Raw genomic sequence first — 72,089 nt, 5'->3', positions numbered from 1 at the left:
GGCAGTGAAAATACCAAACAATAGAGAGAGAGAGAGAGAGAGAGAGAGAGAGAGAGAGAGAGAGAGAGAATGAGGACCTCCGTCGGCCCTACTCCAGTCTATAGCACACAACAACGGGCAATGACGAAGCATGTAGATTTTCAATAGTATTAGTTGGGCATTAGAGAAGGATGGATACAACTTTTTGAGATTGAGAGAGAGAGAGAGAGAAAGAGAGAGGACACTTTATAGAGGAAAAAAAAGCTAAAGGAGAAGAGAAACACAAATATAAAATGTGAAGTTGACTACCTCTTTATATGGACACAAAAGGTGTTTTGACTTTACACCTTCATAAACCTTTTTACTTTTCACCTTCATTTGTCTTTTCATTTCCTAAACTCACCCTTCTTTCATGCACCTAAACTCACCCTTTACTTATGCAATTAATATGTTTTGAAATACTTTTTTTTTTCTTGAGATTGGGGAGACCTAATCCAGTGACAAAACTCCCTCCACATCCCTAGTAGGTGATTCCATTGATGCCTTCCATAGTTTTTTCTGTGTAGATAAAAAATATGCCCCTCCTCTCAGGGGAACTTTCCCACACAAACCAAGCTCGGCCGCTCTTCGTAAGGGCGATTGCTTGTGGCTATTTCCTCAACTGTTTCCTTGGTATACTTGCATCACTAGCTTCCCTCCTATCTCGTGCAAGGTCATTCTTACTTTCTCTATCTCCATAGAGAGAGAGAGAGAGAGAGAGAGAGAGAGAGAGAGAGAGAGAGAGAGACCATGGAAGGGATAAGAAAAGAGAGAAAGCATCCTTTGCCTTGGAGATCCTCCTTGCTCCTTGCCTCTCCTCCCTCCTTGATCTAATACCATTATGAGAGACTAGGGACTAGCACACGTACATCTCCACCCAACCATTCCATATATAGGCCCTTATCCTATTAAATATAGGCCCCCTGTATTACATGTCTGTCTTGGACCTTGACCTAGACTGTCTTACTCTAGGAAATATTGTGAGTGCATCATGTGCATCGTACAATATGGATTTCCTAAGATAAGGTAGCACACAAAGGTGTCCATGACAGAAATCCAAGAGACCCTCACGAATGAGATCGTTTCTAGGCACAACCATTGCTTACCAAACTTGGAATTTGGATAATGATTTTTCATGATGTTAAAAGATACACCCTGAATGAAGATTGTGGAACTTGATTCAAGAGGCGAAGATCTGTCCTTTGTGACTTAACGCATTTGCAATGCGGTTAGCTTTTCCAAGAACATATTCAGTCAAACCACCAAATTGCTCAAAAAATTGAGACCACCTTGCCTGGCGATCACGATATGTGCAGTAGGCATATAAACGAGCCACTTGAGGGCTTGATGATTAGTACAAACAATAAAACCTCTACCAAAAAAAAATGCTTCCAATGACTTATAGAATGAATGACAGAGGAAAGCTCCTTATTGTACATGGAGTAGTTCTTTTTTGCATTGTTTGACTTTCTATTGAGAAATGCAAGTGGATGACCATATTGTTGTAGCACAGCTTCTATGGTGATGTTTCTTGTATCCATCCATACCTCCAAGGGTTCATCCCAAGAGGCAAGGATGAGATGTGGAGCATCAATCACCGCAACCTTGAGAGTTTCAAAAGCCTCAATGTTTGCTTTGGGTAGGACAATGCATTGATGGAGTCTTAACCCATTTCTAAACATCAATTATTGTTGCATCAAAGTGTGCAAATGTTTTTGTGCGAACAGCATACCTGACACATACCTAAAAATGAATGCACATCATATGTTGTTGTGGATAAATTCCAATTATGAGCCTATTCAACCTTTGTGAGCTCTTTCTTGATTCCATTTACAGAGATGATATGGCCTAGATAAGTAACCTAGGTCAAAAAACGTTTTGACTACTTAGCTGCAATATATAGTTGGCACTCATCTAAGCAAGCTAAAGCCTTATCTACATCCCGTTCTTGTTTCCCATGATGCAAAAAAATTGAGAATGTCATGAAGGAAAATCAACACACACATACCAAACATGTAACCAAAATGATCTACCACAAGATTATTTAAAGTACCCATGGCACCTATCAATCCAAAAGGCATAACAACATACTCCCACTACCTTCGCTCAAGCCTGAAGGCACTATGTAGATGTGAGGGGGGGTCCACATAAAACTGTAAGTTTTTTTTAGTTTTCCATTTTTAAACTCCTCTTGTACATGTAATTATCTAATCTACTAATGTGTTTAGAAATCATGACGAAGCATGTAGATTATTAATAGTGCCCTCTCTCTCTCTCTCTCTCTCAAAAATTTGTATCCATCCTTCTCCATGCCCAACTAATACTATTGAAAATCTACATGCTTCGTCATTTTTAAACTCCTCTTGTACATGCAATTATCTAACTTACTAATGTGTCACTTATTAATGTGTTTCAAAATCATCAATAAGAGGTCCTTTGTATGTAGATAATTCCCACTTGGTCGATAGCCACTGGTCATGACCCGACTTATCTGAGATGTACTTTAGATCTTGAGTATTTGTGGCATTGTTTCTAGGTTTGTCCTTTTCACATCCAGTGTGGATGGCAGTTTGTTGTTTGTTAATTAGAGTGGGCATCCTCAATGGGTTCATGACATTGGGGGCAGTTGCATGGCTTTTGCAATTATAGGGGTCACACACCTTTTCTCAGGGCTTGCTGACAGATTTAGTCTTCTTGGTTACTCTCTTGGGTTATAAACTGAGAACTCTACAAATGGTCTCATAAGCAAGTCACTCGTTGGATTGGTGCGAGTGACGCACAGTATTAAACACGATATGAAGCATCACGCCTTGGACCATGTGGAAGGTTCGATGACCTCACATTCTTGGCTCACAGTCCTCTCCTATGTCCACCATTTTGGTATCCATCTGGATAGAGCTACTGCATACTCTTTGTAGTCAGTGGGATTCTTCAGCCGGCTCCTCCAGGGCAACAAAGTAGCATCGATGTGGCTTTCTTCACACATGGGCACATTTTGTGTTCTTTTTTGTCAGGTTAAGGGTCACATCACATGGCATTATGCATCTCCACATTGGTTCATTCCGCATTTATCGTACATACCACCTTGATATTTACATAGCCTACATGTTGTCACTCCTCTTTTGTACTTCCCCTAGATGATAGGCCATTGAGAATCTCTCGAGGTCTCTTATGTACACATAATAAAGCCCCTTTTCGAGAGAGAGAGAGAGAAGAGAGAGAAGAGGAAACTAGAATAATCTTTCTATCACCCAAGTGTGGTAGATTGGTTATTCCAATTCCCTTGGGAGTATCAGGTTTTGAGTTCAGAGGTTTCTTGAGATTGTTCCTATGATGTTAAAGTTTCTCATCTCTTCTTCTCTTTGTTGCATGTAAATAGGCATCAAACCTCATTGTGATAGACAGCATCATGCACCCCCCCCCCCCCCCCCCCCCCCCCCCCCCCCCCCCCACCCACCCAAAGAAAGAAAACATTCATAATGTCAAAAGGACATAGACACTTTTAAATGAATTTATCCTATAGGCTAGTTATTTATGGCCTTTAGTAAGGATTGATATATACTTTCTCCCACAGGGGGCCAACCACCCCACCACCAAACACAAAACAGAAAAAAACATAAAATGATAATGAATCAAGTAGACTTTAAAGGCACATGACTAGATCATCATGTTCATTACTTGCTTGCATGAAATTTTTGATGTTATGATTACCTCTTTAAGCATAATAAATGGTTTGGGTAAGCAGTGTCAGGATTTGAAGGCCTCCCTATTCTTTCACAAGATAGACATTCGGAAATAGTACCCTTCCCTATGGAAGGGCACAATTTCATTTTGCTTTTCTGATGCTTAAATATCACAAAAATAATAAGTCAGTTTTTGTAATGAAACAACATGTTTGGTGAAGTGGATAAGAAGGCCGTGCATGTAGTAAGCAGTATTAGTAGAGTTTCTATTTGCAAGCTTTTGTGCAAGTCAAAACATTCTTTACTACAGAGATACATGAAGACTAGGTGACACTTCTATTTTAGATACTACTTTCCCATTTTGAATTATATAGTTTGTGTGTGTACTCTAACTTAGATGGGCAACCTAATGTACTCCCATTCTATTGGCAAGTACCCTATTTTACTTCCCTTTCCTTTCTTAAAATTTTAGCCAAGCCCTTCTTATGACAGATTCATGAAATTGGTGCTAATATTGTGATGATAAGCTTAGAGTTTTTATGGGTGTCAGTGCTCACATACATTAAAACCGGACTCATCATAACGCAATGGGACACTCTCAATAGCCTAGTAAGAGTTTGGTTTTATTATCAAGTGTCGAGCAATGGTGAGCATGTTCAAATTGATGGGATACATGGGTAAGTTGTAATAGCTCCTCTCAAAGCCACTTGTAAACCAAATAATATTAAAGAAAAAATCTTTGAGCTTTACAAGAATACTGCAATATCCACAAGAAGATTTATAATTTTTCTCATGTAGGAAAACGGAGTCTTTTCCAATGTTTATCTTACAATGAATATCATCATGAGCTTCTGCTCGAGTAAGAGGCCCAAGGAACTGCCATGCCTTGGATTCATCGTCCAACCTCCCATATATAGCCCCTTAGCCTCTGAATCACCGGTCCACACTGGCAGCCAGCCTCTTGGCCCGGGTCCGTGACCCCCCTGGGTATGCCCTTGGCCTGAAATTACTCCCCCCTTGGAGAAGTGTTTTTGTCCTCGAAAACAAAAGTGAGAAACTTCTTCTTAAGAGCACTAATGTTTTCCCAAGTGGCGCCTTCTTCACATCGACCTTTCCACTTGATTAAAGCTTGTCGACGTACATGATGACGCATACGTAAATCATGATAGTCAAGAGTCCGCTCAGGTTCATGCAATGGGGTAGGAGGTTCAACAAAATCCACCATAATCTATTGGTCAATGACATTGTCTCCATGTAATCGTTTATGTAAACGGTTACATATTGAAATACCGGATGGACACGAGAGTGTGTCGATAATGAGAGTTTGTAGGCACGATCACCAACTCGCTTGAGTATCTTAAAAGGCCCATAATATCTTGGAGATAATTTAGGTGTTGTCCCAGTCTTCAGATTTTCCGAATGCTCTGGCACACGCAAAAACACTTCGTCCTCTTTCTCAAAGGTAACTTGCCGATGTTTCTCAGTAGCGTACCTCTTATACCGATCCTACACTTTCTGAACATTCTGACGAGCGAGTTTCAGCATATCTATATGGTCTTGGAGAAAATCCTTAACTTGCTGGAGTTTTTCGGTTGCCAACCCCACCGTAACGGGTGACCTAAGTTGAAAACCATACATGAGCATGAAAGGACTAAATAAAATCGTGACATGCTTAGCACTATTGTAAGCAAACTCAAGAAGAGGTAGATACTCTTCCCAGTCTGTTTGTTTCTTGCTAACGTATGCGCGTAGCATATTCTCCAGCACTTGGTTAACTCGTTCAGTTTGACCATGTGTTTCTGGATGATCTGCTGTACTGAGGTTGAGTTGTGTACCCAATCGTTTAAACACAGCCCACCAAAAATGGCTGTTAAACTCGGGATCACGATCACTCACAATGTTACTGGGCAAGCCATACAACTTGTACATATTGTCCACAAATAACTTAGCTAATTTTAAAGTCTCCTTGGTTGGAATAAACTTGCATAGTTTAGTCAACCGGTCTACGACCACCATACTGAGTCATGACCTTGTACAGTGGTTGGTAAACCCACAATAAAATCCATAGAGATACTTTCCCATCTCCCGTTGGGAATCTCCAAAGGATGTAAGAGTCCTCTTGCCTTCAGGTGCTTTTCTTTGTTAACTTGACATTTTTGGCAATGCAAGATATAGTCTTGAACAAAACCATGTAAACCTTCCAGTAAAACTGTCATCGTATAAGAGAATAAGTTTTTTTTCTACTTGGGTGCCCTGCACTTGGACTGTCATGACATTCATAAAGAATTTGGCGCCGAATGTCCATGTCCGTTGGTACACAAACTCTTCTCTTGTGGAATAGGTACACATTATCAATGGAAAAATTCTTTCATCGTTGCAGTTCATCACTCGACGGAGGAGAACTGTGTGTGGATGTTAATGACACACTACCAGCATGGGAGTGAGAAGGATCCCTCATTTGCACATGGCTTCACACTTTGGAGTATGCATCATCATGCTCATATTTTCTTTTTAGAGAATCCAAAAATTCACTGCAAAGTTCCGTGAACAAAAGGGAATTGATCTCAGGCATATGATTAAGAGCATCAGCCACCACATTGTATCGCCCTTTACGATACCCGAGCTTTGCGTCATACTCCTGAAGGATCTCAGCCCACCTGACCTTTTTACCCTTCTAGTTTGTTTGTTGTGTAAACCATTTTATAATTTCATGGTCAAACACAATCTCAAATTGAGCTCCATACAAATAATGACGCCATGTCTTTAAGGCAGACACTATTGTGTAGAGTTCGCGTTCATAAACAGAATAATTCTGATGTGCTGAATCAAGCTTTTTGCTTTCAAATGCAATTGGCCTCCCCTCTTGTAGAAGGAATCCAATAGCACGATTATTGGCATCCGTTTCCAAAACGAATGGCTTCAAAGGATCTACAATAGCTAAAATAGGAGCTGTAGCTAATGCATCCTTAAGTGTATCAAAACTATGGTACTGAGCGGCCCCTCACTAGAAGATCTTTCCTTTGCCTTTAAGTTGGTACGTCATGGGAACAACAATATTAGCATAGTTTTTAACAAACCTTCGATAAAAACCTGCAAATCCCAAGAAAATCTATAACTCTTCCAGATTTTTAGGAGAAGGCCACCTCTGAATGGCATCCACTTTGGGTTGATCCATGTGCAGCCCAGTAGCTGAGATAACATGCCCAAGATAGTGAATTTCCTCCTTGAGAAAATCACACTTGGATTCTTTGGCATATAACTTATTTGTTCATAACAATTCAAACACTTGCCTCAAATGTTGCAAGTGTTCTTCCTCAGAAACACTATATACGAGAATATCATCGAGAAAAATGATAACAAATTTGCCCAAGTACGGTCTCAAGACACTATCCATGAGTTTCATGAATGTTGCGGGTGCATTGGTTAACCCAAAAGGCATAACCAAAAACTCGTAATATCCAAACTTTGTTCCGAAGGCTGTTTTGGGTATATCAGCAAGTCCAATACGACTTGGATATATGAGCAAGTCCAATACGAACTTATTGATAGCCCGACCGCAAGCCTATCTTTGTAAAAGTATGAGCATGAGTGAGCTTTTCAAACAACTCATCCACGCGGTGATAATGGGTACTTGTTCTTAATAGTGACCGCATTTAATTCACAATAGTCTATACACATGCACATACTACCATCCTTTTTCTTCACTAATACGATAGGAGAAGCCCATGGTGAAGAACTCGGTTGGATAAACCCTCTACTAAGATAGTCAGCAAGCTGACGTTCCACCTCAGCAGCTTCAAAATGACTCATCTGTAGGGTGGTTTATTGACCGATTTACTGCCTGCAACCACGTCGATGCCATGTTACACAGATCATGTCGACCGTGATACCTGATAACAAATCATTAGGAAAAACATCGTGAAATTCCATTAAGAAATTTTTTAACTCACTAGCAACCTTTTCTTGTTGAGAAGTAGCCATTGTTGGAAGAGATGGGAGAGAAGCATGCAGCATTAAGGAATGTTCAATAGATTCAACGTTGGAAAGAAAATGACACAATGAGTAACACAAGAAAAAGTCTTCTATTTCATTATCCGAAACAAGCTTCATAAGCTCTGTTGTACATATCAGTGGTGAGGAAGGCACATCCTTCTCTCCTAACAACAACACATTTGCGCCATGGGATTCAAACATCACGTTGTTGTGCTTGTAGCTACGCTTCAATGATGGTCCTAGGCTATGCAACCATACTCTACCAAGTACCAAAATTTTCCGCTTCATATTCATAACCTGGAAATCCAAGGATGTGGAATAGCCTTGTATTTCCAACGGTACAACTCTGACTTGAGTATCCCATACTTCGGCACCATAACCATTAATCATTGCTACCTTGTAGCGGTGGGAAATCAAAGTTTGGGGCAATTTGAGTTTTTTCACTAATCCTTAATTTATCTACCAAGATACGCACCTTGTGCCCTTCAAGAGATCCGTGCATACGCACTAACTCATGTGGACCGAAGGTCTGTTGCAGTTTTTCTGCAAAGTTTAACCAAGGGGTTTAACAATGTTGATTTTAACCAAGGGGTCTGGATTGCAAAGGCAACACCCACGGTTACATGTGAAATACTACTTGTATTTCACTAATTTTCAATTAGTGTTCCTAGGCCTTTGCAGGTGGGAAATTTAGGCAGGTGCCTTTCTCTCCGGATAAGTGAACACTATGTTTAATCTACGGGTACGCATCTGCTTTGGTTTTTGTTTCTTTCGGTTCGTAGGATGCATAAACTATGTTGTTATCCATTTTTGCTCTTTGGAGAAATGACCAAGTCATGTAAGAGCCAAGCAACTTGGGCTGTGGTGTCCAAAATAAATTTTTGCATTATGTAGTTATAGACTCACTTGTAGGGTTTATTTGGCACATGTTGTCACATGGGATACAACATGGTCTCAGAACTCAAGGAGTTTGGTTTACCCAATGTGAAGCATGGATAATGAGGGTCTCCCTCATGCACGTTGCATGCGTGTTTACAATTACCTCCTCACCCAAGTATATCTCATACTTGAAGGACGTTTTTCAGACATCCTTACCTGAGATATATTTCACATGTGGAGAAATGAGTCCCTAGGATAGACACTGATGCCGCTCCTTCAATTATGTGACGCGACAATGTCCGTAGGTTCTGGTCATATCTATTTTCTAGAACATTTTTAGCATGATCTATCAGGAGCAATTTCAGTGTCCAGAAATTGTTGGATACTTAGAATGACTTGTTAAGGCACAAGTGCTACTAAACAACATTACAGATGGTTGTTTACACATATAGCAAGGCTATGAATTGTTAATGCAAAAGTTTCATTGTTTGTACCTAGGAGACTTCTGTTTCACCTTCTATTATGGTTCAAATGTTTCCTCAAGGCTTGCAAATGATTGTCATAGAAAGTATTTAGTTTCTTTTTGCACCTATTTACACTCCTCTTCAATGTGTGCTAGGAGCATCACATTCACCATAATTATTGGCAAGGACGATTATGGATATACAGGTTCGGATCTGTTTTTTGCTAAATGTATGCACACTAGGTGTTATGGCCCTAGTGTTTAGCAAAAACTGATTTGGAACGGCATGCGTATTCATCACGCTGTTGCTTATGAAGCATTTTGCACTCTATGTGCAGTCTCTCTGTGAGACTTTTGGGTCTACCAATCACCAATAGAGGTCATGGTTCGGTTTGGGTGCTTGTGGATATATCACGTTAACCATGATGGTTAATCAGGACATTGTTGATTCCTCACAAATGTTGTACGATATTGTGATCCTCGTTTACCAGTCATCTGGGAAGACTGTCTGTCAACCATGGGAGAAACACACCTCAGTTTTGTCAGTTATTCAAGGGGATAGGTAGATTACAAAATGTAATCTTGTGCCAAAGGATATGCAAAGTGCGTACGTTAACACCAAGCAATTCAATTAGTAAGCATTTATTACTCTACTTGGAGTTTGCTTACCATAAATTAAAGCATGTTTGCGACTAGGTTTAGTCTCTTCATGTATAAGTCAGATTCTCAACCTTGAACACTAGTTACAGTGGGGTTGTTTACTGATGAGATCAAGGACTTAAACTTGGCTAATGAGTAAGGTCAGCAAGTTACTTTCATGGAAAGTAAAAAGTGGTACTCTTTCGGGTACATCTTTGTTGTGATAGCTCGTTTAGCATGCTCAAGTGCGTTCTATATGAAGTCTACACACCATTATTGGATAGGAATCGGTAACACAAGATGTTTGCAAATGGACAACAATGTGGAAAATCAAGATTTTACTCTTGGTTTCATTGAACCTCCTGCTAAATCGTTCCGGTCAAACAAACAGCTGGATCCATGAAGGATGCCACTATGGAAAACATTAGTGCACCATCACTCTTGTTTTTGAGCACCAAAACGCTTCTTCAAGGGGGGAGTAATGTCATGCCAAGGGTAGGACCAGGCAGGGCCAAGGGTCAGGATGGACATGCATTCAAGGGGGTCTCTATGTTTAGCAAGCCAAGGGCCTATATAGAGCATGGTTGGGTGGAGATTAGCATGTTCTAGTTCCCTTTGCTGCTCATGGCAAGGAGAAAGCAATGCACATGGTGCAATTGCTGCCTCTTGAGTCTTCCTCACGTTTCTCCACGGTGGAGGTAACACAGACCGAAGGTCTATTTACACATGGAAGTTGTGATACAACATTCATGCACCACCTCGGTTTGTGTTACCTCCACCGTGGAGAAACATGAGGAAGACTCAAGAGGCAGCAACTGCATCGTGTGCAATGCTTTCTCCTTGTCGTTGAGCAGCAGACTTCCCCTTGGGACAATCCTTTTTGCCGTGGCTGCTTTCCAAGCATTGAAAGCAAAACTTCTCTTTTTTAGCCTTCTCAAATTCCTCAGGAGAGAGAGGCTCACGAGACCCCTTGGGGTTTTTAACTGCTTCAAAATTGGCTACTAGAAATTTTCTTTTATTGTGCCCAGGTTGTGTGCATGTATTACCATGTGGATTAGCAGGCACGTGATTATTATGTGATTTATTTTCATCTGGATCATCATGAATGTGTGCTTTCACTATGGTCTCCTCAAGTGTTTTATGGTCTTTAGTCTTGATGTGCTTCTTAAGCTCTAGCGTCAGACCACAAATAAACCCACGTACTTGTTGAAAGGTGTCTAACCCTTCCAACTTGAGGATAACATCCCGATAGTGAGATATATATTCAAGAAATGATGGGTGTCATGGAACACGTGTCCCGAGCCGTCCAGTTTCTACCTGCCTCATTTGTGGGCAGAAAGTCCTTTCGAAACATAGCCTCAAAGGCTGTCCAACTCTGTGGTATGATATTCTTCTCCTTGAGAGACATCCACCATTTTTAGGCCTTGCCTTCTAGAGTCAGACTTGTCTACAGTTCTCTGATTGCATCCGGAGTACGCTGTAAGGCGTGAATTCCATCCCACTTGCTGAGGAAGATATTCGTTGCATCCTTATTGTGGTCTCGGTCCTCTCCCTTAAAAGTTGGTGGCTTTGTGTTTTTCAACAACTCGTCCACCTCATTCGCGGTGAGAGAGTGCAGAGAATCCGGAGATGGACCTTGTACATGACCAGAAGGGCCTTGCCCCTGATCGGCCATGTGCTCATGCATATATGTGTCAACAGGACCCTTGGCTTGCTGTTACATAAACCGTATCACTAAAGTGGATAATTTATTGACATTTTCATTTAAGGATGCAAAATTCGTTTCCATCACTGATATGCGTGCTTGAAGTGCTTGAAATTCTTGGATATCGAGTAGTTCATAAGCGTCATCTCCTCCCGTAGCTTCGCAGGTACCGTCCGTGAGAGTATCCGGCCGCGAGCCATCATGGGGAGGATCAGGCGTATTGTTCTCGAAATCAAAGGGCATGTTGATATCTGAATCCATAGCAACACCGTGCAGTGTGTGAGAGAGAAAGAAGAATACCTTGATTCCAAAAACAATCTTGTAGTTGTAGTTGTTGAAGAATTTCCCAGCCCCTTGTCGACGAGGTTATGTTGCACCTTGGCCGACAACCAAGTGAAAAATTGTGTACATTGTGTACATGGTGTGTGCCGGGGTGGGCATGCACCTTTGTCCAAGTTATTGAAGTAAATTGTCCAAGGCCCAAAGCCTTAGGACGTTTACAGATGGGAAAGAAAACAAAGGCACTATCGGCTATGGCAACCAACAACGCGGCAAGAGGCTCGGGAGGAGATAACGGCCCGTGTGTTGCTCGCCGGGGTTGGTTGCAATGATGTAAAATGCCCATCGGCGCAATGCGAATCCTTCAAAAGCCCTTTCACACAACCTATGGCGGAGGTCGATATCCGGCCGGCTCCCTTCGCCTCAAGAGGCTCTGCGCACGAGTTCGTCCTCCTCGGCTTCTTCCCCGCTTGGCAAGAGGTTGAACTCCATGGTCCTTGCATGCACATGCAAAAAGACCACGCCCCCTCTTGGCTAAGTTTAGCTCTGTTACCAATAAGAGGCCCAGGGAACTGCCATGCCTTGGATTCCCCGCCCAACCTCCCATATATAACCCCTTAGCCTCTGAATTCCAAGTCCACACTCACAACCGGCCTCTTCATCCGGGTCCGTGAGTCCTCTGGGTATGCCCTTGGCCTAACATCAAGAGGCACCGCATACCTAACTAGGTACGATTGGGGGTAGGGGACCACCGGTCCCACCACCAAGTGGACGGTTCCCTGCCCCCAATTGTACCTAGCTAGGTATGCAATGCCTCCCTCACACGAGCTCATGATGTTGAGGTAAGTCACAATGTGGGAATTATTGTGAGAATTTGTCTAAAACTTATTTTGATCTATGAATGGGGGCAACTTGCAAATGCTAAGGAGGTGAGGGAGTCTTTGCTTATTTTTGTCATATAAGGTGTATATAGTGTACATAGCGGTGGTTTTCTTGTTTTACGTTCAGGTGAAAATCAACATTGGAACTGGAGAGGTCACTCTTTTTATGCCTTCAGAAGATCATTCAACTAGAGTGCATCGTTAGCTACATTGACATAATTTGACGACCATTTGATTTAAGAACATGAAAGAAGAACACAAGTGAATTGAGAATGGAAGTATATATATTAATGAAACTGTTTGATGTTTATAATATAGATACTGATGTAGAATGAGTCAAAGAATTAGTAAAATTTAAAAGCGAAGGACAAAATTAAACATGTTGCAGACAGATTATATCGGATAGATGGTTAGTAGTTTTGCTTTCTCAAGAGAGAGAGAGAGAGAGAGAGAGAGAGAGAGAGAGAGAGAGAGAGAGAAGAAGAAGAAGAAGAAGAAGAAGAGAATTTTTATGTCGTATGAAAGTATCCCAAGAGACCTTAAGATCTATCCGATGAGGAGAGTTGAGCAAGATTTTAGAAATTGTTTATACACACACACACACACACACACACACACACACACACACACACACATATATATATATATATATATATATATATATATATATATATATATATATATATACACACACACACACACACACACACACACACACACAGAGTAGGAAAGAGAAAGAGAGAGTTTTGTTACCTCTCATTAAAGCATGTTTCCATGGTTTTTAATTGGTATCCCCTCCAGTACGCTATGATCGTGACGCCCATTTTTTATCCACATACCTCGAAAAAGAACCATAAGAAGAGTTAGAATTTATAAAAATTGATGGTACGGATCATTTGAAATATATTTACTTTAAGATGTTGTTTCCTTTTACTGTTTGGAAAAAAAAGAAAACGTGCAAGTCTCCTTGCATGGGGGAGTTTGCACAGTCCTTCCCAATTCTTATAATACGAGGGAGCATGCCACATGCATTCAAGACGAAATCATAGGTGATTGCATCTGGAGAGATGCCTTGGCTTTGCATTAGTTGAAAACAGAACAAGGCTTTTGCCCATCTCAGCATCTTCCAAATTTCTAGATACCTTCAAGATGCAAGCATAGGTGACTGTATCTAGAGAGATGCACCGGATCTTCCAGACCATGTCCCTGTCTCTCATATCCCGCAATCAAAGCCTTCCAAGAGGTGACATTACGTACAAGAAGCTCTTCAAGCAACTTTTGTTCTTTTTAAAGAACACCATATTTTGCATACATGTCGTCCCAGGCAATGCCAAGCACAACTTGTTAGGTGCAGCGGAATGAATGTTAAACTTTGCTCAACATGAGTGCTCCGGACTGTGCTCAAGGGTTCCTTTTACTTATGGAAGGGAGAGTCTTCCGTTCTTTGATGAGAGAGTGCAATGGACACAAACAAAGTGAATGGACACTGTGCGTGAAGATGCATGAGATTGAGAGATAGAGAAGAGAATACGACACCAGAGACGTTGTAAAAACCTCCACCAAGGGTCCCATTCTCTATGGTGAGAGCGGTCTACTTATGATTGCACAAATCTCAACAATGCTTAGACTTGCCGACGATGTTGACGGCGATGAGGACAACAACGAGACGGGCTGAAATCTGAGAATGCTAAGGGCTGAAATCTGCAAAGCTTTATCTGCTGAATTCTGACTCTATGTCGGTGACGATGTCGATGATGACAATGCGTAAAAAATGCAGATACTGAAATCTGCATTTTCCAGGCTGAAATTGCAAACTTCGATGGATCTGACCGTGTGGCGAGTATTTGCAGCAGAAAAGTGAGATCTGTGAGGTTCGTGACATGTTCTGCTGTGTTTAAGGGCTGAAGAATGAAAACGTTGATGCTTCTGCTGATTCCGTCATGGAGGAACTGCAAAACGTTAGGTGCTCTGCTGTCCCAAAATTGCTAGGGATGAAATTGGTCCTGTTGTTGTCGATTGTTCTGCAAATGAAAAACGCTAGGTTGATCTGTTGTGTCGTGATGACGCCGGGCTGATTTGCTACACAAAACCGCCAGGCTACTGATGAAAAAACGCTAGTGTAGCTGTTGTGAGGCAGAAACCCTAGGGATCTTGTGGGTTCTGTTGAGAAGTTGCCTATTGAGCGAGTGCTCATGCTGCCTCTTCGGCCACAAAGTGCTAGCGCTAGGTTTCTATTTATACAAACTTACTCTCTACAATGCTTGGACTTGCCGATGATGTCTTCGGTGATGAGGACGACGATGAGGCGGGCTGAAATCCGAAAATGCTAAGAGCTGAAATCTGCAAATCTTTATCTATGCTGAATTCTGACTTTTTGTCGGTGACGATGTCGATGACGATGCGCTAAAAACGCAGATGCTGAAATCTACGTTTTTCGGGCTGAAACTGCAAACTTCGATGGATCTAACCGTGCGGCGAGGATCTGCTGCAGAAAGGTGAGATCTGCGAGGTTCAGGACTTGTTCTGCTGTGTCTAAGGGCTGAAGACTGAAACCGATGATGCTTCTGCTGATTTCGTCGCGGAGGAACTGCAAAACGCTAGGTGCTCAACTGTCTCAAAAACGCTAGGGCTGAAATTGGTCCTGCTGCTGCCGGTTGTTCTGCAAATGAAAAACGCTAGGCTGATCTACTGTGTCGTGACGCCGGGCTGATTTGCTGAACAAAACCGCCAGGGCTGGTCTACTGATGCAAAAACGCTAGTGTAGCTGTTGTGAGGCAAAAACGCTAGGGATCTTGCGGGTTCTGCTGAGAAGTTGCCTGTTGAGCGAGTGCTCCTACTGCCTCTTCTGCCAGATAGTGCTAACGCTAGGTTTTTGTTTATACAAACTTACTCAATTTGCCCTACCTACTTTCCAACATAAGTCACTTAAAAATAATAAGTGAAAAATGTCAAAAATAGGGAAAATAGGTCTATGCACTGTAAAAATGCTATTGATGGGATCTGACTGGAATCTAATGGTCATGTGTGTGCAACCAAAGGATATGCATCTAATCTAAGTGACTGGTCATGCACGGTATGTGAACAGACTCACAAAAGTGCCAGATCACTTCCTATTCTAGACTGACTTGACTGACTGAAACCTTGTCATGCTGTAGCTTGTCCATGGACACATAGGGTTGGATGTGTCACGTGACACAACTTTTTAGCAGCCCTTGAGTAACAATGTCATCGTGCATTTTGTTGCCCATGAGTGTTAGCGTCATCTGAATTGCCACACGCCTTCAAGATGCAAGCATAGGTGATTACATTAGGAGAAATTTCCTCGCTTCGCATGTGTTGGAAGCAGCCAGCAAGAGCTTCTTGGCCTCGTCGTTGTGGGGCATATCCTGCAATCAATGCACTTGAAGAGACGACATTTTGACAGCCAGCAGAGCTTCTTGGCCTTGTCCCTGATATCAATTCACTTGAAGAGACGACATTCCGGACATCAATGCAGTGCCACATGTCTTCAAAACGAAAGCATAGGTGATTGCATCTCAAGAGATGCCCTAGCTTTGCATCTGTTAAAAACAGCCCGGGGCTTTTGCCCATCCTAGCATCTTCCAAATTGCGAGATGCCTTCAAGAAGCAAGCATAGGTGATTGCATCTAAACAGATGCGCTCTATTTAGTCCCTCATAACTCACTGTGCTTTGTGAAGATGGCTTTCCACAACCATGTCGCTCGCACCTAGCAATCAATGTGTTTGAGAAAAACAGAATCAATAGATAAGGAACATCCAAGACTTTTGAAGTTCCGTGAGGGCACCACATTGGGCATGCATATTAGGCAAAACATCGTTGGGCATGACAATCTTCTCCAACAACCCGCATCTAGCAATTTCATCATCATAAATTGTCAAACCCATAGGAGAGATATTGCGAGTCCACTTGATTTCACTCAGCAGAGGAAGCAGCTTTTCAAGATCTTGAAAGTATGACCAATTGATTCATTTATGTGACACCAAATACTTAGTTTAGCTCTGACTAGGCATCTTTCATTTTAGGGAGTTAGGGAGAAGCCCAACTCTCTCTCTCTCTCTCTCTCTCTCTCTCTCTCTCTCTCTCTCTCTCTCTCTCTCTCTCTCTCATTTCTTGCTCGGTCTCTCTCTCATTCTTGCTCGGTTATTTCCTTGCTCAAAAATATTTGCTCGCCATATGGTAGGACTCTTAGGTACTCTTTCCCATTTTTCAAGGTTGTAACCATACCCCATAACTCTCTCTTTATCTGTGGATAGTTTCTTTGGTGAGCATTCAGTACCTTTGCTCCAAATCTCACCACATACATGTGTCCTTCATCACCATATTGCCCATCCAATCCTGTAGGACTCGTGTCTACTATCACAATTACTAGCCTTTTACATTCATAGTCTACTTTTCTCAAAGTTGGTGTTGATTGGAGCAACTGCTTTAGCTTTTTCATGGATTTTACATGTGCTTCTATCCATTTAAACTTTTGATTCTTTCTAAGCAATTGATAAAGAGGATCAGCTACATGTGCATAATGTGGAATCCAAATACCATAAAAGACACATGCTCCCAAAAACCTTCTAACCTTAGTGATGCTACTGCATGTTTCTTTCATTCTTTGGATGGCATCTACCTTTGTTGGACAAGGTTTCCTACCATATGCCATGCACATGAGCCCCACAATGAGCACTTCATTGACACCAAAGGTAGATTTTTTCCCTAATAAAGTAAGATTCACTTCTTCCAACTTAGATAAAATTTTATCATAGTCATTTATGTGATTTTCCACAAACCTACAACATCCCCTGAGATCCAAAGCTTCATCTTTCTCACCTTCTTCACATCCTTTGATAGGAAAATCATCATTGTGATTTGAGGAATAAAGTCATGTAAGACCTTATTCATCCCATTCATCGTATGTGCAACCGAGTTGGTTGCTCCCCGTGGCAAGGTACACATTCTTACTAAACCTAAATGTGTCCTCATGGTTGTCAAGTCTCTGCTTTCTATTGCAAGTTGAAATTGATCATATGTTGAGTAGAAGTCCCCCATTGAGTAGATTTCCCTCCTTGCAAACACCTCTACAAACTCATCCACAATCGGTCATGTACCTACATTTCTAATTGTCACCTTGTTCACTGGTTGCATATCTCGGATGAAGCATAGAGCACCATTCTTCTTTGGAATTGTGAACCACCTATTTGAGTATGGAGCATGAGAAGGCTCCAAAATTTCATTTTGATCTTTTCATTCAATAGCTCTACTAACTTGGAAAAATGAGCCTTTGGAACCGAATAGGCTGCAGATTCCAAGGCACATGAGGTATTGTAAAAATTACCATAGGATCTACTATAATAGAAGGATCAACACATCCTATCTCATGTGGATCAAATGCAAAAGCCTTACCACGCATTGAAAGCATTCCTTTAAAGCACTTTGTCTCCTCCTATGTTAGAAACTCCTCACAACCGATCTGCAACTCTTGAAAAGACTTCTTTGTGAAGGTGTGCCCAATCTTTTTTGGATTCCGCAAACTTGGTTGCAAAGAATATTGCTCAATATTTTCCCTGTTGTTGGGTGGTAAGGGTGAAACTATTGGTTTCACCTTCTTTGCTACACTCTTGTATTTAGTTTCAACATGGACTTCTAGGCCAACTATTTGCTTGAAACATTGGTTTTCTTGAAAGGCTTCTATTACTTGACACATTTTCATAGAGCATACTTTCACAACTTCATTTTCAAGATGCAAAATAGGCTCCATTATAGCATCAAGCTCACCCATAGTATCTACAAAAGAAGCTTGTTCACACAAACCCAAAACATTTTTAGTAGGATGTAGCAAACCACTCTCTTTCATGCCTATTTGTATATTTTGTACATATTGCCTCTCACATCTCTTCAAATCTTCAAGTTTTGTAAAACATACTGATCCATTCCTTGTTACCAAGGAGCCTGTTGAGAAAGTTTCACCTATTTTTGGATCAAGCGAGACTCTTTTTCTGTCTGTACCACTGCAATCCGGATTTACAATGGTACTTGGCCAAAACCCATCATTTCCCTATGGTCATGAAACTCTTTGCTCACCTTTGGTAGAGCATGATCTCTGAGGTTGTCACAATTTCTTTCATGGTTTACACAAACTGTGAGAAATTGAACAACACGTTTACCATCTTTGCTTTGTATCCTGGCATATGTTGAACCATCGTCCATTATCGTTGTTTCCATTCAAACTCCCACAATGTAGGGCTGAACAAGGATGAGATGATATAAAGATGTATCTTGTACAAAGATGTTTTGGTCAATTTTTACATCATTTATTGTCACCTTCACACTTGGACATGCTGCATACAATTCACCAGATGAAATGTTTTCCACTTTCACCATCAAAACATGATTGTGTCCATCGACCATTTGCGCTTGTTGTAGAGACTCTTTGACATTATATTTATTTCTGAACCATGGTCAATCAAGGCAACCTCACGAAGAGTTTGCAGTCTTGCTAGGAAAGTACTTAGATTTTGGCTGTGAGAGTTTGTGAGAGAACTCCAAAAACTATATGAAGGAGTTATACCATAGATGCTATGAAGTCTAGGGTTTGGAAAAAAGTGCAATGAAAGAATCCCCACTCTTTCTCTCTTGCACTCACACATACAAACAAAGAATAAAAAAAGAGCATATCTAAACAACAAAAAGATGAAAACATCAAGGCTATGGTTGTATCGTATCATGGGCAATATGAAAGGGTTAATAGATGACTTAATGGCGATAAATCTTTGCTGACCAAACAGGCTATGATTGTTCTTTGGAATTATAATTTTTTGCTTACCATAATACATATGGTTTGTCTAGTGATTGGGAATAATTGTGTGTACAAATCCTCTTGGCTCATAGCAAGATAAATACACTTAAGTCAAAAGAAAAGTTATAGTCTGTAAGGTGTAGTATGATGGGATCCGGTGAAAGAAGTATTTCATTGAGCCTTTCTGGGCCAAAGAGAAACACTACACGTTGTTGAAAGTGTATTTTACGGCTAATCCATACGTTAATTGCAATAGATTGCATAGAGTAGAAGTGATAGAAATTCACATCATGTGGATTATTCATCTAGGATAACTCTAGTATGTGCAGAATGTAGATATGAGAGAAGTGAAGAGAAGAGAAGTTTCCCTCCCAATCTCTATTCTTGCCCGTAGGCAATAAGGATACTTCGGGGAGAGATGTACCTTGTGCACTAGTATTTATTCACAAGAAGGTTGTTGATAGAGATTTTTTTCTTGAATGTCTTCAAGAGAAATAATTAGGACACAAAAGAGATGGAGATAGGAGTAGAGGTAGAAGTAGTAGAAGACATGGAGGTATAGATTGGGCCTAGAGATGAAAAACAAAAAACATCAACAAAATACCAAAGCAAAAAGAACAAGTTACTTATCAACCCCTTCAAGATTATTTTCGAATCTGATGAAGATGGAAAGAGATACAAGACTTCGGCCTTGATTGACTAGAGTTGATGTTTACAAGGATGCTTTCAAGTTTAGCTAGCCTTCCTCAAAGGCAAGTGTAGGACTAAAGGCTAATTTATTATGAATCCTCTCACTCCATCTCAAATGGTTTTCAAGGAAGAAGAGGTCCCCTTTTATAGGTGAAGGGAACCCCCAAGGGTTACACAAGAAAGAGAAGAGCCAGTGTGAACATGAGATGGCAAAGTTTGGAATGGGTTGTCCCTGCGTGATGTGGGCAGACTGGGATCAACCATTTTGATCATATCTCCTCAACCGTGGCTCCAAATAAAAAAGTAAAAATAGGGAAAACAAATTCAGTTCATGAGATACGACCTCCATTTTATGTAGCTTTTCCAATTTGGATTGGAACTTTATGCAAAAAAATCATCAAAATAGGGTACATATTTGGCAGCAAAAGTCTTCTTGTAGTTACCTTAGCCTAGCCTTTTAGTTGATTCCAATGGACACCTCATGCAATATGAAAGTATGACATTTCCTCTTGAAAAATTTCTGTAAGCATCCTTGCAATAATGCATTAAAATAAGTGCATCTTTGAAAATCATGCAAGCTAGTGTCCCACTAAGATCTGATTCCTTGCTAGTAGCTATTAAAAAGAACTATAAGAAATATACGAAAAATACATAGAATATATATATATTGTAAGCTACCCTGCATATAGAATCTAGCTAGCGTGTGAGATCATAATGAGATAGTAGAAAGAAAGAACCAATGCTTTTTGCCCCAAGTTAAAGAGGTGGAGTTGTTGAGGATTTTCCCATAGTACTTTCTGATGGTAAATTAAGAATATGTTACCCTTGAGATAAGTATTAATAGGATGAGTTAGAAAACTTATTATTATATTTAGATATTTATATGTACATTATAAGAAATATACTTATGTATTTAAAAAGTTGTAAGATAGATCTTGTAGTATTTCTTTCCACTATGTACGTGTCACAACACGACAACGTGGATTGGGTGTAATCTCCCCCCGTGCAAGAGTGAGCAATTCCCTCTTGCACGTATTTATTTATAGATTCTTCAATGCTCAAAATTGAATACACAGTGGCTGACCGGACTTAAATGGACTTAGCTCATAAAGAGCATTTAAATAATAAAATGTCCATAAAGATGATATCCTTTTGCATAACCCTTAGCCTTTTCCGTCTGTCACCTGCAATAGATAATAAAATATCAATTTCATTACAGACTTGGAGCAGTTTTGCTTCAAGAAGGGCATGGTATATGAGAGTTGAAGAATCAACTATGATGAGCGGTATTGGGCATATATAAAAAGGAGCTACTAGTTGTTCTACATGCCCTAGACTCATGGAAGCACTATCTTTTGGGGACTCCATTCATCCTACGCACGAATCACCAATGCCTCAAGTATTTTATGACGCAAACCCAGATCTCCAACAAACAAATGAGGTGGGCAAATTTTCTTTCACAATTTAATTTTCATATTGCTCACATTGCTGGCAAGCACAATCAAGTGGCCAATGCACTATCATGATGGCCAAGAAAAAATGCCGTACTTATAGAAAATCACAATGGTCTATCTTTAAAGATAGATGAGTATGCTACTGACCCCAATTTCAAGGATGTCATTTCAGCCCTTACCTGAGGGAAGAAAGAGGAACCATTCACCTTGCAGGATGGTTATCTCCTGTATGACAATAGGCTATGTGTTAGTAACTCTATTTGTGAGAAAGTAATGTATGAATCCCATGCTCCTTCTTATGTAGGGCATAGAGGGATTCAACCTACTCTTTGAGAAGTAGCAACCTACTTCTATTGGCCCACTATGAAATTAAACATGCAATAGTATGTTTCAAAATGCTTGGTATGCCAAAAGACAAAGTATGACAGAGGAAAGCAGCCTCGATTAGTCTAGCCATTGCCAATTCCTAATTTTCCATGGGAAAGCATATCCATGAATTTTATGTTTAGATTGCCCAAGTCTCTCCATGGCAATACAAAAATATGGACAATAGTCGACAGGTTTAGCAAACAAACACATTTTATACATATCAAAAAGACTATTAAGGCACACCAAATGGCAACCCTCTTCATATCCCAGATTTTAAAATACTATGTCTTTCCAACATCTATAGTTTTGGACAGAGATCCTAGAATGACCACTAATTTTTGGAAGGGTCTCTTTGAGAACCTAGGCACAAGGTCTATCACCCACAAACGGATGCCCAAAGTGGCAAGGGAAACAAATGCCAAGAGATTTATTTTGTGATTTTTTAGATACATAAGTATATTTTCCATAATGGACATATGCATAATTAAGTATAAAGATAAGCTTTCTATCCCATTCTATTATTTATCTCAAGGCTAATGTATTCTTACTTAACCGTTAGAAAGTACTATGGAAAAAAGTGTCAATAGCCCCGCCTCTTTAACTTGGGGACAAAAAGAATTGATTGTTTCTTTCTACTCTCATTATCATCTCACACTCTAGCTAAATCTTATATACAAGATAATTTCTAGGATATATATTTCTATGTTTCTATATATTTTTCTCATATTCCTTTCTTATAACTACTAGGAAAGTATCAAATCCTAGTGGGACGCTACCTTGCATGATTTTCAAAGATACACCTATTTTAATGAATTATTGCAAGGATGCTTACAAAACTTTGTCAATGAGCAATGTCATGCTTTCATATAGCATGAGGTGTCCATTAGAATCAAATAAAAGTCTAAGCTAAGGGGACCACAAGAAGACTTTTGTTGCCAGAAAGGTACCCTATTTTGATGATTTTTTACAAAAGGTTCCAGTCCAAATTGGAGAAAGTATAAAAAATAGAGGTCGTAACTTATGAGTTGTATTTTCTATCCCTTTTTTTTTTTGGACCACGGTTGAGGAGATACGCTCAAAATGGTGGGCCCCAATCTACCCACATCATGCACGGCCATCTCATTTCAAACTTTGTCAGTTCTTGTTCACACTGGCTCCTCTCTTTCTTGTGTAACCCTTGGAAGTTCCCTTAACCTATAGAAGAGGACCTATCTTCCTTGAAAATCATTCATTAGTGAGTGAGAGGATTAATGCTTAATTGTACTTAGCCATAAACATAAGCCTAAGTCTACACTTGCTCTTGAGGAATCCAAGCCAATCTTGAAAGAAATCTTTGGAAGATCAACTCTAATCAAAGAAGGACTTGAACTTTGTGCATCAATCAAGGCTTTTAAGTCTTCCCTCTTCTTCTCTCTCCATCAAAATGCGGGGATAACTCCCGAAGGGTTTGTCAAGTAAGATGTGTTTTACTTGAGGTTTGTTGGTTTCTCGTTGTTTTCTTTTCCATCTCTAATCCAACCTTATATCTAACTTTATCTCCTTCTCTAACCAAATATATATCTCTCTTCCTTACATTCTTTACTAATCTATTTCTCCAATTATTTTGCTCCATAATCACCTATTTATCTCTACATAAGCCTCTACCTCTATCTCTAGCTACCAACCATAACAATATCTTTTTCTATATGCTTACATTATCTTAAATGAATAGCCCACACGATGCCAACTTTCACCCTTTCCATAATGTAAAATCTGTTAGGATTAATGTGTGTTTAAGTAAAAAACTTCATTTCCAACAAAGAATTGTATTTCTTTTTGGACCTGAAAGACTACAAAGAAATTCTTTTCTCTCCACTCCATATTATTCTACCCCTCCTAGATTATTCTAACTCATTCGATGTGCACATATTTATTTTGCTCTAGAGGGTGAGTCTTGATTGATTATGAACCATGAAGACTTATAAATACAACTCATTCCACTCGCTAGGCAAAATATATACATCTTTGTGAGTACAGAATTACATCTTTCAAAGAACAATTTGGGATTTGTTTGAAAGATAAAGATTATGATCTATAAAAGCATCAATAAATCCTTTCATCCTACCCTTTATTAGATATGATTAAAGCTTGGATGTTTTCATCTTTTTCTTATTTTGAGAGTTCTATGTGCACACAAGAGGGTGACAGAGAGTCTTCTATGGCTGCATTTTAAGTATTCACCACCACAAGACACCACACTTCATAGAGTGAATCCTTTGCTACCTCCTCACAAGCTCTCACAACCAAATATTAGGGACCTTCCTTGCAAGAATGCGGGGATGGCCTTGAAGCAAGCACAACTAGGCGAGCAAATGATCAATTTTGCAAGTTTGCAACAAAGCCAGTGAGCAAAGCCCTTAAGATTACACACACACACACACACACACACACACACACACACACACACACACACACACACACACACACACACATAACTTTAAAGTTGAAATGAAATAAAACTAGATAAAATCATACCTTTTCACAAAAATGTTGCTTTGTAGATGTCAAAATGAGATGAAATTATATTTTTGCATAAAAATGAGCAAATGATCAATTTTGCAAGTTTGCAACAAAGCCGGTGAGCAAGGCTCTTAAGGTTATTTTTCAGAGAGAGAGAGAGTCAAAGAGAGAGAGAGAGAGAGAGAGAGAGAGAGAGAGAGAGAGAGAGAGAGAGTTGAAATGAAATAAAACTAGATGAAATTATACCTTTTCACAAAAATGTTGCTCTGTAGATGTCAAAATGAGATGAAATTATATTTTTTCATAAAAATGAGCAAATGATCAATTTTGCAAGTTTGCAACAAAGCCAGTGAGCAAGGCTCTTAAGGTTCTTTCACAGAGAGAGAGAGAGAGTCAGAGAGAGAGAGAGAGAGAGAGAGAGAGAGAGAGAGAGAGAGAGAGAGAGTTGAAATGAAATAAAACTAGATGAAATTATACATTTTCACAAAAATTTTGCTATGTAGATGTCAAAATGAGATGAAATTATATTTTTTCATAAAAATGAGCAAATGATCAATTTTGCAAGTTTGCAACAAAGCCAGTGAGCAAGGCTCTTAAGGTTCTTTCACAGAGAGAGAGTCAAACACAGAGAGAGAGAGAGAGTTGAAATGAAATAAAACTAGATGAAATTATACCTTTTCACAAAAATGTTGCTATGTAGATGTCAAAATGAATTAAAATTATATGAAATTATATTTTTTTCATAAAAATATTGCTTTGGGTCAACACATTGAAGAACAAAGATATTCTTAATTTTAAACCCTTGCAAGATGGACATAAATAATAGACACATCGAAGAACTAAGATATTCTTAGTTTTAAATCCTTGCGAGATGGACATAAATAATCGTCACAAAACCTTTGAGCCTTCAACCTGCTTAGGTTCGTTTGGCCTGTGTGAGCATATCATGCACAATATTGGGAGCTATTTTGCTTTGGTGAATATGCATGCTAACGTGCACATCTTGACCAAGAGTTATCAGGAACACATAGTATAAGTGTGAACATGCAAGATATCTTTTCTTCAAAGAAACACGTTCTTGAAATTCCTTGCACGAGCACGATGGATTCTTCCAAACCACAACATCAATCAGCTCTAGATCTGAATCCGCTGAGTTCCACACCTTCAGTTTGAACACCTCTTCAATGCCAATCTTCTTCACCACATTATCTTCCACATGCATTCTTCGAGTCAATGCATAAGTTACTTGTGTATATGCAAGCTTTGACACACCTGGTCTGTAAGGAAGGCGCTGCCTCTCCTCTACATTTGGGTCACTTGTCAGTGGGGTTGTGGAATCGATGACTGCCTGAATTTGTGTCAATGGAAAACCAAAGTCAAATCCTCCAACCACTAACTTCTTTGCCTCTACTATCTTCATGTGTGTCCCTTTTTCAATCGGCCAAATTGTGGGAAGACTACTAGGAGCATGTAGCACAACCTTACTAATGTTCCAGCAATGTCTGACATCTGTGTTGCAAAAGTAGCAAAACTTCTCCTTCTTCCATTGGACCATCTGGCAGTCACTCCAGAAGCATGGTGCTATCTCACCCCCGGGAACAAGTGCATCAAATTTCTTTCCAGATGCCCAGTTGCTACACTTGATCCTACTCGCCATCGGCACTCTCCTCAATTCCCACATGGTGGGATGCACTTCCACCTCACATGCCTCAAGATCATGCAATAGGCTTTCAGCATTGTCTCCTACTTTACCCTTTCCATGAACGATAGCTTCTTGTCTGTCTACTGTGACATAGTTGTACTCCGGACGATGGCTGCACCTTGCGTCATCTTTGTTGTCCTCTTTATCTAGTGACCTCTTGACCCGAAGGGTCTTCTTTTCACCTTTAAAGTTGATTCGTTGCGAAAACATTGGAGTCCCAGAAATTGCATCATCCACTACCTTTGTAGTTTCAACCGGTGATGGTGTTTTGGCCTGTCGTGATATTGCTCTATCGATCAACACCTCTAGAGTGGGCCCCGTTCCAACTAGTTTCCCCTCAAAGAAAGCAAGCTGCCTTGCACATTGAAAGTACGCATTGACAAGGTCGTTGATGCATGCATCATACATACTAATTTTATGTCTATACCCCTCTCCAGCGAGCCATGAACCATGCTTAGATTCTGAAAGATTAGTCCTTGGCACCAGTGCATTGGCTATGGCCCATTGTCCACAAGCACAAAGTTGCCCCAACGACTAGCCCTGTGATGCCACCAACCAAGCCAACTCTCAAGCTTCCTAATTGAGCTATCCAATGCCTTCCCTGTTGTCCACCATGCCCTTATTCGCCTAAAATGCTCAAGTGCATCAAACCTAGTAGATGCATTTCTCCAGCTCTCACACATGTCTAGATGGGTGGCCCTAAAGGGTGATGCAATATATCGATCTATATGAATTCTGAGGCTTTCCTTCCAATGGAAAAGGCAAGATCTCTCTCCACCGACCATCTCCTTTCCATCATTGAACACAGCTCTCACTGCACGCCAATTTTCACCTGAAGTTCATCAGCCATGAACACTGCAAATTGCGGTTTTCTACCACCATGCTCTATCACGACCCTTACTAAGTTCTCCCAGAACATAATCTGCACCACCTCGTCCTCCTCTCTAAACTCACAAGTGGAAATTGTAAGCAGCTCTGCAACACTGCACAAACATGGTGAAATGGAAATTAGCCACAAAATTTACATCACTGAGCTAGGCCAAATCAATACTTACAACTGATCATAGACATGCGCCCCCATGGTATGCCAGCCACCCTCAATTCTGTGCACGTGATCAAAACAGACCCAAGATTGCCTAAGATCACCGGTACCAATAGTGGCCATCCTTTTCACTATGCTAACCCCTGATCCTTCACCGGTTGTGGACATTTTGAATATAAATCATCTCTCGTCCCCTGAATTTTCTTGTAGTGGGAATCGAGAACCATGAAAGAATTCAAAATGACATTTTCTCTTCAACTCAAGAATTGCCTCAAACCCATCACCTGCAGGTCTATTTGCTCATCTACTTTGCACTACCATTTGTTTCAACCTGTCAAGTAGAACCATGATAGATTAGCACAAATCAATGTCAAGTTGTCAAGAGTAGTACAATTAGTTGAACCTACTTCTTAAGGTTCACGAATGCATCCATTTCTCTTGACATCTCTCTCAACTCCTGCTCAGACATAAACTCAGATGGTCCCTTGTCCTGATGTGTGAAAGCACGAAGTACCATTTCCTTTCCAATTTTCATTTGTACTCTCCTTGGCCCCGCACTATGATCCATGCTAACAACCTGAGACACAAGCTTACGAACATTCCTGAGCGAACATCATGAGAGTGTTCCCCATAGTGGATAAAAAGTCGAGAATGTGATGTGCCTTTGGGCATAAAGTAGTAAGCAATGGCAGGACATGTCCCAATGCAAAGAGGGGTATGCTTGCAAAAGAAGCACTCTATATTACCAAAGCTCCCGCAAGCATAGCTACCAACTATGGGAGACTTAAGAAGCTGACCACACCAATGAAGCTTGTTGGCTGACCCTCTCCTTGCAAAGAATGGACAACGCTCATTCACACATTTCAGTGAACCACCACACATGCTTTTGTGAAGAGTCAAGTCATTGAGGGCCCTTGTCTGAGTTTGAGGTTTGGTCCAGAGGTTACCGTCGTACTTCTGCTCCATGCCCTCCATTTGACATCCATCCACCAATTCAAAGATTGTGTTATTTGGGATTTTTGCACGCAGCTCACGGACCCTCCCCAACAACGTGCACTTTGCTATAACTCTATGGATAATGTCATTTGGAGTCAACCGTCTGACAATCTTGAAGGATGATATATTAGATGACAAATCATCATCCTCCACTTCAATTGGCTCTGCACTACATAGGGTCGGATTGTTAAAAAGTTTGTTTGAAGGAGTGTTGTCTCTAATTTCCTCCTCCAAAATACTGCACCAAACAGAAGAAATAGGTCAACAAGAAATCCAATAAATCATGGATTGACAAGTGTGTACCAACTCACATTGGGGAAAGATTGGAGGCACCAAGCTTGGACTCTACTTTGGTAGAATGCAAGCTTGCAATATAGTATTGTGACAAATCACAGCTGAGAAGAAAGTAGCTATCATCATCAAGCCCCAGTCTCCTTTGCAAAACAGACACTGGTTGCAGAACCCCATCACACTTTGCCAATACCTACAACTGAACCGTTCCAATTTCACTAGAGCTTGCTTGAGAGACCAGATTTCAATGCATAGATGAGGTAGAAACAATTGCTACCCCATTGAGAAAAGGGACTTCTATTGCAGCACCATTGAGGTCTCCCAAGAAGATTTTGGCAGTGCACCTATAATCAAATATCTAATTTTTTGCATAAAAATGAAAAAATTAATTTTAGAAAAACCAGCGCACATGCCAGTGCTCCAAAAAATACACAAAATTCACTACATGCGTCTTAAAATACACTACATGCCTCTTAGACGACCAGGGACCTGCTATTAACTAAGGCGGGTCAAGTAATTAAGGCGGCTATATCAAGTAAAATCAAGTAATCAAGTAATTAAGGCGGGTCGTTGGTGTGTCCAGGGTGAAGCTAGTCGCACAGGGCTACGTACATTCTATGAAGGAAGGATCTCGGGAGCAAGGTATGACATCCCCTGGGTGACATCGCAGGGCAAGGTCAAGGAGAACCGCAGAAAAGAATTGAAGGTCACTCAAGAGGACGGGTAAAGAAACGTGGCCGCCCAAGGGTTTTTTCCTCCAAGGTGTTCCCACGAGCTCTCAATACATCCCTCACCCACCCTCGTCACATTTGCTTGCAAGAGGAGGCCCTGCTCCCTGCCTTGCTTTGCACTCATGCCTTCACCAGTTTCCCTATCGGACAGAGGATGCCCTCCCTCCCTTTGCCATTGTGGCTCTACGAATTTCCTTCTCGCACCCATGCCCCTGCCTTGCAATACGCGCCCAGATGACTTGCAATACGCAGCTATCTGCCTTGCAATACGTGCCTAGCTGCCTTGGCTCCACAAACTGCAAACGAAACAGAACCAGCCCTGCCATGTCATCTCCATCATCTTCAACAAAGGCAAAGACATTGACATTGTAGTCTTCCATGGCAGAGCGCACAGATTAGGTGATCATTTGACAAAGCTCACGTCATCATTTGACGAAGCAGAGCTCAGGTGGCCGCCCAGGGTAGGTGATCATTTGACGAAGCAAAGCTGCAACCAGAGTAGGCAAACAGGTGGAGATTGGGTGGAGATGAAGAAGGCATTTCTCATGCCATGCAGCCCCCTCAAGGCGTTTTCACCACGCAGCAAAGTGAGTCACCCAGCATGAATTTCTTTGCTTGAATTTTTTCTAACCTTAAAACTCAGCAAAATGAGCATGCTTGGTTTTTGAAAGTTCACTTCCCATGTTCTGTGTGTCTGATGAGGCCAACTCAGAACCTCAAAGCGCCATCGTGTGTACCTTAGCCTTCGTATACTTCTCTGCAGCATGGCTTTTCTTGCCTCCATTAATTTGAGTGAGCGTAGGTTTGCATATCTCAGATGACTTTAAGCACATGCAGAATGTAGTTATGGATCTCTTGACCAGCTGGTAAAGAGGGTAAGTTATCTATTTATGGTATGCTCTATTAAGATCACCAAACTCCACTTGTGTCGAAAGGATATTGCAAATCGAAGGCTGCATCAGTCGTATTTAATTCGTTGCATTAGTCGTATCTAGTTCTTACCAATGTTCATTACGAAAAAATGCTAATGCTAAGTAGAGCATTGTGGTCAACTATGGCTATGGTTTGCAGGATAGCAATGGCTTGCATTTAGATAGGAATAAAATGTTATAAACTATTACCTGGTAGCTTATAAACTATGACATGGTAGCTTATAAACGTGCATCTCTGCGCGAAGTGATTAGTGAATAATCTTTGATTGTTCAATTGCGTTGAGCGCATTTGAACAATCAAAGACATCCCGGACGTTTTTGCAGTCTGTCCACCTTGGAAAGGCGCCATGGAGCAGCGAAGGGTTGTCCGACATTAGGTTTTACCTGTGACCTTCTTCCATTGTCTTGATGCCTTGATGACTTGGAGGTTTGATGCCGATGAAAATGAGTTTGGGTCTTTGAGTGTTCGATGATCTGTGTTTTTTAGTCGTAGTTTTCTTTTGCTCGTACCGATGCATCTATTGCAAAATGTAGGAATTTGAATGGGCCGGCTACAAATGGACGAGTTCTCAAAATTGCACCCTATCTCAAAAATCCGCCCTGTTTTAATTATATTTACAGTGGAGCCGCCCTATTTTAACTATAGTGGAGACACAGTTCTCTAAAAGCCACCTTGTTTTAACTATATTTATAGTGGAGCTGCCTTTTCCGTGATGACGGGTCAGCCTCGACTTTGTGATAGGCACTTGTGTGTGGGGGGCAATGACTTTGTGACAATCACTTGTGTGTGTGGGCCAATGGTCTTGAACGACTTGACAAGCTTTGGTATTGCGTGTGTGGTTAGCTTTGGTATTGTCGTGTTATACTAACTAGATGTCATGGGTGACAAGGTCAGTTTGCATGAAAGCTAAATGTTGCTTAGTTATTGAATCCAAACTTCCAATGGTTAAAAAGAGGAAAATTTTACAGGCTGTTAGCATAGCAGGTAGCTCAAGGACTTTCGCAAGAAGGGGTGATTTGCTCAGTACACTAGATCAAGCTACCACATCCCTCCAAGGAAGCAGTCCTGACCACGAAGCTGAAGTGTCCCCCGAGAAGCATGCCGACACTATTGATGTTGTCATGGAAGAGATTCCTAACCCAGACCAAGTTGTGGGTATTGTTGTTGGAACTGAAGATGGCTCAGGGGATCAGGATGAATTTGCCGAAGAAGCCCAAGAATTAGTAGCTGTCAGTGTAGCTGGGCCTGACCAGGCGGATGACGATGGTCAGTCTGAGAGTGTCTCCACCCAGACCACTACCTTAGACCCGGCTACCACAGGAAAGAAAAAGATATAGATCTATGGAAAAATTTTGGAAACTTCAACGCCACAGGCATTTTTGGAGAGGATCAAAGTGAAGCACGTCCAACCACCCCCTATGGTCCCACTATGCAGAATGCTTCCAACCGAGGCAATTAGGAAGATTAGCCCACTTACAAAGAGGACTATGTCAAGGAGCTTCAAGAAAATGGGTGGCTATATTCCCAGCAAAGGGGCCTTCACCGTCAGTATCTATGATTTGGAGGGAGAACAGACTTTGTTAATAGATGCAATGCATGAGAGCTGGGATGATGGGTGGAAGGAATTGAACCAGAGGTACGAGGAGGAATTGAACCAGAGGTACGAGGAGGAATTGCTTCAGAGCGAGGAGTGGGGTCCCTATCTTACAGGCAGAATGTTGCATATTTTGGATGGAAAGAACAGACATCGAGCATGGATGGCTTGCATAGCTGAGGGTAAGATCATATTTAGCCATTTTGAATTTCCTGCATAGCTGGTTGTAAAACTTGTATTGATTTTTCCTCAGCACAATCCTCTAGAACAAGCAAGCACTGTAGTGTTTTATGCAATTTTCTAGAGTTTAGGAAGCAAGATGTTGGAGAATTAATTTTCTCCCTGTCACGCTTAAACAAGTAAGCTCCATTAGTCTTTACCGTGAATGAATTGCCATTAATAAATTTACTGTGAATGAACTGCCATTAATAAATTTCGTTTTCTTTGATGTTTGTCTGACATAGGATAAACGAGTTTGCCTTTGTGCCAACCACATTTGGGGATAGACTGTTCCAGCTTAGGAAGCTAGGTGAGTCTGACAAGAGCACACTTTTGTCCTACCTGGAGGAAGAGGACAAAGCATGGGTGGAATCAGAGATGAGGATTCAAGGTGGTCGGGGTAAGAAGAGCTGGTTTTCATTGCCCATTCAAATCATGACTTGGCTAATCTTCAAGGATGACATGGAACAAAAAATTGAAGAGCAGTCAAAGGGGCTTCTTATTGATGACAAAGGTAGCAGTGACAAGATTATAAGGAACGTGGATGAAGGAGTATGAGCGGAAGTGCAATGCGAGAGAGAGTGCGAGAAGAAGAGCACGACGATATGGTGAACTCGCTCTACTGTAATGTGTAGAGCATAGTGAGCTCTTATTAGCTTTCTACAAAAGAATATGTGTACATACCTGGCGACCCGCCCACTTACCTGGGCGACCACATTGGGCTTTATACCCCAACAACCTCCCACTTAAAGTCCAATGTGGTACTTTAAGTGTGAGAGAAGCTACTATACAAGCTAATATACAAGAGATGTAGAGAAGTGATGTACTACCCTACACCTAACTGCTTGCGAAAATGCGCAAAGCTCTCTGAGGGAAGTCCTTTTGTAAGTAGATCAGCAGGATTTTCTGTGGTGTGAACTTTGACAAGCTGAAGTTGCTTATCCTCGAGCATTTCCCTGATGAAATAATACTTCACATCCACATTCTTTGTCTTTGAGTGATAAACTGGATTGCGAGCCAATTGTATAGCATTTTGACTATCACAATATAACACAGGCATCTCTTCTTTGATTCCCAAATCTGTTACTAGTCGATTAAGCCAAATTGATTCTTTGCATGCCTCTGATGTTGCAACATATTCAGCCTCTATAGTAGACTGAGTAACACAATCTTGTAATCTAGAACGCCATGATACTGCTCCACCAGCCAATGTAAAGCCATACCCTGACGTAGACCTTCGGTTGTCTGAGTCACCTGCATAATCTGAGTTCGTAAAACCCTTTACACTTAGCTCCTGAATCCCATAGCTTATACGCATACTCTTTGTAGCTTTCAGGTATCTCAATATTCCTTTCACTTCCTCCCAATGTTTCTTGCCTGGGTTTGACATGTCTCGTCTTACTACTCCCACTGCAAATGCAATGTCTGGGCGAGTAGCAATCATTGCATACATCAAACTACCCACTGCAGATGCATATGGAATCTTATCCATTTCATCATGTTCTTCCTCAGACACAGGACAATCTTGAATGCTAAGTTTCACATATGGTGGCAATGGAACACTCAGTGCCTTTCCCTTCTCCATATTGAAACGTTGCAAAACCTTGTCAATATACTCTGTTTGAGATAACCAAATCAACTTCTTTGATCTGTCTCTCTCAATGCGCATACCAAGTATATGACTTGCCTCACCCATGTCTTTCATGTCAAACGATTTTGCCATCTTTGACTTCAAAGCTGAAATTTCTTCCAAGTGCTTGCCAGCAATCAACATGTCATCCACATACAAAATAAGGATCGGCCAACTACCATCCTTAGCCTTCTTTGTATATAGACAGTGATCGAACTCACTACGTTTGTAGCCTTGAGAAAGCATAAACTTGTGGAATTTATGGTACCATGCCCTCGGTGATTGTTTTAAGCCATAAAGACTCTTTAACAACTGGCATACCCAATCTTCCTTGCCTTTCTCAACAAACCCTTCTGGCTGCTGCATGTAAATTTCCACATCTAAATCACCATGCAAGAACGCTGTCTTGACATCCATTTGGTGCAACACCAAATCTAATATGGCAACCAATGCAAGAAAGCATCTCAATGTAGTCATCTTGACCACCGGAGAGAAGACTTCATCAAAGTCAATGCCTTGTTCTTGCTTAAAGCCCTTGGCAACAAGCCTTGCTTTGTACTTTGGCTGACTATCATGAGCGGTGATCTTATACCTATAAACCCATTTACAAGGTAGAGCCTTTTTGCCCTGTGGTAATTTAACTAGCTTCCATGTCTTGTTTTTATGCAGAGCTGTCATCTCTGACTGCATGGCCAATTGCCAATTCCCGGAGTCCTTCATTTGCACTGCTTCCTTGTAACATGAAGGCTCATTGCAATCAGTCAACATGACATAGTTCATAGATGGAACAAACCTATCAGAAGGTTGCGTGACACGTCCAGATCTACGCACAATAGGTGGCTCAGGCTCAGCCACAACCTGTGGTTCCACTCTATCCTGTCCTTGCTCCTCTTGAGCCCTGACATTTTGTCTTGCACGTGCAGGTCCATCTTCTTGGAAGACAACTCTTCTAATCTCCTCAACCCTCTCTGGTTTAGAATGATATTTGGATTCATTAAAGTGAACATCATTGCTGCGGACAACCTTTCTGAATTCGGGATCCCAAAGTCTGTACCCCATCTAACCAGAATTACCATAGCCTAGAAAGATGCACTTTCTACTCTTTGGCTCAAGTTTGTTCCTAAATTCCTTTGGAACGTGAGTATATGCCTCACAGCCAAAGACTCTGAGATGCTTGTATGAGGGCATTTTGCCTGACCATACCATCTCTAGCACTGAATCCTTCTGCAAAACCTTGCTAGGAGATCTATTTACAATATGAACAGCTGTTGATACAGCTTCAGCCCAAAACCCATTTGGCAATTGTGCATTAGACAACATACTTCTGACCTTCTCTTGTATGGTCCTATTCATCCTCTCAGCAACACCATTTTGAGGAGGATTGTAAGGAGCAGTAAGTTCACGTTTTATAGCTTTTGACTCACAAAAGTCTTGAAAGGCCTTTGAAACATACTCTCCACCATTGTCAGTGCATAAGCATTTAAGCTTCTTGCCACTCTGATTCTCCACAAGTGTCACAAACGGTTTGAAAACACTAAACGCTTCATCCTTGTGCTTGAGAAAGTAAACCCATAATTTCCTCGAGTAATCATCTATAAATGTCATAAAGTAAGAAGCTCCCCCTAGAGATAGGTTAGGCATAGGTCCACACAAATCACTATGAACAAGTGCCAACTGTGTATCTCTTCTACTGCCTCTATGCTTACGTGGCTGCTGTGTTTGCTTACCATACAGACAATGTTCACAGAATTCAAAATCATTAAATGAAAAGCCAGGAAAATAACCAGAACGAGACAAGATTTCCATTCCCTTCTTGGACATATGTCCTAATCGGCTATGCCACAAAGAAACGTTCGGCTGCTCGGTTACATTGATTACATTTTTAGAGACATTTGATACATATATCATGTAAAGTCCTCCAGACTTTACTCCATGTGCTACTGTCATAGAACCCTTGGATATCTTCCGCATGTTCTGTCCAAAAGTGGTGACGTAGCCAGCATCATCAAGTAAACCTGTGCTGATCAAGCTCTTTGTAATTGCGGGAACATGTCTCACATTCTTCAGCGTGAAAGAAGAGCCATTCTGAAACTTCAATTGAACATCTCCAACACCTAAGATCTCACATGTCTCCCCATTGCCTAGCCGAACATGATCTTTAGTGGTCACATAAGAAGTAAACCACTCCTTCTTTGGAGACACTTGAAGTGATGCCCCTGAGTCTATAATCCAGTCACTCAGTGCATTTCCATCAGATGCTGTAAGAAGAGCTGAGTCCATTGTATTCTTCAAGAAGTAGATGTCTCCTGACACTAGACTGTCATCCTCTGCAACAGTGTTTGTCACATTTATTTCTTGAATCTTCACTGAGGACTTGTTCTTCTCACCATTGTCTTCAGCTTTCTCTTTGCCTTTTTCTGCTTTCCATTCTCTGTAGTCTCTTTTCATGTGACCCTTCTTGCCACAATGGTAGCATTCTATGTCACTCTTGCCTGTAGCACTGCGGGACTTGCTACGAGACTGATTCCTCTTTCCACCTTTGTACTTTTCTTTGGTCCTTCCCCTGACAACTAAGGCTGTTCCTTTGCCTTTGTCCATTGTCTTTCTATTGGTTTCTTCAGTAAGCAGACTTCCTTCTACACCTGCTATGTTCAAACCATCTGGAGGTGCAGAATTACTCAAAGCTGTGCGAAAAGTGTCCCAACTTTCCGGCAATGTGATCAACAGGAACATAGCTCTAACAGGTTCATCAAACTTGACACCTTGAGCTGACAATTGACTGTAGATTCTGTTGAATTCATTCAGATGATTGGACATAGGTGTCCCTTCTTTCATCTTCAAGTCAACAAGCTTCTTAAGCCAGTATACCTGTGAAGTTGCACTCTGCTTCTCATAAAGATCACTCAGCTTTAACCATGCTTGATAAGCCGACATCTCGTCTGCTACATTGAAGTAAACGCTTTCTGCCAAAGTCAGCATAATGGTAGAAAGTGCCAATTCATCCATTTCGCTCCATTCATCTTCGTCCATATCTTCTGGTTTTATCCCCTTGAGCTTTATAGGTTTTATCTGCTGCTTTTGTACGAACACGTGCCAAATCTGCTTCTTCCACAATGGGAAATTGGTTCCATCCAGCTTCTTGATATTGTAAAGAGCAGTGTCCTGTGATCCAGCCATAGCTACGCTTCACAGTAGTTTACTTTCCTGGGAAAAATCCGCCAGAGTTTCCCCTGTAAACTGACCTCTGAACCAATATCAACCTGTCAAATGAACCAAGAAAGCTTCAGATTCTGCAGAAATTTCGACAGAGTCTCCTTTGTAAAATGGCCCTGGTGTACTCAAAAAACAGACCAAAAAACAGACCAAAAAACAGCTCAAAAAACCACTATCTCTCTAACACTATAAGCTGTGGGTAAACCTGTCCTGCACCTGTACTGTCTCTGACTGTCCTGTCACTGTCCTGTAAGCATAGATTGCGACAATGCCTCAACGGCAGTAAAGCAAAGATGCAATCCCAACTATCTAACTCACAGTCAATACATCTTAGTTGCCTATCTAAGGGTGCTCGAGGGATCGTTCCAAGACCTGTATCACCGAAAGGATCTCAACATTCGAGAATCCCCCAGCTCAATAAAACCTCACTCGACCCTCAACAAAGGCTGCAGTAAATCTGACAATACATAGACTTCCCGCAAAGTCATACATCCACAAATTTTCCACTGTATGCTGTAACCGCTGCGGCGGTTGTTTGCTGCGTGACTCACAGCCAGCAAACCCTCAACAGACATACATCATCTCTGACAATACATCCCATGTGGAAGTACCTGCAATGTCAGAAAGAAATCTGGAATATCAAGCAGCAAACACAAGCTACCTGATGAGCTAGTGGATGTCACCTACAATCTGTGTGTAGATGCGCCCGTGTCGTATGTGACACGCCTCCAAGAACTGTGAGCCGTCCTTCGATGTGTAGACAACCACAAATCAGCACTCTGGGAGTGTCGATATCCTCAACACCTGCAGTCGTAGGCCGAAAACCCCAAATTTGCAGAGTCGGTTCTGCACCCGTCGAGACCACGTAGTCCAAAATGGCCTGCGCAGACCTTTGTCGAAGCCAAATGGTGGCCGAGATGACCTCAGAATGAAATTCTGACAACACGGAGCCCTTCGATTTCTCCCACGAGATTTGGGGCCGTGTCTTCGCCTGTCGAATTTCACTCCAATCTGAGCTGGTGACTCTAGCCTCCTGCAGTGCTGCCCCGAGCCTCGATCTGAGCTCTGATACCAGTTGAAGGAGTACGAGCGGAAGTGCGACGTGAGAGAGAGTGCGAGAAGAAGAGCACGACGATATGGTGAACTCGCTCTACTGTAATGTGTAGAGCATAGTGAGTTCTTATTAGGTTTTTACAAAAGAATATGTGTACATACCTGGCGGCCCGCCTACTTACCTGGGCGACCACATTGGGCTTTATACCCCAACATACTTTTGACCTAAAAAACCGCTTTAAGCATACATTCCCGCTACCCTTTGGCTGCCTAGGGCCTTGGCACCTGTCCTAGCCTTCTGCACTGCACTCGACTGCTACCTCTGCTTGGCATAGACCATTTCCTAGCTCGGACCAACTTTGGCTGCACCATCATTGCCCACCCCCTCGTTGAACATCTATGTTCGACCACACATGGGCTTATTGCACTAAAAAACTGCACATCAGAAACAAACTCTCTATACCCTGGAAAACCACCTACCATATGTACACTGGTACCCGCCGTCTTGGTTCATACGGGTTGCCCAACCCCCTTCTTTAGTTGTTATCAACCGCCTGGGTCAAGCACCTTGCATTGGTCCCTTTTGTCCATCTGCAACACCCTTGCATAGTGCCACACCAAGGCACATATCCAACTGCATATCCAAACCATCAAAACCATACTTCTACCACTCCAAGCAATTATTGGCAAATTGCCCACTCGCAACCAAGAATCTCCAAGAACACCTAATAGATCACCCTCGCGCTCACCATCCAAAGACCTGCTTGTACCTACTATACAAGCTAATATACAAGAGATGTAGAGAAGTGATGTACTACCCTACACCTAACTGCTTGCGAAAATGCGCAAAGCTCTCTGAGGAAAGTCCTTTTGTAAGTACATCAGAAGGATTTTCTGTGGTGTAAACTTTGACAAGCTGAAGTTGCTTATCCTCGAGCATTTCCCTGATGAAATGATACTTCACATCCACATGCTTTGTCTTTGAGTGATAAACTGGATTGCAAGCCAATTGTATAGCACTTTGACTATCACAATATAACACAGGCATCTCTTCTTTGATTCCCAAGTCTGTTACTAGTCGATTAAGCCAAATTGATTCTTTGCATGCCTCTGATGCTGCAACATATTCAGCCTCTATAGTAGACTGAGTAACACAATCTTGTAATCTAGAACGCCATGATACTACTCCACCAGCCAATGTAAAGACATACCCTGACGTAGACCTTCGGTTGTCTCAGTCACCTGCATAATCTGAGTTCGTAAAACCCTTTACACTTAGCTCCTGACTCCCATAGAATATACGCATACTCTTTGTAGCTTTCAGGTATCTCAATATTCCTTTCACTGCCTCCCAATGTTTCCTGCCTGGGTTTGACATGTCTCGTCTTACTACTCCCACTGCAAATGCAATGTCTGGGCTAGTAGCAATCATTGCATACATCAAACTACCCACTGCAGATGCATATGGAATCTTATCCATTTCAGCCTGTTCTTCCTCAGACACAAGACAATCTTGTTTGCTAAGTTTCACATATGGTGGCAATGGAACACTCAGTGCCTTTCCCTTCTCCATATTGAAACGTTGCAAAACCTTGTCAATATACTCTGTTTGAGATAACCAAATCAACTTCTTTGATCTGTCTCTCTCAATGCGCATACCAAGTATATGACTTGCCTCACCCATGTCTTTCATGTCAAACGATTTTGCCATCTTTGACTTCAAAGCTGAAATTTCTTCCAAGTGCTTGCCAGCAATCAACATGTCATCCACATACAAAATAAGGATCAGCCAACTACCATCCTTAGCCTTCTTTGTATATAGACAGTGATCGAACTCACTACGTTTGTAGCCTTGAAAAAGCATAAACTTGTGGAATTTATGGTACCATGCCCTCGGTGATTGTTTTAAGCCATAAAGACTCTTTAACAACTGGCATACCCAATCTTCCTTGCCTTTCTCAACAAACCCTTCTGGCTGCTGCATGTAAATTTCCACATCTAAATCACCATGCAAGAACGCTGTCTTGACATCCATTTGGTGCAACACCAAATCTAATATGGCAACCAATGCAAGAAAGCATCTCAATGTAGTCATCTTGACCACCGGAGAGAAGACTTCATCAAAGTCAATGCCTTGTTCTTGCTTAAATCCCTTGGCAACAAGCCTTGCTTTGTACTTTGGCTGACTATCATGAGCGGTGATCTTATACCTGTAAACCCATTTACAAGGTAGAGCCTTTTTGCCCTGTGGTAATTTAACTAGCTTCCATGTCTTGTTTTTATGCAGAGCTGTCATCTCTGACTGCATGGCCAATTGCCAATTCCCGGAGTCCTTCACTTGCACTGCTTCCTTGTAACATGAAGGCTCATTTCAATTAGTCAACATGACATAGTTCATAGATGGAACAAACCTATCAGAAGGTCGCGTGACACGTCCAGATCTATGCACAATAGGTGGCTCAGGCTCAGCCACAACCTGTGGTTCCACTCTATCCTGTCCTTGCTCCTCTTGAGCCCTGACATTTTTTCTTGCACGTGCAGGTCCATCTTCTTGGAAGACAACTCTTCTAATCTCCTCAACCCTCTCTGGTTTAGAATGATATTTGGATTCATTAAAGTGAACATCATTGCTGCGGACAACCTTTCTGGATTCGGGATCCCAAAGTCTGTACCCCATCTCACCGGAATTACCATAGCCTAGAAAGATGCACTTTCTACTCTTTGGCTCAAGTTTGTTCCTAAATTCCTTTGGAACGTGAGTATATGCCTCACAGCCAAAGACTCTGAGATACTTGTATGAGGGCATTTTGCCTGACCATACCATCAATGGCACTGAATTCTTCTGCAAAACCTTGCTAGGAGATCTATTTACAAGATGAACAGCTGCTGATACAGCTTCAGCCCAAAACCCATTTGGCAGTTGTGCATTAGACAACATACTTCTGACCTTCTCTTGTATGGTCCTATTCATCCTCTCAGCAACACCATTTTGAGGAGGATTGTAAGGAGCAGTAAGTTCACGTTTTATACCTTTTGACTCACAAAAGTCTTGAAAGGCCTTTGAAACATACTCTCCACCATTGTCAGTGCGTAAGCATTTAAGCTTCTTGCCACTCTGATTCTCCACAAGTGTCACAACCGTTTTGAAAACACTAAACGCTTCATCCTTGTGCTTGAGAAAGTAAACCCATACTTTCCTCGAGTAATCATCTATAAATGTTATAAAGTAAGAAGCTCCCCCTAGAGATAGGTTAGGCATAGGTCCACACAAATCACTATGAACAAGTGCCAAGTGTGTATCTCTTCTATTGCTTCTATGCTTATGTGGCTGCTGTGTTTGCTTACCATATAGACAATGTTCACAGAATTCAAAATCATTAAATGAAAAGCCAGGCAAATAACCAGAACGAGACAAGATTTCCATTCCCTTCTTGGACATATGTCCTAATCGGCTATGCCACAAAGAAACGTTCGGCTGCTCGGTTACATTGATTACATTTTTAGAGACATTTGATACATAAATCATGTAAAGTCCTCCAAACTTTACTCCATGTGCTACTGTCATAGAACCCTTGGATATCTTCCACATGTTCTGTCCAAAAGTGGTGACGTAGCCAGCATCATCAAGTAAACCTGTGCTGATCAAGCTCTTTGTAATTGCGGGAACATGTCTCACATTCTTTAGTGTGAAAAAAGAGCCATTATGAAACTTCAATTGAACATCTCCAACACCTAAGATCTCACATGTCTGCCAATTGCCTAGCCGAACATGATCTTTAGTGGTCACATAAGAGGTAAACCAGTCCTTGTTTGGAGACACTTGAAGTGATGCCCCTGAGTTTATAATCCATTCACTCAGTGCATTTCCATCAGATGCTGTAAGAAGAGCTGAGTCCATTGTATTCTTCAAGAAGTAGATGTCTCCTGACACTAGACTGTCATCCTCTGCAACAGTGTTTGTCACATTTATTTCTTGAATCTTCACTGAGGACTTGTTCTTCTCACCATGGTCTTCAGCTTTCTCTTTGCCTTTCTCTGCTTTCCATTCTCTGCAATCTCTTTTCAGGTGACCCTTCTTGCCACAATGGTAGCATTCTATGTCACTCTTGCCTTTAGCACTGCGGGACTTGCTACGAGACTGATTCCTCTTTCCACCTTTGTACTTTTCTTTGGTCCTTCCCCTGACAACTAAGGCTGTTCCTTTGCCTTTGTCCATTGTCTTTCTATTGGTTTCTTCAATAAGCAGACTTCCTTCTACACCTGCTATGTTCAAACCATCTAGAGGTGCAGAATTACTCAAAGCTGTGCGAAAAGTGTCCCAACTTTCTGGCAATGTGATCAACAGGAACATAGCTCTAACAGGTTCATCAAACTTGACACCTTGAGCTGACAATTGACTGTAGATTCTGTTGAATTCATTCAGATGATTGGACATAGGTGTCCCTTCTTTCATCTTCAAGTCAACAAGCTTCTTAAGCCAGTATACCTGTGAAGCTGCACTCTGCTTCTCATAAAGATCACTCAGCTTTAACCATGCTTGATAAGCCGACAACTCGTCTGCTACATTGAAGTAAACGCTTTCTGCCAAAGTCAGCATAATGGTAGAAAGTGCCAATTCATCCATTTCGCTCCATTCATCTTCGTCCATATCTTCTGGTTTTATCCCCTTGAGCTTTATAGGTTTTATCTGCTTCTTTTGTACCAACACGTGCCAAATCTGCTGCTTCCGCAATGGGAAATTGGTTCCATCCAGCTTCTTGATATTGTAAAGAGCAGTGTCTTGTGATCCAGCCATAGCTACGCTTCACAGTAGTTTACTTTCCTGGGAAAAATTCGCCAGAGTTTCCCCTGTAAACTGACCTCTGAACCAATATCAACCTGTCAAATGAACCAAGAAAGCTTTAGATTCTGCATAAATTTCGGCAGAGTCTCCTTTGTAAAATGGCTCTGGTGTACTCAAAAAACAGACCAAAAAACAGCTCAAAAAACACTGTCTCTCTCACACTGTAAGCTGCGGGTAAACCTGTCCTGCACCTGTACTGTCTCTGACTGTCCTGTCACTGTCCTGTAAGCATAGACTGTGACAATGCCTCAACGGCAGTAAAGCAAAGATGCAATCCCAACTGTCTAACTCATAGTCAATACATCCTAGCTGCCTATCTAAGGGTGCTCGAGGGATCGCTCCAAGACCTGTATCACCGAAAGGATCTCAACATTCGAGAATCCCCGAACTCAATAAAACCTCACTCGACCCTCAACAAAGGCTGCAGTAAATCTGACAGTACATAGACTTCCCACAAAGTCATACATCCACAAATTTCCCACTGTATGCTCTAACCGCTGCGGCGGTTGTTTGCTGCGTGACTCACAGCCAGCAAACCCTCAACAGACATACATCATCTCTGACAATACATCCCATGTGGAAGTACCTGCAATGTCAGGATGAAATCTGGAATATCAAGCAGTAAACACAAGCTACCTGATGAACTAGTGGATGTCGCCTACAGTCTGTGTGTAGATGCGCCCGTGTCGTATGTGACACGCCTCCAAGAACTGTGAGCCATCCTTCGATGTGTAGACAGCCAAAAATCAACACTCTGGGAGTGTCGATATCCTCAGCACCTGCAGTCGTAGGCCGAAAACCCAAATTTGCAGAGTCGGATCTACACCCGCTGAGATCACGTAGTCGAAAATGGCCTGCGTAGATCTTTGTCGAAGCCGAACGGTGGCCGAGATGACCTCAGAATGAAATTCTGACAACACCAAGCCCTTTGGGGACTCCCACGATATTTGGGGCCGTGTGTTTACCTGTCGAATTTCACTCCAATCTGAGCTGGTGACTCTAGCCTCCTGCAGTGCTGCCCCGAGCCTCGATCTGAGCTCTGATACCAGTTGAAGGAGTACGAGCGGAAGTGCGATGCGAGAGAGAGTGCGAGAAGAAGAGCACGACGATATGGTGAACTCGCTCTACTGTAATGTGTAGATCATAGTGAGTTCTTATTAGGTTTTTACAAAAGAATATGTGTACATACCTGGCGGCCCGCCCACTTACCTGGGCGACCACATTGGGCTTTATACCCCAACAGTGGAGACACTTTATCGAGGTAAGACATCAAAGTTTGCAAGGATTGCAGACCCAAGCAATGGGGAGCAGTATTGGAATGCTGTGTTGTCACTGCCTTGGCATGAGCCATCCACGCACATTGCCACTGAGGAGAAACTGAACATGATAGGATCATCAATGATTAGCGATGCTAATAAAGCTCAGATTGTGTGCATGCTGGAAAACCACAATGCAAACCAGAGAACTTTGGAGGGACTCCCAAATGACAAAGCTAAGGTTCGTGATTGGCTGCATATGTATTGATTTTGGTTGCAATTGGCAGACCATGGTCGTATACTCATACAAGAGATAAGGGAATTCGATCATGTGCCTTCACCTCCTGAATCTCATTGGAACTCATACGTACAGCTATGTAGAATGAGGTTCTTTCGAAAGGCTTTCAAGACTAATGAGGGGGGAATAAAGTTTTCTAATGAGCCTGATCTTCAGCCCGGCCTGAAGACAGCTGCAACACGGGTGCTTTACAGGTGCAACTCCTTTCTTTTGTTGTTTCTTCCATTTACTATATTGGTGTAGAGGCTCATTTCATCTGTTTGATCTCTTGTAGATGGCTCCGAAAAGAGCATTCTGAGAAACATATAGCAGAAATACCTGCCATGGAGTACGTTTGGAAACAGGAGGACCAGCCGGTTTACATGTACCAAGATGTGAAACTTGGTAGGGTAAGTATAGCTCTTTGATGATTCAATGAGCTCCTCTTGCAAATAATGTTGTCATGGCCCATGACAAGTGCACATTTAATGTAGCATCTGAGTGAGGTGGAGATAAGGCACTACCCTTGGTGGCTGGACTTGCTTGGTCAATGGGCACCAGAGGAGGAATTAGAGTTGTATGACTTGCACAAGACACAATTGCAGATGGGGACAACAAAACATCAAGAGCAAGGGGGGGACTCAATATCTCACTTTGCCTCCACTGGGTCAACAATATCTAGGACTAGTGGCAAGAGGCCTCCAATGCCAGTAAACCTCGGCAAAGAAATAGTTAATAAATACTTGGTGGCACAACAGCAGTCTGAAAGGGAAAGGACAACCACCTTAGGAGCGTCCAGTAACAAGGGCACTTATGTTCCACCTGAATTGAAACCAGCAGGTAAGGCTAAAAGATAGAAATGTCTTTGGCACTATCAAATACGTGTCGGCGCCTAAAAGAAGAGTTGTGTGCAAGCACTGTGTTTTGCTTTCATGTTCAGGTGGAGGACTTGTGGAAGGAAATGACTAACCCAGTCAAGAGCAAGGAGCTGACCTCTCGTGTATCTGAGGCACTGACTATTGTCTACAGCATAGGGAGGATTAAAGGGAAGCAAGTAGACAACTGTGTTGATCTAATAATTGCTGACTTTCCTTCTAATGTAGCGGTGGAAGGATTTTCCCAGAAGAAGGTTCCGGGGTGGAATAGGCTTGGCCCAATGACATTTGAGAGCACTTTCAAGCTGGCAGACCTCTACCTTTCTGACTTGGGATATCTAGTTTGCTTGTATCCACTAGAGGAAGGAGTGTCTATTGAGCGTATAGCCACCAGATTGGGGTTTGCAATGTTCCGACGACAGATTGTCCATTGCACTCCACCAATTGGAACCAAAATCGGGCACATTGTGATGCATGTGAGTCTCCCTCCATTTGGTTTGGGTTGTTTTTTGTGGCCAAGTATTGAGTGATATATCTTCTTATGATTTGGAGTGGTTGTGCTTTTAGGTGTCTTGTTTAATGCTATCGTTCTTTGTGAGATCATCCACCCCAATCACAACTCTTGATGTACATGAGGACCAGCTAGCAAAGATGGACCTGGGGGAGGGTTTTCAATTAGCAAAGGACATAATATATGATGTGTAGGAACCTAATTGATGCTTTGAATCTATGCATAGGACATTTAATCTTGAAAGAATGTGCATGAAGGTAACAATGTGTAATTTTATGGCTGCTCTATCATGCAGGGTTCCCCTTGAGGATATTTCAGTACGCAAGGGAAAGCCTTGGCGAGGTGGGACTCAACGTGGCGAGAAGTTGGCAAAGTACATAATATCCTTGTTTAGTTGCATTGAAGACACAGTGCTCGACCTCTTTGTAGGCACGGGAACATTTGGGTTGGCTGCTGCCTTCATGGGTCTCCATGTTTTGATGTTTGAAGGAGACGACCGGATCTATTCTAGACTCCTTCTTCCTTATCGGAGTATTGAATTGTAGTTGACATGTTGGAAATGTTTTTCATTGGTATATGGTTGAAATTGTTGTGTACACATAAGGCTATATGCACCGGATTTGTTCTAGACTCCTTCCTTATCGGAGTATTGAACTATAGCTGACATGCTATATGTTTTGCATTGGTGTTTGGTTGAAAATTTGTGTTCACATAAGGCTATATGCAGATTGCTGTGTTTGAGATAATCTCTACATTTTGCTGTCATGTTTTATTGAGTCTACTTTGTGCATCAGGTTGATAATTTTTTTGAAAATTGTAGTGTTCTACATCAGGTTGCTCAAGGTTAATTCAATTAGTTTCCTGTTGAACAGTGAAGTGAAGTTGAGCGTGAATTATTCTCTATCATCATTAATGAATCCTAGCCCTCAAGCTTTAGAAGATGTGGTTTGTACATTGAATCTAGTTTCTAAGGGATCTCTTTAGTGTGAAATTGGATTCTTCTTTTTCATATCGCCAGCTTTGTCCAATTAATGCCTACATGTCGTAACAACGCCTCAAACAAGAAGAGAAGTGGGCTTGTAAAGGTGCAAGATTCCCGAGCTTTACATCAATTGGGATAGTCTAAGTGGGACTTGAACCCCAATCTTGAGGATGCATGGTGTGTGTGAGTGGGGCATGTTTCCTCGCTAGGAAACTTGATAAGAAATCCAATGCATTGTGAAACAAGCAGCGGGATTGCCCAAAAGTTAAACATTTGTTCTTAGATACATTATAGACAGTTTACGATATGAGTAAAAGATTGATGTAATTGGAGAAGTTATGGCCATGGGTGCTTTTCAAACCTGTGTATGGCATTGGAAAATGAGCAAAGTATCGAAAAAAATTTCTTTAGAAGATATAGCTGGGAATGTTAGGGCTAGCAAAATGTAGAGATTATCTCAAACACAACACATGCAAATTGAGTCTACTTTGTGCATCAGGTTGATTTTTTTTTTGAAAATTGTAGTGTTATGTGTCAGGTTGCTCAAGGTTAATTCAATTAGTTTCTTGCTGAACAGTGGTGTGGCTATTTGAAGCATCAAGATGTAGCTCCTCTTTGATAAAAATGGGTCACGATTAGAGGCTCGCTAATGCCTGCATACATGCATATTCTTGTCAATGCAGAACCTAGCCCTTCATCCAACGATGGCTGGGGGAATGTTAGCTTCCTATCCTCACCCAAGAAGCAGAAGGAATTGGCTGGACTTGTCCTTTCCTCACCCCTTCACTAAGACTCAAGAAGAATAAAATACTACCTGACAAAACATCACAAACCAAACACTAGCTGTTAAACTTCAACCGACTCCTACATGTTTGTCGATTATGTAGTCAACCTCACCTGTCTCAATTGTGGAACCTCACACTACGACTGATTGTTGTACGAATTCCACTTGTTTCTCCTCCATAGGATGCATTTGGCCTTTTGATTTCCCGCACTTGTCCTTTGCACCGAATGACAGTCTTTTGATTACTTAACTGCAAGACAAATTACTTCATAGGATCTTCCTTTGCTGCCTTCTTTGAAACTTTGAGCCGTTTTGCTGCCCGCCCAACACCCGTTATCTCAAACTAGAAAGAATATTTGGATCAGCAAGAATATTCGTAAATTCGGATCAGCAAGAATATTTGCAATTGGATTATAAATTCATGCAACCCCACTTCCACAAGGATACGAACCCGCAACCCGACTTTTGCCAACAAAGTGCAGAATCATCTCTCTGTTTTGCATACACACTGCAGGGAAACAAACAGAGAAAGTTCAGGGTTTTTTTTTTGGGGGGGGGTTTGCTATACTTTGGGCGCTTTTACCTTTGGTTTAACCAATTATTCATGGCCTTGTCAATTTGTCTCTTTACATTGTGTGGATGATGTCTTGCACTATAACACCCTCTATGACACCAAATCTTGTATGCTAACTGCTCACCTATTTTATTGTTGTCGTAAAAACTGATTTGCACTCTACTCCGTGCTCACTTCATGTGGCTCACTTCATACTCACACCCCAAGAATGCCAGCTTCTTGACATATTTTTGGTGAGCCCAATGCAAACCTGTCAAGGTGAGAGTTTGTGGGAATAATGGGTGATCATACAAGGCAACATGGTGTGCAATTTTATCTGGCTACAATGCAAATGTTGCAAGCATTTCCCTCATTCATGAGACATCAACATGCTACGAAAATATGGGAGGTCTCCAAAACCAAATCAATTCAAGCTGTTGTCAACAAAATGGATCAAGTTGATGGAAAAGATGGTACAAAGTACCTTCATGGATACGTGAAGGAAATGGAACTGCATCAAGCACCAGAAGGTGAGATGATTCAAAGTTTTGAGTTGGTTGTGACTCCGGAAATTAGGTAGCATGTAAGAGGAATTAGGGAAGGGCATGGGGCAAGTTGGGAAACATTAAAGTTGGCCTTAAAGGATGAGTATTTTATGGAATATTCAGAGTGAGTGACAAAAAGAATTTTTTTGGAATGGATAGCCAAGCCAAAGGAGGGACTCTCCAACATAGTTTCTCAGGAAATTTGAGCGACACTATTCTCAACTAACAAGGACGAAAATGGCCACATTGGAGTCAGAGAAGATAGAGCTTTTCCTACAAGCAGCACGAAAAGAACTTCAAGAAAACTTGGAGCTTCTACTTGAAGACAAAGATGCAAAGTAAGGGCTAGAGACTAATTGGAATGATGTTGAAGATGAAATCTCACTACTTGCAAAGCGGCAAAGAAGAAGAGACAAGATGGTAGTCAATAATTCTACCTCGACCTCCTTGGCTCCTTAAAAGATGGTAAAACCTTCCACTGTTTCTCCAAAGGTTGATGGATATATACTATATGAGATTGTGAAAGGCATGTGTGAATTAAAGCTAAAACTTGCAAAGCTTGAAGAAAAGGGACAACCATTAGTACCGCCTTCAAAGGAAAGACAACAAACCAAAGAAGGGTTTGTTTACAGATGTATATGGTGTAATAGCAGAGATCATGTAAGAAGGGATTGTCATAGTTTTGATGATGATTTAAGAAAAGATGTTGTGTTCTTTACGTATGGTAAGATCCACTCAAGGGAGACAAGTCTACACTTGAGAACTAACTTTGGGAAGCGAGGAATGCAAAATTTAGTAGAGAATATGGCTTCTAACCATGCTGTATCTACAGTTGAGGTTGCTACTTATGGAGAAAAGATTGGGCACTCCAAGGGTTTTATGAGTAATGATGATGGTAAGTTGTGGCCCAATGTTGTGGAACTTTGTAAGAAAGAAAAGCTTACAAAGGAGTTCATACATGAGGCAGGGGATTCCATACGCCTAGAAACAGGAGGAACGATCCAGTGGACTCATTGTCAGTGCATACTTACATTATAAAATGCCAACAAAATGAGGCTGTTGTAGAAGAGAAGCACATACGTGAGAATGTTGATAAATGACCATTAAAAAGAGCTTTTAGAATTGAGGGAAGAAGCAACTCAATGCCTTCCCAAACACCCTCGACACAAGGAGCATCTCCACCTAAAGTACTCATGGAGAAGTCTACAATAGGAAAGAAGAAAGAGCCAACAAAAGGTAAGCCAAAAGGCCCAACTTATAAACTACAATGGTATATTGAGGTTGCTACACATTTAAAGAAAGTCTTGGAGGATAGGATTTTGAATAGCAAGATTGAGTTTACTCAGGGAGAATTCCTTGGCAAATTGTGAATTCCATGAGGAGATCATTGACATCATCAAGAGAAAGATGCAAAATATTGTTGAGGTCACGCATCCACAGGCTGAAGGCAAAACCTTGAAGACACAAGGGATGCAGTTGCGAGATAAGGAGGATGATGAAGGTGTGGTAGGATGCTACCAATCCACTGGGAGAGTGAAGTAAGTGAATTTTTCAAATGATGATGAAGAAGTTGAAGCCATTTCTAAGAGCCTCTATATTCAGGAAGTCACTGGGCAAGGGCTACTACAGAACCTTTGGTCAAGGTAGGTAATCTTGAAGAGCCATTTGTTGCCTTGATTGACCATGTTCAGAAATAAACATAATGTCAAAGAGTCTCTACAACAAGTGCAAATGGCCAATGGACATAGATCATGGTTGGATGGTGAAAGTGGCAAACAATCATTCAATGAATTGTATGCAGCATGTCCAGGTGTGAAGGTGACAATAGGTGATGTGAAAATGGACCAAAACTTCTTTTTACAGGATACATCTTCATATCATCTCATCTTGGGATAGCCCTACATTGTAGGAGTTTGAATGGAATCAAAGGTAATGGATGATGGTTTAGCATATGCTAGAATAAGAAGCAAAGATGGATTTTTCCTACGTATTAGTTTTTCGTAGGTACAAAAAGGAGCAATAGCATTGACACCACAAAAAATTGGGTATAAATGTCAAAATTTTCACTCTTATGAATCTTTCTAGCCTGTTCAACTTTTTTATACATTAAGGTGCAAAAAGGAGTGGAAAAGAAATTTTTGTCCATATGAGAAAATGTCTAAAATCCGTAGTGTAATGGTGTCGGAGGCTGCAGTCCAGGCCCATATTGATTGAAACATGCCCACTTCCTAAGCTTGGTAGCCTCGATCAGAGTGGGAAGCTAGGAATCTGAGAGGGAGCACTCACCCCGTGAAAACATAGAAGGTCAATGGGGGAGAGCATGGAAGCCAGGAATCTAAGAGGGAGCACTCACCGCGATAGCAAAGAAGGTCGACGGGGGCGAGCTTGTGCTTACGTGACCTGTTGACGTGGCCTTTAGAGCGGCAATGTGTAGAAGGTTTTGGACAAAGGTATTTTTTGAGCATTGGATGGGCTTCATCAAGGTCCTACAAGGAGTCAAAAGGATAGCGAGTCCAGCACACTTTTCAGTAGCCGATCCCCGACCGATCAAAGGCAAAAATGGATTGCATGTGCATACTTTGTGAGAGACATTAATCCAAATTTTGCAACGATGCAAATGTGGTTGCCTTTCATTTTATTAATTAATAATAATACAAAATTTAGAAAAACCATTTTTCTTGCACGAAGAAAATAAGAGTGTCATGGAATGGTTTGCAACTCAACTCACACTTCAGCTACCCCATGATGTCCCCGCCACACTTTCTATGTGTGCCACGTCAAACATCTTATCTAAGTGCCATTGTGGGCAAGGAAGGTTTCCCACACTTTATCATAGTCAAAGCAGCCATGCATGGTGGGCTTGAAGAAGTGTACACACAACCTATGTCGAATGATGTTAGTAGGCATGCCAAAGATATAAAATGGGGAGAGATTCCTCCCCCCCGTGACGACAGATGGCAGCAGTATGATGATTCGGCAAGTGCATTATGAATCCCGGTGGGACACGGATACACACACACACACACACACACACACAGATGCTTTGATGATTTGATTGCACTGATTTCTCTATCGGTTTTAATGCACCCGACCCTTTGCTGCAAGTTCCAGTGCACGGGAAAAACCATAGCCAGTTTTAATGCACGTGACCTTGGTGGCTTAGTTCGGTGGTGGTCTTTACAGGGCTGGCAGCACCGGGGTCATCCGGTGGTGGTCTCTGTAGCACCGGCAGCACAGGGGGACAACGCAATTAAGACAGAGAGAAGGAGAGATGTGCTACTGTGCTTACGCTCAACGCACGCAACCCGCTATGGGGAGAGAGAGAGAGAGAGAGAGAGAGAGAGAGAGAGAGAGAGAGAGAGAGAGAGAGAGAGAGAGAGAGAGAGAGAGAGAGAGAGAGAGAGAGAGAGTTTCCCTACTCACCAGCCTAGTGTTCGAGAAAAATCATTTTTTCAAACATACAAAATTGTTTTCCTTAATTTTTTCAAGAGGAAATTTCAAAAAACTATTTTGTTAGGTTTTTACATTATTTTTGTCTATCTTGGGGCAAAATTTCTCCTTTTCCCCTTGCCCTCGACTGGCATTTTTGAAATTGAAAACATCACAATATTAAGCTGAGACACATTTTTCTCGAACACTGGAGAGAGGAAGCCGTTGAGCATGGGTATGGCTAGAAAAATAGATTTTCCCTAACTGAAGAAAATAAAGGCAAACTTGAAAGAGGCCGTTGAGCAGTAGCAGTCAGAGATTGAGAGCTTGAGTAGGAGATTGTCGAGGATAGTTGTCATCTCTGTCAAGTCAAGGCATGTGCAGAGCATCGAACTTTGCTCAAAATACCCCCAATATTTAGTCGTAAATTCCCAAAATGCGTAAAATGCCTTCTTTTGCGAGGTATTTTGTGAAAAATCACATGCTAAGCACTCAAAAAAGGATCTCAATTGTCAAAAAGGAAAAGATTAGAAAATCTTGAACAATCCGAGAAAAATAGATACAAGGGTATTTTGGGAATTTTTGAAATTTGAGGAGTATTTTGGGAATTTCCACAAATTAGAGGGGTATTTTGGTAATTTTCTCTTTTTTTTGGATTTTCAAGGGTTGTTTTTACCTTGCTGTAATTGTTGAGGTCTCCCAGGCAATATGCGTAGGACAAGGAGAGGGGTTGTGCCGCTCGTGTTGCTCGGTATTAGGGATAGCCAACAGGTGGTTGTAGAGGCGCCGACTAATTTGGTTCCTCTCTGATACATCCTACTTAAATATACTTAGGTCTCTCTCTCTCTCTCTCTCTCTCTCTCTCTCTCTCTCTCTCTCTCTCTCTCTCTCTCTCTCTCTCTCAGAAGTGTGTGTGTGTGGGTTTGTAGTGTGGGTGTGTGACAATGTGAGTAGAGAAAGGCCCAAAGCGAACGAATTAAGCGGTTAGGGTAGAGCTAGCACCCAGCTAATCAAGAATGCATGCCTGTGTTGCAGAGGGGAAAGAGTTGTACGCAATTGATCTATTGTTACAAACTCTGGGCTGCACGAGTTGCCATAATAGCTGTCAAGTACATGAAACAGGCAGTACCACCTGGCTATTTTGGGCCACCTCCACCTAATCTACACCCAACAATCAATGCTGAAATCGGGGTTATGGCCGTACCGAATGCCTACGGACCCGGCTAGTGCTGGGGAAAAATCATTTTTCCAAACATACAAAATTCCTTTCCTTGAATTTTCCAAGTGGAAATTTAAGAAAATTAGGTTATTTTTTACGGGTTCTTGCATGATTTTTCTCTATTTTGGGGTGAAAATTCTCCTTTTCCTCTTGCTCTCAACCGGCATTTTTCAAATTGAAAACGGCATGATATTAAGTTGAGACACATGAGAGAGAGAGAGAGAGAGAGAGAGAGAGAGAGAGAGAGAGAGAGAGAGAGAGAGAGAGAGAGAGAGAGAGAAAGAGAGAGAGAGAGAGAGAGAGAGAGGAAATAACTCTTTCTATGAACGGCTCAATCAACGAATACCTCTTGAAATTATTGTGGAGTTCAAATCACATTGATGCAACATGATCAAGGAGTTGGTGCACCATTGCAATTTTTTACCCAGGTCAAACTTTTGCATTGGTGAGGGGGAACCCCAATACCAGTTTGTAAATGCTTGCCTATCGAGGTGTAAGGCATAAAGAGGTATACCAAGTCTGGCAAGAACCTCTCCATCTTTCATGTCTTACATGGATGCTTCTTCGTCCTGTTTAAAGACACTGTATATTGTCTAAGGTAAGAAAATCTACATAGCAGGGTCAGAGGCAACGCCTCTCCCCGAACATGTGTTGATAGCAAGTTGATCCGGCCAATGTGACCTACAACCTGAGCGTCATAGAGAGAGAGAGAGAGAGAGAGAGAGAGAGAGAGAGAGAGAGAGAGAGAGAGAGTCTTTTTGTGCTACATGAACTGTGTGAGAGAGAGACTCTTTGCTGGTAACTAGCCCAATGTCCACTAAAATTTGAGGCCGCCCGGGACGGGGGTTGTCATAATAATCAATATCTAATTCTCCTAAATGATTTTCTCATGTTAAACTTATCAATTAATATGGGAAAGTTCCGAGGGAGAAAAAGCCCCCAAGGGATTCACTTTATATATATAATGGGATGCCACCTGCGAGTGGAAAACTTTGATAAAACCCCCCTTTCTACGCTTATACGACAATCAATGCAAAAAACTTTCATACCCCTATCTTACATATAAAATTTAGGTCTCACATGATCAAACTAAGTGAAATTATTCAAAGAGCATGTAGCATAGTGACTAGCAACGTACTAAGGAACCACTTCTATTGAAAACTAGATTTTCCCTCAATGTGTCTTAGCTTGACATTCAAACTATGTGCCCGTCTAGCTGCTCGTCCAATTTTGAACCATCTAAATTACTCAACAACATGGTTATAAAGTAGTGCTAGGTTCTCCATGTAAATTTTCATCTATACAAATTCTTTATAGCTTTCATCCCTCAACAAATAAACTATAATCACAAAACAATCAATTGATACAAATCATTGTTAGTTCTTGGATGTATCTTTGTAGCTATTGACTCACAAGTTTGAGGGCAAACTCTTTTGGGAAGCCATGATTTTGAAACACAAATACTTCCTCTCATTTTTTCCTTTTCTCACTTCTCCCGCCCCCCCCCCCCCCCAACCACCACCACCAATAAATATGATACCCCATCCCTTATTTTTAAGCTTGGGAGATAAATTATTGGGGCCTACCCCTAACTTATACGCTTATATAACTTGTAAAAAAACCCTCCTCCCCTGCACTTACCTGGTGCAGTAAGTTTTCCATGGTGAATCCCCCGGGGAAAAAGCTAGAATATTGGTTAAGCTAGCAGACCAGCCACAATAGGGATCAAAAGGAGGAAAAATAGTGATCCAAAAGGGGGGCCATTTGCAAAAGAGCAATGCGCACCAATGGGCTTAAAAGACCCTAAGGTTCAGCTCATTAAGACTTCCAAAATGCTAAGGTTCCAAAATTCAAAGGTTCTGTCCAAAGCTCAAAAGCCTAGGGAAATTGGATGCTTTTTGTGTGTCCCAAAAGTCTTCAACCATCCCTACATAGGAGGGGGCGAGCCCTAGAAGAAGGAGATGAGAGAGAAACTCACACACACACACACACACACACACACACACACAAGCTCCCTTTACACAAAGGGAATGAGGGACACATGTTAGCTCCCTAGGCCAGATGCCCACAAGGTGTACTCAATTCCTATTGGATGGCCTTGGAGGTGGATCAATGAGAATTAATCTAGAGTAAATCTAGTTTAATTAATTTAAGAACACTTAAATAAAAGAACCAATAAGAATTAAGCTCTCTAGAAGACTATTGGATAGTCTCCCAAGGAGTCCAATGAGCATTCATTAGCCCAATGGATTGCCTGATTCCTATTGGCCAGGAGGCAAAGGGGTCCAATGAGAGTTTAGCTAAATTAAGTAATTACCTAAAGCTCTCACAAAAGGGGAAAGGGGAACACATGTCAGAAGACTATCACTTATGCTGCTTAATTTCCATTGGCTAGGCTTCGGGAGGTCCAATGAGGTGTGAGGATGAGCAAATAGCAAGAGTGCTCGACCAAGAGAGAGAGGAGACTGAGTTTTTCAAGGCATTATCACACACACACTCACACAATCTCATGTGTGAAGCAAAGAAGACTCTCTCTCATTCTCAAGCTTTAACAGAAAGCTTACCACCTACTCCAAGCTTGTGAGAAGGGAGGCCTACACCAACAACTCTTGGCTTTGTGATGCAAATCCAACCAAGATCCAAGCTTCAATGCATGCTCATCTCCTCTACCATGCTAATTATTAAGCTAATCTATGATAATATGAGTGATGTACATCTTTCTTGTAAGACTACTCCTTGTTCCTCTCAATCTACTCTCATACCCCGCTAGCTCTCGCCATCTTTGAAGGTGTGTGAGGTCTTGGATCTGAGACTGTGAGGGAATTGATATTGTGTTTGATAAGTGTTTTGCTTAGTGTTTGAAGTTTCCATCTTCATTGCACTAGCTAGTATTGAAGGGACACAAAGAATTGTATTGTAAAATGTCTCTCTTGATGGGAGAAACCATAATACAAAGCCTTTTGAAGGGGGAATCGGCTCCATACAAATCTGGTCCTCAACTGCTGTCAATTGCTTAATTTATCTCTTTTTTGAAGTATTGTTCATGCTATCTAACTAGGTGTTATACTTTTTGTTGCTCTCTCCACCCAAGAACTCTTGTTATTCTCATTAGGAAGCTATTCTAATGAAATTCTCACTATGTTCATGCTATTTTTCGCTACACACAAGTTACTAGACTATTAAATGTTACATTGGTATCAGAGCACAAGGTTTCTCTTTTCTTGCTCAAGAAGGGAGGTCCTCAAGCTAGCTACAAATGGTTGGTACTATTAATTGTATGTGAGTAAGTAGAATTGGGATTTTTCAACCTTGTAGTGAGCCTGCCTTTGTGCAGTTAACGGGGCATCACCGTCGAGAGCTACGGTATTAATAGTGGACTCCTACGAGGCTTGCCTACGGCTTAACCACTATTGAGCTATTAAGAGCTTGACAGGAGCCGGTGTTGTTTTGGTGTTGAACCATCCTCTCTTCTATTCCTTGTAATTAATGGTATTTGGGCCACGGGTACAATAGCTTGAGTGCTTTTTCTAAAGGGGTAAAGAAGAGTAGCAACTAGGGCTTGAAGTGCCAAAGTAAACCTAAAAATTTTACACCTAGAAGTTGTTAGAATGGTTGACAATAGTAAAGAGAGTGAAACTAATGTTGATAACTTTGATTTTGCTAATGAGCAAGCTACTAATGATGCCCCGATGCTTGTTAACTATCTTGTTTCTAGGCTTCAACAAGCCATGGGCAATCCATTCCTCCAAAGTGAAGTGCAAAGGGAGCTTTGTGCTCATGGGATTCTCCAAGCTCCCCACCATGACGAGAGAGAACCTAGGAAGCCTCCTTGCGAGACTTCCAAAAGAGGCCTCTCTCCGATTCGGAAAGAACAAGAGGATCCATATGAAGGACTCAAAAATTTGCTCCTTGATTATGCATCTCCTTCTCAAAGGAGAATTCAAGAGCCTCCACCGAAGGAACGAGAAAGAAGTGAGTCTCATGTCACCTGGACGGAGCTGGCTCCACAAAGACGGCGGGCAAAACGCTCTCCATCACCTCCAAAACGGAGAAGACCATCGTATACTTCTCCACACCATACTTCAAAGAGGTATGACAAAAAGCAAGAGAAGAAAAAGGCGAGAAAGAGGACACCCTCTTCTCCATATTCTTTCATCCTCTTCCTCTTATGAAAGTGATGGTGAAGACAAAGAAGATCAAGGAAAGGAAAAGGCGAGAAAGAGGTCACCCTCTTCTCCATCTTTCTCAAATTCTTCATCTTCTGAAGAAAGTGATGGTGCAACCTTTGAACCATCAAAAAGAAGAGGCTATAGGAAATCCTATGCCGCGTGGAAGAGGTCGTTCAAGCTCAAGAAGTTCAAAGAGGGAGGGAAAAGAATCTCTTTCCTTACCTATGATGGCACCTTTGGTGCTACGGACAAAGTCTTGGCCTTTATCCAACAATTCGATGCAGCGTTTGGAGATGAGGGCTTCACGGAGTTCTCTAATCTACACCATGTAGCTATGCACTTTCAAAAGTCCTCCATACAGCCTAAGTCTATCCGGGAATATGGACGATAGTAGACAGGTTTAGTAAACAAGCTCATTTTATACCTGTCAAAAAGACTATCAAAGCCCATCAAATGGCAACCCTCTTCATTTCACAAATCTTCAAGTACCATGGCTTGCCAATGTCCATAGTGTCGAATAGAGATCCTAGAATGACCAGTAATTTCTGGAAGGGTCTCTTTGAGAATTTAGGGACAAGGCTAAATTTCTCTTTGGCCTATCACCCGCAAATGGATGGCCAAAGTGAAATAGCTAACTTAATAATTCTCGATCTACTAAAAGCCTATGTAACGAAAGTAGATTAAAGATCCCAATGGGAGAAGTACTTACCCTTAGTGGAGTATGCCTACAATAACACTGTACATACTTCCACGGGAAAAGCACCTTTTGAGATAATAGAGGGAAGATCAAAAAGTCCCTTGCTACTTAAGGTACACGGGAAGATCTTCGATGTAGATGAGTATAGCAGAGACCTACACGAATCTTTCCAAAAGATTAAGGATGCTATCTCTATCTCACAGCAAAGGCAAAAGGTTGTTGTTGACAAGCACAGAAGAGCCCAAGCCTTTAAAGAAAATGGTTGGGTCTTATTAAAATTTCCCAAGGCTTGATTAAGGCACACGACAGGCAAGAATCCTATGGGACACCAAGAGTACTATGCTAAGTTAGCAAAAAGGTATTATGGTCCCTTCCAAATTCTTAGGCCAATCAAGGAGATGGCCTATCAACTCAAGTTGCCCAGCCATTGGCTCATACACAATTCTTTTCATGTGAGCCTATTAAAGCCTTACAAAAGAGAGCCACCTCAAGGACCTACTATTGAAGACCCACCGGAATCGAGGACCAAGAAGAGGTGCTGCAGCTCGAATCCATTCTCCGACATGAATACAAGGTACTAAGAGGCGGTAAGACTATCCAAAGATATCTTATTAAGTTAAATAATTATCCTTTTGAAGATGCTAGATGGATGCAAGGCATACAATTAAAGGATAACCTAAACCTTGTCAATGCTTACAATGCTTCCCTAGAGTAAGCAAATATACAAATGTTAAAAATGAACAAACTTTTTGTCTTATAAGACTCTCTTTTTCTTTATTGTGCACAAAAATGAAATAGTATGCATGCTTAGATCAAGTTTGCGGAGACGAAGTCTCCCAAACATCAAGTAGAGCTTGTCACTCTACTATGGAAGATTGATAGGACTAATATGCAGACATGCTTGCATGGCAGCTTAGGCTCTCAAGCGCCAAATGGACTAGTCATCCATTCTTGAACGATGTTGTAGGGTAACATAGGGATCCTCTACCCGCTAGGAAAAAGGACTAATGAATATGCTTTATCTTCTCAACCCCATAGTTGAGGACGACTATGATTTCAAGGGAGAGGTAATGTCATAATAATTAATATCTAATTCTCCTAAATGATTTTCTCATGTTAAACTGATCATTTAATATGGGGAAGTGCCAGGGGAGAAAAATCTAGAATATTGGTTAAGCTAGCAGACCGGCCACAATAGGGATCTAAAGGAGGGAAAATAGGGATCCAAAAGGGGGGCCATCTGCAAAAGAGCAATGTGCACCAATGGGCTTAAAAGACCCTAAGGTTCAGCCCATTAAGACTTCCAAAATGCTAAGGTTCCAAAATTCAAAGGTTCTCTCCAAAGCTCAAAAGCCTAGGGAAATTGGATGCTTTGTGTGTGTCCCAAAAGTCTTCAACCATCCCTACATAGGAGGGGGCGAGCCCTAGAAGTAGGAGATGAGAGAGAAACTCTCTCTCTCTCTCTCTCTCTCTCTCTCACACACACACACACACACACACACACACACACACACACACACACACACACACACACACACACACACACATAGGAGGGGGCGAGCCCTAGAAGTAGGATATGAGAGAGAAACTCTCTCTCTCTCTCTCTCACACACACACACACACACAAGCTCCCTTTATACAAAGGGAATGAGGGACACATGTCAGCTCACTAGCCCAGATGCCCACAAGGTGTCATGGATGCTTGAGAGTCAGTTGCGCTGCCTACATCATCGCCTGTGTCATCGCCTACATCATTGCTAGAAGGCTCTAGAAGAATCTAGACAAATCTAGAAGATTCTAGAAGGTTCTAAAAGTATCAAGGAGATTCTAGAAGTTTCTAGAAGTATGGAGAAGATTCTGAAAGAATCTAGAAGTTTTTGGAAAGCTCTAGAAAGTTAAAGAAGGATCTAGAAGGTTCTAGAAGAACTAGAAGGATCAAGAAGTTTCTAGAATCTTGGAGAATATTTTGGAAGAATCTAGAAGTTTTTGGAAAGCTCTAGAAAGTTGAAGAAGGATCTAGAAGGTTCTAGAAGGACTAGAAGGTTCAAGAAGGTTCTAGAAGATTCTAACCTCCTAAGAAGAACCTAGAAAGTCCTAACCTCCTCAAGTAACCTCCTCAAACACTAGTATAAATCGGAGTCTTGGGCCACAAGCCTCTCAATGTTTCCAACACCAGTTGTGAGCCTCCTATGAGGAAATCCCTCTTCTAGTTCTTATGTTCAAGTCTTGTCCTTGCAATCAAGCCTTGTCTTGTACTCAAGTCATGTAATCCAAGTCTTGTATCTAGCTCTCTTAATAAAGTATTAAGTCTTGTAATCAATATTAAGCTTATCATCAAATCCAAGTTCTTGTACATTGTGAGCACCTCCTCTTGCTCTCTTCTAGCTCTATACGCGCTCATAACAGTTTGGCAAGACTCACATCATGGCTTACCTAGCCATGCAACAATATATTTTGGAAAGCATTACATCCACCTTGCAAAAGGTGCAACAACAAATTCAAGAGCTACACGCACATTGGAAAGAAGAGAAATCACACTTGCCAAGTCTAGTGGTGCAAGAGCTTCAACCCCCATCCCATTCCCAAGAGGTTCAACCCCCAATGCTCTTAAGAACCCCATAAAGCCACTATGTGCCAAAATCCACCCATGACTTTGGCTAGTCCAATGGGTCAAGTAGAGAAACCACGCTTTCCAAGTCGAGTGGTGCAAGAGCCTCAACCACTAGTCGAAGAAGCCAATATGTGCCAAAATTTTCTCGTGGTTTCAGCTCGTTCACCACAACAAAGGAAGGAGCATGAGGACAACCTACCTGAAAAGTATGATGGGAGAGGATCAAAGTTTAGAGGCTTCTTCCAACAAGCGGAGCTGTTTATATGCATGCAACCAATTTATTCGGATGGTGCTTCTCAAATTAATCTCATTGGCGCACTTCTCTCAACATGCTTTGGAGAAGTAGTAGTTGAAACCAAGCTTAGAAAGCTACACCAAGGCTATCATCCTTCTTCATTCATTGGGGAAGGAATGGAAAAGCTTTTCTTTGAGGATATTTACCGCTATCATGAGCTTCCATGTGACATTGTTTCAAACCAAGGAGAAAAGTTGATATCAAGATTTTGGAGAGGCTTGTTCAAGCTTCAAGTTGTAAAGAATAATCCCTCTCTATCCAATCATCGACAAAGTGATGGACAAACAAAGGGGGTGAATCAAGCCATAGAACAGTATCATCGATGCACAATCAACTACCATCAACACCTAAGGATGGATGTCCACATGAATCATCGAGTGAAGAATCGAAATTCCACAGATCTAGCCATACATCTCCAAAGCATTCATAAAGAATTGACAATGAATATTAGAAGAGCTCAACAAAGATATATGGTCAACACAGAGGAACACAAAATGCAACAACTACCATGCAAGGTTAAGGATCAAGTGTGGCCTCTCTGCCATGATCTACGTATGTTTTGCCCTTTTCAAAAGCTGAATTATCAAAGACTTGGACCATTCAAGATAGTTGGCCAAGTGAATTCACTCACATATCATCTCCAGTTTCCACAATCTATGCAAATTTATCCAGTCTTCTGTGTTTCAGTGTTGGATCCTTGTCATTGGTCCAAAGTTCATGAGTTCTATCAAAAACATCCATGGAAGCCCCAGTCAAGGAACACCACTGCTCCTCGTAGAACTCCTCGCTAGATGAGGGGGTAATGTCATGGATGCGTGAGAGTCAATCGCTGCCTACATCATTGCCTGTGTCATCGCCTACATCATTGCTAGAAGGCTCTAGAAGAATCTAGAAGGATATAGAAGATTCTAGAAGGTTTTAAAAGTATCAAGGAGATTCTAAAAGTTTCTAGAAGCATGGAGAAGATTTCGGAAGAATCTAGAAGTTTCTGGAAAGCTCTAGAAAGTTAAATAAGGATCTAGAATGTTCTAGAAGAAGTAGAAGGATCAAGAAGTTTCTAGAAGCTTGGAGAAGATTTTGGAAGAATCTAGAAGTTTTTGGAAAGCTCTAGAAAGTTGACGACGGATCCAGAAGGTTCTAGAAGGACTAGAAGGATCAAGAAGGTTCTAGAAGATTCTAACCTCCTCAAGTAGAACCTAGAAAGTCCTAACCTCCTCAAGTAACCTCCTCAAGCACTAGTATAAATAGGGATCTTGGGCCACAAGCCCCTCAGTCTTGCCAACACTAGTTGTGAGCCTCCTATGAGGAAATCCCTCTTCTAGTTCTTATGTTCAAGTCTTGTTCTTGAAATCAAGCCTTGTCTTGTACTCAAGTCATGTAATCCATGTCTTGTATCTAGCTCTCTTAATAAAGTATTAATTCTTGTAATCAATATTAATCTTATCATCAAATACAAGTTCTTGTACATTGTGAGCGCCTCCTCTTGCTCTCTTCTAGCTCTATACGCGCTCATAACACAAGGTGTACTCGATTCCTATTGGATGGCCTTGGAGGTGGACCAATGAGAATTAAGCTAGAGTAAATCTAGTTTAATTGATTTAAAAATACTTAATAAAAGAACCAATAATAATTAAGCTCTCTATAAGACTATTGGACAGTCTCCCAAGGGGTCCAATGAGCATTCAGCAGCCCAATGGCTTGCCTGATTCCTATTGGCCAGGAGGCAAAGGGGTCCAATGAGAGTTTAGTTGAATTAAGTAATTACCTAAAGCTCTCACAAAAGGGGAAAGGGGGACACATGTCAGAAGACTATCACTTATGCTGCTTAATTTCCATTGGCTATGCCTGGGGAGGTCCAATGAGGTGTGAGGATGAGCAAATAGCAAGAGGGGTCGACCAAGAAAGAGAGGGGGCTGATTTTTGCAAGGATTATCACACACACACACACACAATCGCATCTGTGAAGCAAAGAAGACTCTCTCTCCTTCTCAAGCTTTACTGGAAATCTTACCACCTACTCCAAGCTTGTGAGAAGGGAGGCCTACACCAACAACTCTTGGATTTGTGATTAAAATCCAACCAAGATCCAAGCTTCAGTGCATGCTCATCTCCTCTACCATGCTAATTACTAAGCTAAGCTATGCTAATATGAGTGACTATGTGAGGAGATGTACATCTTTCTCGTAAGACTACTCCTTCTTCCTCTCAATCTACTCTCATACCCCTCTAGCTCTCACCATCTTCGAAGGTGTGTGAGGTCTTGGGTCAGAGACCGTGAGGGAATTGATGTTGTGTTTGATAAGTGTTTTGCTTAGTGCTTGAAGTTTCCATCCTCATTGGACTAGCTAGTATTGAAGGAACACAAAGAATTGTATTGTAAAATGTCTCTCTTGATGGGAGAAACCATAAATACAAAGCCTTTTGGAGGGGGAACCGGCTCCATACAAATCCGGTCCTCAACTGTTGTCAATTGCTTTATTTCTCTCTCTTTTGAAGTATTGTTCATGCTATCTAACTAGGTGTTATACTTTTTGTTGCTCTCTCCACCCAAGGACTCTTGTTATTCTCATTAGGAAGAAATGCTCACTATGTTCATGCTATTTTCCGCTACACACAAGTTACTAGACCATTAAATGTTACAGGGGTGGAGAGAGAAAGGAGTGCATTCAACCTCATTCATCTGGCAGTGAGACAGAGGATCAACCAGTAGTTGGAGTGCAGCTCCTTGAGATTCCAAAGGTTGCAATCTACAGCTTTCACCAATGTTGTCCATGTTCACTACCATGGCCCAAGGTAGGCCCACGTATACACAATACCCAAGGCTCATGCAACTTAGCACTCTTCACACACGAAAGGCTTGAGGTGTTCTACTTTTCTATTAAAAAATTGGGCTAGGGCCTTGGTGTTGGTTCTCCAGTCAGTTAGTCCAGATGCATGGGGTGGCCCTTTTTATTAATGGGACATGGTAGCCTTGGTGATGGCTCTCGTGTCAGGTAGTCCATATGGGTGAATAGGTAAGAGACTCCAAGCAAGAGGGAAACACCTCAGGTGAGAGAGAAAGAGAGAGAGAGAGAGAGAGAGAGAGAGAGAGAGAGAGAGAGAGAGAGAGAGAGAGAGAGAGAGAAATGGAATGATATATTAACGTCTTCAAAATGCCAAAGTGACCTATGAGACAAAAAGAGTTTACAAATGGTGAATCTGATACAATGTCTGTGTACAAGACTAAAAAAGTGAAAATTGAAAAACTAAAATTGAACTGAGCTAAAGTGAAATGGGATGAAATGAAATGAGAGTGTGAGATGTTGGGATCAAGATCCTATCCTATGGTATCCAACATTGATCTTTGGCCCTCCCGCACGAAATACCTCTTCTACAAAAGAAAAATCCCCTAGGCACGTTGGAGAAGCCAAAAAACTGCCAAAATGTGTCCAAGGCGGCGAGCTCCTCATTGACTATATTGATGTTTGTGAAGGGATTGATATCTAGCATGGTTGCACCATGGATATGTACTACATAGAGATATTGTTTGAGAGTAGAAAATATCTATTCCCAATTTAAGTGGCTGTCTAGGGCATGTAGAACAGCTAAAAGCTCTTTTTTGTATATGCCCAAGAACCGTTCATCGGCATTTAGCCTTCGGCTCTCATATGCTATGTCATGCCCTTCTTGAAGTAAAATTATTCCAAGGAAATCACCACAAGAATCACATTGGACCTCAAATGGATTTGAAAGATTCAGAAGCATAAGGACTAGTTGGGAGCTAAGCTTCTCTTTAAGCTTGTCAAAATCATTTTTTTCTTTAGCAGTTCATGAGTAATTAACGTTCTTCTTTGTTAAGTCATGCAATGGTCCTACTATTTGAGAGGATTTTGCTATGAAGCATCTATAGTATGCACACATATCAATAAAGCTTCTTAGCTCATGTAGATTCCTTGGATTAGGCCATGCTTTTATTACCTCCACCTTTGATGGATCCATACAGATACCATCTTGAGAGATAATGTGACCTAAATATTGAATCTCTTGAAGGAAAAATTCACTCTTCTTTTGATTGATAAAAAGCTTGTTCTCTCTCAAACCTTTAAAAATTACTTGGAGATGCTGCTTGTGCTCCTCCAAGGACTTGGATTAGATGATGATATCATCAAAGAGCACTCCAATGAACTTGCGGTAGGGTCTAAATATTTTCTCCATCAAACAATTGAATGTTGTTGGTGCATTGGTCAAGCCAAAAGGCATGAGTAGATATTCATAAAGACCAAACTTTGTACGAAACGTGGTCTTTAAGATATCTTCATTCACTATCCTTATTTGATGATAGCTACTTTTAAGGTCAATCTTACTGAAGTCAATTGAATCTTGTAGCTTATCAAACAGAACTTTGACCCGCGATATGGGAAATTTGTTTCTGATAGTGAGATGGTTTAGCGCTCAATAGTCCACACACATGCAATATGCTCCATCTTTCTTTTGCACTAAAAGGATTGGAGAACAAAAAAGGAGAGGAGCTAGGCCTCATCATCTCTTTGTCTACCAATTCTTGTACTTGCCTCATGATCTCCTCTTGTTGAGCTTGGGAAACTTGATAAGGAGGCTTGTTAGGCGGTGAGCTTCTTCCTGGTGGGAGCTTGATTTGATTGTCATCATCCCCTCATTTTGGAGATAGGCCCATAGGGATATGATCAATGAACACATCTTGGAATCCATTTAGAAAAGTAGAGAAGTCTAACTCTTCTTTATTCCTACCATTTTCATTTGATAAAACATTAGCGTCATTATTAGTGAATTCTTTGACAAAAATCGTGTACGCAAAAACCAATCTTTTCATTGACTTATCAAAAGCAGGTGAATTTACAAGTAGTATAGTACGACCGGATTCACTAGCATCTATATACATGCTCTTTTCCCTGTAGGTGAAGTAGATTCTCCTTTCAGGGAACTTCATGTTGGCAGCCATGCGGTTGAACCATGGTGACCCTAGGATAACATCCTCATGTTGGAGAGGAGAGATGAAAAAGTCTTTTTTGTCAACATAGCTTTGAACATGAAGCCTCAACTTCCCAATCAAGGGAGTAACGGAGGCTTGTTGTCCCTTGAAAGCTCCATCGGTAGTTACAATATCTCCCATCTTGAAAGCTTGAATGCCCAACTTAGTGGCCAACTCCATTGATATGAAGTTGTGGGTAGAGCCAGGGTAAAACAAGATGAAGGCATCATGCTCCCTTACTTTTCCCCAAGCATAGGAGAGAGGTGATCCTTTGCAATGAGCATCCTCTTTTGGAGCTTTGATTGTGGAAGCTCTAGGAGTCTCATTCAGGCATTTCTCTTGGGGCAAGAACGATAGCCATGTCCTTGCTCCCCACACATTAAAAAAATGTGGTCCTTTCGAAAAGCTTCAAGCTCTTGAGGAGAGAGTTTATTTTTACCTTTGTAAACTCTCTTCTCCTCGGACCGATTGTTTTTGTTGTTATTGTTGTTGTTGTTGGAATTGCCTTAGGAAGAATTTTGGCCATTTTTTTTCCCCTTTGCATCACTTTTGTCTTTGCTTTCCATGGGCTTGGCATTCCTTCTAGCCCCTTGTTGGAAATTGATGCGCAAAGCAACCATAGTGTGGTGGATTACTTTGGTGATAGAACCAGGCCGTTGGAAGTTGACATACTTGGCCATCTCTCAGGTAATCCCGCATAGAATTGTTGCTTTTGCTTAGCAAAGTTTATCTTTTGAAAGACAATAGCCTTGAGATATAAATCCCAAAACTTGTCTATAAATTTGTGGAGAGACTCGTTGGAGAGCAGATTCAAGCTCCGCCATTCGGTAAGCACTTTGTCCTTTGCATCGCTTGCAAGGAATTGTTTCATGATGGAATTTTGGGGCCTTGTAGTTGCCACGAAGGCTAGCCCACCATTGACAAGAGAAGAGTTCTAGAAGTGCATAGCTACATGACATAGCTTAGACAACTCTGTGAAGCCCTCATCTCCAAAGGCTGCATCAAATTGTTGGATGAAGGCCAATACTCTGTTTGTAGCACCAAAGGTGCCATCATAGGTGAGAAAAGAGATACTCTTTCCTCTCTCTTTGGATTTCTTGAGCTTTTGGGACCTCTGCCATGCAGGGTAAGTTTTGCGATGTCCTCTCCTCTTGTATTCTCTAGGAGAATAGATGTTTCTTTTGTCGAAAGAGGAGGAAGGTGAAGAAGAAGGACAAAAGGGTGACCTCTTTCTTGCCTTTTTCTTCCTTTGCTTTCTCTCTTCCCTTTTGGAGTAATAAGGAGAAGGACTATGGGTTAGTTGTTTCCTCTTGGGAGGAGTTGGCAACCGTCTAGACCGATGTCTTCATGGAGCCACATCTTCAGAGGAACTTAGAGATTGGCTTCTTTCTTGTTCTTTGGATTCCTCCTCTCTTATGCGAGAGAGCCTTCTTTTGGGAGTCTCATCAAGAGACCTCCTAAGCTCTCTCTTCTCTTGGAGAGGAAGTGAATTCACATAAGCATGAAGTTGTTGGGTAACTTTGGCTTGCAAATCAAGGTTGCCCATATCTTGATGCAACCTAGTAACGAGATAATTAACAAACATGGGGGCATTATCATTAGCACCTTCATGTGAAAAATCAAAGTTATTAATGTTCATTCTACCCTCTTGGTTATTGTCAGCCATGCTAATTAAACTTATGTATAGAATTACTTTGTGCTTTGGTACCCTCAAAAACCTTAGTCCTTTTCTTTACCTTTGAAAATTAGTTCTCAAGGAGCCACACCCGTGGTTTAGACATTGCTTATTGCAAAGACTAGTGGAGAGGGTCTAACATTTCTTGGTTGATTATGGTTCCTATTGAGATTGCTCGTAGATCAATTGGTTAAGCCAAAGGCAAGCCCCGAGAGAATCCATTATTAAGAGTATAGGTTCCAATTGTGTACCTCAAACTAAGTCCTTCTCAACCACAATAATAGATCCATGTCCCACTTACCCTATTGCAATGAACATGTCCAAAATTTCATGGACAAGTCAACCACCTCTCTTCTTACGTAAGAAAAGAGAAACCAATAGCTCTAATACCAATGTAATGGAATTGGCCTATGAACTTTAAGAATAGCGGAATAAAGAGAATTAGAGTGAGCAGACTACTTGGAGAACATGGATGGTGAAGTTAATGAGTGGAATTAACTTGGCATGAACAATACTTTTGCAAGAGAGAGAGTTTGGAGAACATGAAAATAGTTAAGGAACGGATATATGTGGAGCCGGTCCCCCCTCCACTAGGCTTTTGTATTATAGATTCTCTCCTCAAGAGAGACTTGGTACAATACAATATTTGTGTTCCTTGTGACCTAGGTGATGCAATGAAGATAGAAAGATTCATGCATCACGAGCATAACAAATTTTTTTCAAAAGCATTAATCATCCCCGGCCTCAGTCCTAAGGCCTCAAACACCTTCAAAGGTGGAGAGAGCTAGCGGCAGGGAATGAGGGTAGGGAAGAGAAAGAAGAAGCATTCATTAGGAGAAAGAAATATTTCCTCACTTATCATCACTCTTGTTTCTTAGCATAGTCATGAAGATGAAGAAGATGGAAAGCTTAAGCAGCATTGAAGCATGGATCTTGGTTGGATCTGCATTCCATAGCCTACAGTGTTGGTGTAGGCTCTCAACTTCTCAACAAGCTTGGAGAAGAAGATGGAGCTCTTGCACTTTGCAATTCACACAATGAGAGTGTGTATGTGTGTGTGTTTTTGTGTGGGAGAGTATAAGGATGCCCAAAGCAGTCTCCCCCTCTCATGCTTGGTCCACCTCTCTCTCTCTCTCTCTCTCTCTCTCTCTCTCTCTCTCTCTCTCTCTCTCTCTCTCTCTCTCTCTCTCTCTCTCTCTCTCGCACGCGCGCGCGTGCATGCGCATTTAAATGATATATTCAATTATATCATTTGGACAAGTGTCCTCTTTTTCCTCTTTGGAGAGAAAGAGATTAATTATTTATTTAAATGCATCTAAATTCTCATTGGACCCCTTTAAAGTCTATCCAATAGGATTCAAGCACATCATGAGGGCAAAATGAAGAGGATCTTGACATGTGTCTTTTATGCTTCTTAAGAGATCATGTTTGAATTGAACACTTTAAGCACCTTAGCTCATGCTTGGTCCACCTCTCTCTCTCTCTCTCTCTCTCTCTCTCTCTCTCTCTCTCTCTCTCTCTCTCTCTCTCTCTCTCTCTCTCTCTCTCGCACGCGCGTGCGTGCATTTAAATGATATATTTAATTATATCGTTTGGACAAGTGTCCTCTTTTTCCTCTTTGGAGAGAAAGAGCTTAATTATTTATTTAAATGCATCTAAATTCTCATTGGACCCCTTTAAAGCCTATCCAATAGGATTCAAGCACATCATGAGGGCAAAATGGAGAGGATCTTGACATGTGTCTTTTATGCTTCTTAAGAGATCATGTTTGAATTGAACACTTTAAGCACCTTAGTCATTTAAGCATGACACTTTTTTATGCCTCTTAAGATATCATGTTTGAAGTGAACACTTGAAGCACCTTAGTCATTTAAGCATGACAAGCACCTCAAGCCTTATGCACCTTAGTCAGCAGCAAGCACGACAAGCACCTCAAGATTGGGTAGGGTTCCCACCTCAAGGTCAATCCCAACTTGCTTAAGGTCCTAGATCTAAGAACTTTTTAACACTAACCTTCGGAGGTCTTTAATGAAGATAACCCTAAGGTCTTTAAGCTCCATTAGGTAGCATTGCTCTTTGACATACCATCTCTCATTTGGACCCTTTTACTTTGGCCCCGTGTTGAGATAGATCCATAAGCACATTTCTATATCCTAACCCTTGTTCTCGTTTATTCTCCCACATTAAATGATCAATGTAATATGAGAAAATTATTTGGGTTCGTTAGATATTAGATTTTATGACAAATTGTGATGTATCCATGCCAATCCACATTGTGGAAAACACTCATGGTATCGGCTTACTTTGTAGGGCTTATCATTTTCTTTTCTACTTTGCATGTATGGCGTGCCAGTACGGTGGACTTAATTTCACCTCATCATTGTTTACACGCCCACTATAACACCAACCACTTTGTCAAGGACATCGTCAGATATTGAATGTTTAAAATCATTTAATCAAATGAGCTTCATTCATGGGTGAGGCACCAGAAGTAAGTCAATCTGATACAGTCATGATCACATCCAAGGTAGGTAGGTCAAGCTATGACTTATGTTTTTTGTTGCATCTCTATGAGAGAGCGTTGTACAAGCAAATGGTTGTACACTTATAGGATAAGCTACAACACAAACATTGTTTGCATAGAAGCATACATAAAGGAAACACACCACAATAGAATAAGGCTCAGTCTAGCATTTTCTCTCCCTCTCTCTTTCCTAATTCTCTGCAAGGATAGTGAAATTAGGCATGATTTTACTAAAATATTTCTACGTCAGTATGGTAAAAGAGAGGGCCACAAGCCATCTTTTTTGGAATGGCTAAGATCCGTCTTCTTATAATCCATCAGGGATTGCTTTAAAGATCAAATAGATCTATCCAGTTGAGTTTACATCTCCTCTAATGGATATGCAAGAGTCTTGCCATTAATGATTGTTTGGGTGTCACTTTCACACCATGTACTTTTAATTCAAAGATCAAGCTGAGCTTTTGATGTTCTTAAACTCGTACATGCTTATCTATACCATGGTGTATGGATGAGATAAGTGTTTCAGATAGCACGACTATCCATAAGAACTAAAGAGTATAGACTTTATGTCTAGTTGTGAATATGATTCCAACTTGAAAGGATCTCGCGCTTTTAGGCATTGGATGTGTCTCTAAGAGAACAACTTTTAGGGGCATGTCCCAACTTGTGATTTAAAAATCACTCTATACATGTTGTTGGTCATTTATTGGCCTCTTCATAGTTGTAATTTCAAGGAAAAGCATTGGTACAACCAAAGTGTGTCGACTCTAGAAGGTGTCATGGATAGATATGTGCAGGCTACCAGAAACATGGCAAAAGGCTGGAGCAGCAAGGAAGATCATGGAATGACAGGTACTGAGGCGGTCCGGGGCGGGCAACAAAAAAGGCAACCTCTAAACACCCCTCAAGGCTCCCGTGCTGCTCAATTGGGGCTGGGGCAACCACAAGAACAACAAAACAACTAACCCACAACCAAACCCAAGCAAGATAGGGGCACCACCTGGTTATGGTATGCGAACTAGGACGCAAGAGAGATTTTGGCACAACCAAGAAGATGCACCACACAACACACACAAGCAACCTCACACCAAGACACACACAAAATGGATCAGAGAGAGCTAGAGCAAAGGGGAGAGAGAGAGGAAAGGATCTTGCGCAATACCTTATTTGTGACTTGCAAATGGAGATGGTTCGTTATGATGCTATCATAGAACTTGTACAAAAAATCACTCAATGCTTAGTGATTGCTAAACATTGCCAAAACACACACACACACACTGTCTTAGGGTGTGGGAGACCTCTCACCACAATACCCTCTTACAATGGACACAAAATTGGCAATTGAAAACACACTAAAACACTTTCTAAAATCAAGATCAACCGATAAAAACTAAAAATACACAAGTCACCTTGAATTCACCAAACCGTATTGCACAAATGGAAGGACGAAGATTTGAACGTCGAATCACGCCTTTGATGCACCAAACCTCAATTTATTGATGATGAAGGAGCACATACAATAGTGATTTTGAGATTTGTGGAACTCACGCTCTCTCACTTGCAATGTGTATCTTGAAAGCTTCTCTCACACCAAGAGTGAAGCTCACAAGTGGTTGCTACACCTAAGTCTCTCCTCACGCATAGAGTGTTGGGGTGCTATGTGATATCTTGGAGGTTTTACAAGAAGGAGAGGGGCCTATTTATAGGTTGGAGACCCCTCATTAAGATTATTAGAAATCCTAATTTACAAGCTAACAAATCAGGATTATGATTTTTTTGAATATCAAAACATTGCGGGCCTTCTTTGTCTGCTTGAGTCATGGATGTGGGCTCAAAAAAGAGCATTATTGATGGTAGATAAGGTGAAAGTAAAGTTTTAAGTAAGGGGAGAGAGAGAGAGAGAGAGAGAGAGAGAGAGAGAGAGAGAGAGAGAGAGAGAGTTACTTTGTACATGTCTTGAGGTGAGGTGTCTTTTATGGTTAGGTCAATTCTATTTTGTGTTAGTATGTTAGTGGTTAGTGTTAGTAATCACTAGAAAGTTAATGATATATTTACAATGGGTAGAATGGGGTGGATGGTTGAAGTAAGATGGTTG

General features: G+C 41.4%; 1 protein-coding gene and 1 pseudogene across 1 annotated transcript; one reads left to right on the top strand and one right to left on the bottom strand.

The window, feature by feature from the left end:
- Positions 1–25,274: 25,274 nt before the first annotated feature.
- LOC147465347 (uncharacterized) lies at positions 25,275–26,015 on the bottom strand. The gene has a single exon (XM_086511570.1). The coding sequence runs from the start codon at positions 26,013–26,015 to the stop codon at positions 25,275–25,277; it is 741 nt and encodes a 246-aa protein (XP_086367696.1).
- A 4,910-nt stretch (positions 26,016–30,925) lies between these two features.
- On the top strand, positions 30,926–45,718 carry LOC147465346 (uncharacterized; annotated as a pseudogene).
- The last annotated feature ends 26,371 nt before the right edge of the window (positions 45,719–72,089 follow it).

The sequence above is a fragment of the Adiantum capillus-veneris genome, chromosome 1 (assembly GCF_014529385.1).
Source record: "Adiantum capillus-veneris isolate H3 chromosome 1, ASM1452938v2, whole genome shotgun sequence".
Lineage (NCBI taxonomy): Eukaryota > Viridiplantae > Streptophyta > Polypodiopsida > Polypodiales > Pteridaceae > Adiantum > Adiantum capillus-veneris.
The sequence above is the reverse complement of the archived record's forward strand: the minus strand, read 5'-3'. Positions and strand labels throughout refer to the sequence as shown.

Excerpts from the sequence above, each read along its gene's own strand:
- LOC147465347 (XM_086511570.1), bottom strand. The coding sequence starts at position 26,015 with ATGGCGAGTAGGATCAAGTGTAGCAACTGGGCATCTGGAAAGAAATTT.